Source organism: Tachypleus tridentatus, chromosome 10 (assembly GCF_004210375.1).
Source record: "Tachypleus tridentatus isolate NWPU-2018 chromosome 10, ASM421037v1, whole genome shotgun sequence".
Classification (NCBI taxonomy): domain Eukaryota; kingdom Metazoa; phylum Arthropoda; class Merostomata; order Xiphosura; family Limulidae; genus Tachypleus; species Tachypleus tridentatus.
The window spans coordinates 65,364,146-65,436,234 of record NC_134834.1 but is presented as its reverse complement, the minus strand read 5'-3'; the positions used below and the strand labels follow the sequence as shown (position 1 = coordinate 65,436,234).

General features: G+C 33.3%; 1 protein-coding gene across 2 annotated transcripts; it reads left to right on the top strand.

Moving 5' to 3' along the window:
• Window positions 1–12,099: 12,099 nt before the first annotated feature.
• LOC143229462 (soluble guanylate cyclase 89Db-like) lies at window positions 12,100–58,476 on the top strand. 2 transcript variants are annotated; one of them, XM_076461807.1, is made up of 9 exons: window positions 12,100–13,344; window positions 23,968–24,137; window positions 30,373–30,502; window positions 37,608–37,754; window positions 42,743–42,889; window positions 45,417–45,573; window positions 46,832–46,941; window positions 55,675–55,764; window positions 58,120–58,476. In XM_076461807.1, the coding sequence occupies exons 1-9, from the start codon at window positions 12,553–12,555 to the stop codon at window positions 58,177–58,179; spliced, it is 1,803 nt and encodes a 600-aa protein (XP_076317922.1). In that variant the 5' UTR covers window positions 12,100–12,552; the 3' UTR covers window positions 58,180–58,476. The 2 variants fall into 2 exon arrangements, with proteins under 2 accessions (XP_076317922.1, XP_076317923.1); XM_076461808.1 differs by lacking the exon at window positions 42,743–42,889.
• Window positions 58,477–72,089: the final 13,613 nt, after the last annotated feature.

The window sequence follows — 72,089 nt, the reverse complement described above, 5'->3', positions numbered from 1 at the left end:
TTTAATCAATACTTTTTAATAGCAGCGAACAACTTTCATTATCCGTTTTTTGATTTAGCGTTAATTTGTTCTCGTTTTCATAGGTATGATCTGAAAATCACATGGCTTGTCAGTACTTTTCTCATCTTTATTTTTAATCAATTACTTAATTTGATGAAATTGTTTAAAGTACTTCAATTACAGTTACTTTTACTAAAACAACTAAAACAAATGGTAATTTATCATTGCATGTTATAAAGTTTTTGTATGTTATTATTATTATACTTGTTTGTGATACATAATAAGCACGTTTCTGCGAACATCTGCCTTCTTTTTGAGGCTTCTAAGCAGTTTATTTGTACTTTAGTGCCTGCAGAACATTCATAAACTTGAAATCGGTTTACATATACAGGGTGTCCCAAAAACATGTATGCACACTTTGAATGATTATAACTCACTCAAACTTTCTTTTTCACAGGTGCAACTGATGTGAAGTAATGACAGAAGCAAGACTAAGCTTTGAGAAAAGGAATTTTATTTTAAGGTGTTACTGGAAGTGTGAGAACGTAGCTGAAGTGTAAAGACGGTTTAGAAGGGAGTTTCAAACAGATCCACAAACGCGGTTCACCATTACTCGCATCAGAAATAAGTTTGAAACAAATGAAACTGTTCAAGACGTCCATAAAGGGCGTTCTGGAAGACCGAGGTCGTTTACCAGTCCCACACGAGAAGCAGAGCTGTTGGAAAGTCTCCACCGATCTCCAAGGAAATCTGTTCGGTAAACAGCCCGTGAGACATGAATCCCAAAATCAAGTGTCCATTGCATATTGAAGATCGTTCATTGGAAAAGTTTTATTCCGGGTTTAGTCCATGCCCTCAATGAAGATGATTCTGACCGGAGAGTTGAATTTTGTGAGTGGTACTTAACAAAATCTGCAGAGGATGCACAGTTTCCAAACAAGATTGTCTGGAGCGATGAGGCCACATTTAAGTTAAATGACTCAGTTAATTGCTACAATTGCACCTACTGGGCACCTCAGAACCCACATGTTACGGTCGAACAACACATACACTTCCCAGGGGTTACAGTATGGTGTGGATTATCATCGTTAGGCGTAATTGGATCATTCTTTTTCGAAAACACAGTCACTGGTCTCGTTTGTCTAAACTTGCTGTAAAAATCTGTCATGCCACGCATTCGAGAGCAATATGGAGATGAGGAGTTTTATTTCCAGCAAGATGGAGCACCTACCCACTACCATCGTAATGTGAGGACCTATCTTGACGAAAATTTGCCGAACAGATGGATTTGGCGAAGAGGTAGCGCTGAATTTCCCCTACGTTTACCAGACCTCACGCCTCTGACCTTTTTTTTATGGGGATATGTTAAAGATAAAGTTCGTAGTATAAAGCCTGCAACAGGTAATGAGCTGAGAGCATCAATTGAAAGAGAATGCACCTAAATACCAAATGAAATGATTCGTGAAGTTTGCAATTCCATCTGTCCGCGTTATCAGCAGTGTCTGGATCAGAACAGTCGTCAGTTCGAACACCTACGATAACTCAAAAGATTCTACATTTGTCTTCTTAAACTTGGATTACAAAACCTAGATATATCTTAATAAACATTGTATTCATAATCATTCAAAGTGTGTATACATTTTTTGGGACACCCTGTATATGTATATGCGATATTTCTTTTGATACTTTTAACGTTACAATGTTATATCATTTTATTTCATATGGTTAAAAAATATTATAGCTCTCCATACTAAGTGGGGAAATAAAACCCTTCTAAGAACCGTATATATCAACCGGGTTATTTTTATTTGCTTTTAATCGCAGCATAAGCTGCATTACTTACTGATACTTTTCATGATCTGTGCTCTAGTCAAGGATTAACATCCAAATGAAAGACAAAGCTTTTGATAGTTATAAATCTCCTTCCGAAGAGAATGGATACAGGGCTGGAAATCATGGAGATGGATGGTACGGCAGTAAAGTTTACAGACTATACAGCATACACGAAATATATGATGGTAGTTCCGACTGGGACGACAACGGAGTGCATGACAGAATTTATAGGTAGGGTGGTGGAGGCTGTGGTGTAGTTATGGAGAACATAAAAATGGTTTTGTGGTGATAGATTTATACTTACCTTTAATGACTGCAGTTTTCATAAACCGGTTTCAACAGACCGATAAGTGTATTTCTAAGAACTCCTAACTGGAAGTAAAGCAGAATATTTCATTATTTGTCAACCATACTACGTTTCACACATCCAATGCCGACAAGGCCTTTCGTGAAATATTAAGCCTCGTCAGGTCAGAATTTTACGGTACAGATTAACAACATAACATTATTATTATTATTTTAAAAATGAAAACATTGCTCAAATATTATGCCATTAAAAGTGTTGCCTAATATAATTTATCTCGGGCGAGTCTCTGATTTATTATATATTACGATTTCAAATAGCCGGAAATTTTAATTTTAATTTAAAAGTTAATTTTAAATCGATATGAATCAAATTTATATTTGTCAACAAGATTGATACACACAGTTTTCTTTCTTAACACAAATATATTTTAACATACAAACGACAATACAATTTATAAAAACAATTATTATAAACAGTTATTACAAATACTAATTTATATACAAAAGTTTTACAAACCTAAAAACAATACTAAATCTCCTATTTGGTCTGTAATTGAATATTTTATTGACGGTTCACGAGGAATGAATCAATTCTATGTTGATTTACAGGTACAATTCACTTGCCAGGGAAACTAGTTAGTCCCTTAATAGAACACACTTAAGTTTTACACAGAGAAAACATATCTAATGTCCTCAAAGAAATTCTAACGTTAAAAGTTAATTTTCTGAAGGTAAATAGCTTGTAATATTCGAAAGATATAAACTTTTCTTGTCAAATATTTGTAGCTTTCCGATTAATAAGCGTTTATTATTGTTATAGCTTCCGAGGTTTATAGTATACTGACTGTAGCAGACCAACAATAATATAACTGTCTCTCCGTGTGTTGCGACTTTAAGTCGATGTTCTGGCAATAATACTGTTGATACGTTAGTGCTTTCGTAAAACATTATATTTTTGATTCTTACTCTCGAGAATCTTCTACAAACTTAGAGAACAGGAGTGACTTTAGCAATACATATTTAGCATTATAAGTTACACACATTTCTACGCACATATTTCATTAAAACAGGTATCAGTATTAAGATATATATATAACACTAAATCCGTTGCAGAAGTAACATATCTAATGGTTGCTGAAGTAATGGAGTATTATTTGTTTATTTGTACTGTTAATTTAATTCACAAAAGCAAAAACGGAAACAATTATGATCGTTTTTCTCTCAAGCACAGGATGTTTGAAAATTCTGGAACGATAGGTGATTTGGAGGTTTTCTTAATTTCAGATAAGTGACTGATTATGATGCAGATAAAACATGTTTCGAATTAAAAGAACAGCATGTGGAACACATTCTGTTCAAATGATTGAAGTACCTGTGGTTTCAGACTTTCTGGCACCCTTTAGAAGCACTGCCAAATCACGGTTTGTGTATAACTAAAATGCTGACGAGAGCTACCAGTTTCAATAAAACGTAAAGATATTTAAGATTTTTCACTTCACATATTAAATTACATTGTATTTAATATTGAACTCATTTTTAGTTGTAAGGGTTCAACTGTTATGTATTTCTTTGTATACCTAGATATCATAAGTATGTTATTACTTGTAGTAGAAATGGGCCATATGTGCAATGCAAACTAAAATGTCCAACACTGCAAACAGCAAACAAATCTTTATCAGCACTGTTAAGGTGTAAACAAACCAGCTGCAGAGTCACATTTGCTTGTTTGTTTATATGAAATTAAACACAAAGATACATAATAAGCTATCTGTACTCTGCCCACCACGAGTATCGAAACCCGGTTTATAGAGATTTGCAAGTACATCCCGTCGTTTCACTGAGGATCGCTGAGTAGCAACGTACCAAAACATTTGAGAAAGTCGGTAGGTACAAAACCACGAATTCTATGACAATCTGACTGAGTGACTAACGTTGTTATAATGACATAGCACTCTCCTGCCTTCACTTTATGGAAATCTAAATGCACATAATTGAATTATGTTACCTTGGCTTGTTTTCTTTTAAGTTTTACTTATAAACTTGGAAACAAAAAAGTGATAACAATAACCATTTTGCAACACTACTAACGAGCTAACAATAAACTAGTAGTCATATTTTTTGAATACGTGCACGCTCAGTGAGTTGCCCCTAAAAAGTACCTCAAATCACGTGATTGCTTTTGCGCAAACGCTACTAATCAGTCTGCAGCTGTATCAGCAAGATAAAAAATGGACTACATAGGGTGTTTATATCTATGTTCTAATTATAATCTAACCTTTGAAAGCGAAGTTATCAGTTCTATAGATCTGACTCAAGAGTTTTGTGTTGTACATAGCAATTCCATCATAGTAGCCGATGCATAAGACATGAATCTTTTATGTGAAAACGAATTCCACTGCTGCCAAAGTCTGGCACAGTTTTGCTCAAGCGCTCTGCCCTGAAAACAAGAATAACAGGTTGTATAATTTACTTTTGCATAGTATCAAATTAAATGTGACATATTGATATCTAAGGTTGTATGCGAAACAGTGCGATTTTTTACGAAACAAAACGAAAGAAAAGAACAAAATCTTACATTTATAACCTTGAAAATTCTTTGTTCCAGAGAAGAGAGCATTTCTGCAAGAATGGAGATAGGATTAGAAACATTAATGTTGAACATGCGAAACAAGCCTTAGGAATTACTCCAGCTGTCACCCTGGCAGAAAAAAATATGGCAAAGATGTCAGCAAAAGCCAATAAATGTTGAGAGATAGCTAAAAAAAAAAAGCAACAAAGAAGATAGACCTGAAGCCAGGCCACTCTTGAGAGTTAATGCCAAAAACTATGAGACAAGTGAAAAATTGTGAGATAAAAATTACGAAGCAGAAATAGCAGAAAGACAAAGTAAGGAAACAAGGTAGGAATGAACGGTTAACATTACGACACTTGGTGGTTTTGACAAAATACAACATCAAAGTGAGTGTGGTCATTGTTCCACCCATTCCTACTTCGTGTTTTACTTTGAACTTTGCTGTAATTATAGATTTGAATTAAGTTTTACCAGTAGATAACCTTTTGTAAATACTCAACAAATTTAAACGTTTCAAAGGTTTTGATACTATTAATTTGGCTCAGTCCTTATCATTGTTGGAAATTTCTGTTTCACTTCCGACATCAAACATTTCCCTTATGATCTAAAGCACTTTGTTAAGACCACGTAATTTGAGTACATACACGTATCTGTACTTCGTTGCTGAAACAAAACTTACAACAGAGAAACTTAGATAAATACATTTTTCATTTAGTTTGAAAAATTATCACATTACAAAAACACACGATGTAGGAAAGGGTGGGACGATGGCCACCCACTTTGAGATTGCGCCTTATCAAAAACTGTTGTAATATTATTCCACCCATTTCTACCTTGGTTGCTTACTTTGTAGTGCTCCCATCCTATTTTCTATTTTTTTATTTAAAAATTGTTTACACTTGTACAAATAATAATGAAACGATATCAGAGTACTTTTAAAACTTGTTATTATAATTAATTAAAAACTAATAAATATAAATACGTATACATTAAAGCATAAATACCGGTTTCATATGTTTAAGGACACACTTCAGTTTCTATATATCTCTCGGATAAGGCATACTTATGAAAAACTTTTCGCGTTTTTGTACTTTTAAGTTTTAACCTCTCTTATTGTGTAACATTTAAATATAAGTTTTCTGTTTCTACAAAATATATTTGCAAACATGAATATAACTGCCCATCACCTATTTGCAAACACATTAACAAGTGTAGTATGAAAAAATACCTCACTTTAGAAAAACGTTATTTTTTTCAAATACTCCCATTCTGAGGGGAAAAAAATGATATTATTTTTATGGTGTGTGTATGTGTGTGTTTTCTTATAGCAAAGTCACATCGGGCTATCTGCTGAGTTATTTTCATGAACATTTTTTATCAATAAATTTAAAATCATATTAAGTGTTACATAGCTTAACATACACATGGAGTTTAAAGCCTCTATAAAGTTTTAAGACCAAAAAATGAGAAAACATTTTTATTATTCACGAGGTCTCATCAGAGAGTTTTTGTTTTAGAAACTAAAGAGTATCCTTGAAGATATAAAACCAATATTTATGCTTTTATGTGTGTGTCTTTTTATTTATTTGTTTTAAATTAACAAAATAAAGAGTCGTAAAAATATTTATGTATTGTTTCATTTTTATCAATCATTTACCTGAGAAATATATATTTGTATAAGCAGAAATGCAAAAATAAATTCTCGGATATAAAATTATTTATTTTACACTGACTTACTAAAAGTAATATTATAGTTTGAAAAATAATTATCTATCTATATACGTTAAATTAAGAATTTCAAACTAGATATACTATTAATCTAAGTAAAAGTCTATTCATTTTAAAACTAATTTTCATGGTAAACAGAATAAAGATTTGAAGGTAAGAAAGTCTTGTTTGGATTGCCTTTAAAGACATATGCAAATAGCAATATATTATATAATTTTTGTTGGTAAAAATCATTAAATTTAACCTTTCAATAATAAAAACCTTTTCAAATGTCTTAATATTTAATTTTTTATTTAGCAAAATTTAATTCGTTTCACGATTCATCGATACAATCTACTGTTATTAATGCAATTAAAATAAGAGAAAACAAAATATCTGAATGATTTAAATATAAAATCGTTACTGATCATTATTAATATTAATCAAAAATAAAGACATCTCCTTTAAAATCTTTGTTTTTAATTGTTAATTTCAAATACACCTCTTGGCTGATTACTCTACAATAATAATATAGCATTTACTGCTTATTTAAGCACTAACGACATTCATTACTTATTTTGTCTCTGGGCCAGCCATATTTTTTTTAATTCTTGTTGGAAACACATAATCACAGGTCATGTGAAGGTGAGTGTCTTATTAAAATATTACAAGCAAACATTATAAATATAATCTTTATAATAAAAATAATTACAAAACAAAAAAAATTGGATATAATGTTAAGAAAATTCAATTTTTTAAACTGCAGAATAAACATTAAATCTCTGATTTAAGAAAAAACTATTTGCTATTCTACTTTGGCTTGCAAACATGTGATGCCAATTTACTAATGAAGAAAGTTCAAACTAAATCTACACTCATTGAGGAGAGAACATGATGAGCTTGTAAATAATTTAACTGGGAATTGATAATGTTTTCCTCCTTTTACCTCTGTTTTATAATATTTCTAAAACACATAAAACAATTCTATAATTTTTAGATTCAGTGCCAAAACTTCTAAAATTATTATAAAAATCATTTGATATTCTATTACAAAATTTTGGATCTTTAGTTGAAAGTAATAAAAAATATTGAAAAATTAGAAGAAAAAAGATTCTGAATTATTCGTAACAAAATACGTCACTTTTAATTTTGAATGAATTAGATGCTGGTATTTCGTCTCAATTGAGTTTTATTTTACCATTTTAATCAATCATATTAGTCTGTAACATACTATGTGGTCAAACTGTAAAAGACACTAATTTCTACGAGCCCAGCATGGCCAGAAGGTTAGGTGCGTTTGGCTCGTAATCTGAGAGCGGCGTTTTCGAATTACAGTTATAACAAACACGCTCGTCCTTTCAGTCCTGAGGGCGTTATAATGTTATAACCCACCGCCAACTCTTGGGCTACTCTTTTACCAACGAATAATGGGATTGACCGTCACATTATAAGGTCCCCACGGCTGAGAGGGCGAGCATGTTTGGTGCGGTCGGGATTCGAATCCGCGACCCTCAGGTTCCGTCACACTAGAGGTACTAGTTAATCAGTCTTAAAAAGACATTAGTAAAAGGTAGGATGTAATGAAAAAACTGTTTGCTCTAGCGATTACATTCGATATCAAAATGTTGCGTTTATTACGTATAGCAGAAGTAAAAACAAGCAATTTCTGTTAATATGAAAAATATTAAAATTTTGTCTCAAAATATGTCAAACAACTCCTTAAATAATTTTAAATTTAAAGCTTAATGTCTGCTTTAAAATGAATTGCTAACTCAGTTTATTAAAGCAGAAAACAAATGATTTACTACCACAGAATTTCAGTCATCAGAATGGCTTTTGCTTGTTGGTGCTACTATGCATTTCAGAAAGCACGCATCTCTGAGAAACAGTGGTAAGTTCACAAACTTAAACGTTAAAATTCGACTACCAACAATGGACACAGCAGATAGCTCAACGTGGTTTTGCTTAAAGTAAATAATGTAAACGTAAAACATCTTTCATTTTTTCTTGCTGCTACTGTGTACGTCCAATACAGAAGTTTTTTAATGATGATGTAAAATTGACTTCACGAAACACAATATTTTTTCCTTTGTTGCTTCTAAAGCTCATCTTACTAAAATCAGAAAAAACGAAATTCTTTCTGTGTTCATGCTACAACTTAGTTTAAACATCAAAATATTTTGTTCTATGTTTCTGTTGTAGTTACAACAAGAATTTGCTGTTAAATGCATATTAAATCTGATGACGTGTATCAATTTAAGTACTAAATGATAAGAGTAATAACATCCACGAGAATTTTTTCTAGAAAGAATTGCACAATTATACGATCGTGACTGTTGGCAATATTTTATGACTTTAATCTAGAACCAAACAGTGAATTAGCTGTAATTTAGAGGACTTATAATGCTAGAATTTGGTTTCAATAACTGCTGTGGGCAGATCAAAGGTATCCTAATTTATAGCTCTGTGCTTCACAAATGGAAAGCTGCTATCAAAATAAATTACATAGAACAGTATCTATTAAAGCTTTAATATTTTCAGATACTGAGTTTTACTTCAAATCTCTACAAGATATGCACTAACAAAATTAATTTATTGAACGGCAATGACAGTGTGACCTCTGTGTCATAAAATTAGAATATTTGTATAAAAAATGTATCTTTTATATTTCAGTTTTATCACCTGATATCACTACATTTACATAAATCATAGACTAGTTATTTCATCTTAGAATAGTTTAGTATTTTAACACGCACTCAGTATGGCTTGATAATGTATTTTAAGAGCATAGAAACGCTAAGAGTAGTATTAATTAAATGTGCCACTTCACTTCCTTGTTTGTTTTTTAATTTCGAGCAAAGCTACACGAGGGCTATCTGCGCTAGCCGTCCCTAATTTTGCAGTGAAGGCAACTAGTCATGACCACCAACTGCCAACTCTTGGGCTACTCTTTTACCAACGAATAGTGGGATTGAGCATACATAATAGCAACCTCACGGCTGAAAGAGTGAGCATGATTGGTGTGACTGGTCAATGGTTATAAATTAGAAATGACTATGTTGTAACCTAATTTGGATATCCGACCTGGCCGTTTAGTCTACGTGTCGCTTAGTGTGGAGTCAAAATGCTAAATATTATAGGCTAATGTTTCTCAAACTATTCTCATGTACAATACCTCTTAAATAAATGCGGTTTCTTGGGAGCTCCTCACTTTTTCAGTGAGTAAAATAGTGAATTGAGTGGGTGGGAAGATATACACGGATACATATTAAAATACTTTATATATGTGTTGTAGTAATTACTTATTATCTTCATTACTAGTTGTTTATTTGTTTGATATTAAGCACAAAGCTACATAATGGACTATCTGTGCTCTACCCACCACTGGTATCGAAACCCGGTTTCTAGCGTGAAGAGTACACTGACATACCACTGTTTCACTAGGCGTCTTCATTAATAAAAAATGTATCAAAACGCTTAATTTTCTAGTATTTCACCATTAAATCCTATTTTCTTGCTTCTCCACCCTCGGGTGACTCACAGATAGCCTGAGGTTGCTTTGTTAAACGAAAACACTCACAAACACCCACACACGCTTCTCCACCCTCTGGGAAACGTTAATTTAACGAATACGTTTTATTGAACGCTTATTCTTGAAATTATAAAATGCAGCTCACATTATCTTCAAAAAGTTTTATACCGACTAATGTGACATAAAACACTTAGAAGCTAAGATTAAAGTTAAGAGCCTTTTATAAGCTCGTCTTTGTTGGTCGATTTTGGCTTCAGTATACCTGAAGGTCCTGTTTCTTTGTAAATCAAACTGCAGTGGAGAATTAAGTAATCATTCTATTAATCCAGAGAACCCTAATGACGTTTTCTGGTAATGATAAGGATCACGCAAGATTCTTTACGACAGTTTCTTAACTATCGTCTAAAAATATTATGTAAAAGTGGATATTTAACATCCTGCAGTCTTTTCTAATGTACAGAAAAAGCTTGGGATTACAAAATATTTAGGTTGCATCTGTGACTACAATAGTTAACATAAGAAATGCCATTTTTTGTGCTTTCTTTTGACGAAATATATTATGTATCCATTAAGGTCATGGTCGTAAACACAATGCTAAATCATTTCAATATCCTAAATATATAACGAGCTAAGAAACTGGTTAGTGTATAATAATATATTCAGCTATACCCTGATATTTCAAGTAGCAAAGTTTGAATAAGGCATGTCACTTTAACTTTGAACTTACAACGCCTTTTCCACGAATTTTAGTCTTAACATTCTTCAAAGTGCTGTAGAAATTCTCTTATCTTGATAGTAGACTGATTTACTACATACAATGCTTACATCAAGTTGTGCAGTCTTTGTCCGGTCTATATTTACTGTAACTAAAGTACTTGGATCAAGCTTAACATTTATTTCGTTGTGATCGACAAACGGCGTGTGTGTACGTTGTTAACGTACTTTGAGGCAGCAGCAACAGGTAAAATTGAAATGGCTACCCAACTCGATTGGAAATGAGAAAATAAATAAGGCCGTGTAGAATACATGCCACAGAAGAAGTTTCATGGTTATCAGATGCTAGGAAATTGGTAAAATTTCCTTAATGACCATCAGATGGAAATATTGATATAAACCGTTTTATAGTATAGAATATGAAAAAACCACAAGGAATCATCCATTTGACGCAAAGCAGACTTATTATTTCCATTATCTTGTAAACTAAAACTAATACCTTTATTAAGGGAAATTGGTATGAAAAAGCGTGTGTTTTGTTCTCTCGTAATTCGATTTAGAGCTTTAAAATGAGTTCATCTGTCATATGTTTCTGTAGTAATTTATGAACTTTCTTTCCATTTATAAGGACTTTTACTTTCACCACTTAATTATTTTCAAGCCACATATATCGCCTTTCTTATTGGAGAGCAAATACGACCACAATATATGAAAAATTAGGAAATAGAAATAAGACTTAAGTTTCATGCGTTTGAAGGGTCCGAAAATAAACAAGAGCTTTCTGAGACAGGTTTAGACAGATAGAAACAAGAAGACGTTGGTTCTCTAAGAAAGTCATTGATTTTAGAATAAAAAAAAAGAAAATTCATGGCCCCGCATAGCCAGGTGGGTTAAGGCGTTCGACTCGTAATCTGAGGGTCACGGGTTCGAATCCACGTCGCAGCAAACATGGTCGTTCTTTCAGCCGTGGGGGCGTTATAATGTTAGGTCAATCCCATTATTCGTTAGTAAAAGAGTAGCCCAAGAGTTGGCGGTGGGTGGTGATGACTAGCTGCCTTCCCTTTAGTCTTACACTGCAAAATTGGGGACGGCTAGCACAGATAGTCCTTGAGTAGCTTTGCGCAAAATTCAAAACAAAGAAAAAATTCTACTTCGTTCCAAAGAGATGTATTGGACGAGATACTGTTTCGTAGCCTAGAACACAGCTAAGATAAAATAAAATTGTAAGAGTTGAGCTTCACTGAAGTGACAGTTGCGAAGAATAAATATCAGTGTTTAAACACCGTGTGTCTGCTTGATACACAAGCTTGCGCATTATTCTTCCACATGAGAAAGAAACATGCGCACTTGGCTTTTCGTGGTTGTGTAAAACCTCTCGCGCTCACGATCTGAGTGTACGTTCTTATGTCGATCAGTAGTAAAGCAATTGATAACTTGCTGGTATTTCTTTCATCAGATCGCTGTGATAAAATATTTGCTTACATTAACTTGCTGAGAATCTGATGATTTTATTATATAGAACTGGCAACAAAGAATTTTGAGAACTTCGAAAATAACAATTACTGAGAAACTTTACAGGCAACTGTATGAAGCAATTAGATCTGTTTTTAAAGCAGCACAGCTTTGTAATTCCTGCAAGCCTAACTGAAACAGGAACGATTCATTCATGACCAGTTGCACATCTTGAAGTTTATCTTGTAGTTAATTCCGCACCAAATGAAGAACAAAACATGCTACATCTGAAAAATGGCTTTAAACAAATTCTGTACAGGTGTTTTAGAAAAACTCTGAAAACTTCTCAAAGATATCTGTGGACAAAAAGATTAGTGTAAGGTATTTCCTGATTATTATTTGATAACGTATTGAAGGATATTTTAATTTGTTTAATATGTATGGAATGTTGTTGGAAAGTGTCCAACATTTTGTTCGGAAGGAATATGGAGATCAGATGTGGTTTCTAGGTCTGGAGGGCTCTGCCTTTAAAAACTGTGTCTTCAGCACACACCAGGTGTATCCAGATCACATCATGGTAGACTTGGCTGCAGCATTTGCCAAGCGCACGGGTGAAGATGTAGACGATTTTATGCGTTTTTTCGGACGGTGTTTCGTCCGGTTTTTTAGCCACTATGGTTATGATAAACTTATTCGAGCTTCTGGGCGATTTTTTCGTGACTTTATCCACGGCATTGATAACCTACATCACCAGATGAGGTTTAGTTATCCGCGGATGCAAAGCCCATCCTTCTATGTAGAATCTGAGGACGTTTGTGGAGCTGTGCTACATTATAGGTCTAAACGTCAAGGTTTTACTTATTACGTTATTGGTCAGTTAGTAGAAATTGCCAAGGTTGTTTATGGATTAGAATTGGAGATCTCTATCGTTAAGGATATTCCAGATGAGAAAGGGACAGGATGTCATATTATTTATCGTCTTGACTTTGATAACGAACCCTATAAGAAGGTCCAACTGTTTCGCCAAGAAGCAAAAGATCTATGCCCAGTTTCTTGGAGCTATCTCTTTCGACTGTTTCCCTTTGGTGTAGCTTTTGATAAGAATATGATTATTATGGAAATTGGCAGAAAACTTAAAGAGATATTCCAACTTTCTGACTTGGTTGGAAAACCTATGGAACTGTTTTTCCTGTTACATCGTCCTCGAGTTTCGTTTAACTGGGAAAATGTAAGTCTACTTATATTACTCAAATACAAAGTTTACATAAATTTGGGTGCTAAGAGGTAAGCATATATTTACAATTTCCGGTAATTACATGATATGTTTATTAAAATCTTTATAGAATAGGTTATTTCACAATAGATTAACACTTTCGTTACTGTATATCTTGTGTTATTTTATTCTGCAGGGTTGCAACAAATAAAGAAAATATATGTTATTTCCTCTATTTAACTTAATAATATGCAGTTCATCCTTTAAAACTAGGCAGTGTAGCATTAACGTGACGCAAAATTGATTAATCAGACTTTGCTAATTAAACAACGCTATTTCTAGCCATTTGTCTATCACAGCTTCTTCAAACTGTTAAAGTGATGTTCGTGATGGAGACCTGCTTCTTAGACCGGTTTCTTTAACTGACCGTAGAAACCAGGTAATATTTAAATCATGTAACTGTGGTGGCCAACCTGAGTGTCTGACCTCTTTTATATATCCTCTGAATCAATCTTTAAAAATTATATCAGTACGAATTGGTTCATTGTCTTCTTAAAACTTATCATCCTCCACTTGGGAATAAAATATTCACTGCAGAACGAACATGGTTTGCAATAAACGTAAGAAATAATTTACTATCATAATTCATTTCAAAGAAACCATAAACCCTAAAATGTAACCTATTTCGTTATATAATCTCTTCGATGTTTAACGTATTACAAAAAACATTCAGGGTTTTAAGTTTTTTTTTAGTTTTCGACACACATAAACAAGCCAACCTGATGTACGAAAAGTGTATAATACCATTTATCTAACAAAAACATTGATTTTTGGTGCATTTTTGTTATCTTCTTGGCATTACTCTTTGAGTTAATAGAGACTTCCAAATGGCAACCCTACCATGGTAATTCGTTTTGCACACTTCTCTTCTTGTTGATTTGACAAGATTGGTAATTGTAGGCTAGCATTATTGTGTTTTCGTCCCTCAACTTGTTGGTTAATGCTCGTCTGTCACGACCTGTCACTTTAGCTTTTCGACAACTATTATGTTTATCTGATGTTACTTTGGCTTTTCGACAACTATTATGTTTATCTGATGTCAATTTTTACATTTCTCCCCAAGAAAACTTTATTTTTTTAGGTGTTTGTTCAAATAGATGTTCAATTTACAATCATGCCTCTTTCGAAAGACAGCAGAATCTCTCTCTTACGGAAATAACTTAATGCGTACATTAACCTACAATTCCTTCTCTTAGAGGCATAAACTTGATGTTTAAAGAGTGAGTTTTCTCTGTAATTTTCATAATTGTGCAGTTAAATGTTTTGTAAAAAGTGACATCAAATTATATCTTATCTGTCTTTATTTACACGTTTTTCTGTTCGTCCGTCTGTAAGGTTTGTAAACGAAAAGATATGCGTTAAGAGTAAAATATTTTAAGAAAACTCATTAAACATTTCAAATAAATACATATAAAACTTATTAAATGACTAATGACATGATACGTCTTGAACTAAGCCTCTTGACATATTACACATAAAGTATTCACCGAATAATACGTAATAGATGCTAGTTGCATTTGTAACTCAAATCCTTAAGTCAATTAAGTTCCACATAGCAACAGATAAATTATTATAATCACACACAAAGATTATGCTGTTCTTTATAAGAAGAAATGGTCACTGTCAAACAGTAAGGTAAACATACACAAATCGTCTTATAAAAAGAGAAAAGAATACATGTTGAAATAAATTGTTTGTTTTTGAATTTCGCACAAAGCTACTCGAGGGCTATCTGTGCTAGCCGTCCCTAATTTAGCAGTGTAAGACTAGAGAGAAGGCAGCTAGTCATCACCACCCACCGCCAACTCTTGGGCTACTCTTTTACCAACGAATTGTGGGATTTACCGTCACATTATAACGCCCCCACGGCTGAAAGGGCGAGCATGTTTGGCGCGACGGGGATGCGAACCCGCGACCTTCAGATTACGAGTCGCACGCCTTAACGCGCTTGGCCATGCTAGGCCCACTTGAAATAAATAACATGTTAATTGTTTTTATTTCGTGACGATCATTTACAACAGTTAGGACGAAAAAGAATTAATTAGAGGCGGTAATGTGCGCTTGGTGTTTCCCTTTTCTTATTCTTTTATATAGAATACGTTTTAATTTGAAAAAAAAGAAATAATTGTATAAAACCACACAAGCAAAAACACCATCAATTAACATTAAAAGGAACGATCTACTTAGTGATACCATTATATCTTGAATGAACAAATGATATACAAATAGGAACTGAAGAGAAAATCATTTTTATGCTCTCAAAATAATATAAACATAAGCCGGGCGTGGCCTAGTACCCAGCATATTTAAAACGTGAATCCGGGGTTTTGTGGTTAAGAGACCATTACCACAAAACGCTTTGTGCTATAAAAACGAGAATAAAATTCTTCTTTTCGGTCAGACAAGAATAGTTCAAGAGGCTGGTGCTGTTCACTAATTGCTTTTTCTCAAGATAATTATTTTTCTTTGTGTAATTTTTTACGAAAAATGGGTAATGGGGAAATCTTGTAACCCAATCATTATGCACTGACGTAATTCACATGTGTTATGTATTAGGTTTACAACTTTTTGTAATACTTTCCAAGAGTACCTACAGTGCATCAATCAAAGCTCACTTTCTTCATTTATATTCACATAGGTTAGTGTTTAATAAATGACACCAAATGTTTCGTCTTAACAGGAACAACGCGCAATAAACTTTTCGTTGCATCTTAAGCAAGATTATATAGTGATCTTATGACGTGTAAAGTAGTTGTAAATGGAATATAAGATGTTTGTTTGTTCGTTCGTTTTTTGAATTTCGCGCAAAGCTACTCGAAGGCTATCTGCGCTAGCCGTCCCTAATATAGTAGTGTAAGACAAGAGGAAAGGCAGCTAGTCATCACCTCCCACTGCCAACTCTTGGGCTACTCTTTTACCAACGAATAGTGAGATTGACTGTCACATTATAACGCCCCCACGGCTGAAAGGGCGAGCGCGTTTGGTGAGACGGGGATTCGAACCCGTGACAGTCAGATTACGAGTCGAACGCCTTAACCCATCTTGCTATACTGAGCCTTGGAATATAAGAATAATTGTCCGAGTGTTTTAATAATTAATAATGGATGTTAACATTATGTTAACAACTTAAGCAAACTTGAATAGAATGCCAGTATAGGATAAATATAATCATAGAATACAGCCTCATTGTCCAACGTCTAAAGAACACGTTGGCCACTTTTGGGCTTTTCGCAACTTATCAAAAGTTTTATCTCTTCAGATACATATAAATAATCAACTTATTCAATCTCAGTTATAAACAGATCTGTATTTTTAAACAGTATTACCCACACAAATAAAGTTTTTTTGCCAAATAAAGGTGTAATAACCTTGAAATTTCACACTGTTAATTTCTGTTGTTGTCAATTTTAAGGAAAATATTGTTAAAAATAACATGAAAAATGTAAACGGCACATCAAAACCTATCAGATTTAGGTTTAAAAATTAAGTTAATGCTACTTAGCTGCCTTAGCTTCTAATGTAAGCTATCAGCACAATAAATACAGTGCCACGTGTTCAACCCAAATAATGAAGGGGAAAAACAAATTTCCAATGTAATTTCAGAAAACGCACAGAGGTCTTAAGTTTCAAAACTGGTGTCAGGTTTAGAGTCTAGAGGTTTATGCGAATCATACTTTGTCCTTATCTTTATTGTAAATTACGTTCAATTGTTACAATGTTATTGGGGTGTTGGGTACAGCCACGCCTTCTCTTATGAAATAGGAACTGGCAAACTTATTAACGTATGTTAGAAATGAGTTATCTTTCATTTCACAGAACAATTTTCGAAGTTATCATGAAACGCACTTCCGTTACGTATATATGAGGGAACTCTTAATGTACTCCCACGAGACATCAGTTATATAAATCCTTCCACTGATCCTATTGAAAAAGTTAGAAACATCAATGAATGGTGAATTTTTCACTTTTACGAAAATAACATAAAACTTTTTATTACAATCACCTGGATGTTTCAGTGGAGTAACGCACCTCACGTTTCCACTTCTACTAACTACTGAAAGGAAAGTTTGAAAGACATAATCTAAGGTTTACCAAGGTACAAGAGTCAGTCGCACGAAGCAACGTATTAATTTTTATATTTCTTGTCTTAAGTTTAATTTCATTAATAATACTGATCTAATCCTTAATATATACAAACTTTTATATTCTAAGTTAAGAAAAATGTGTTTTTGTCAGATATAACAAAGTTCAAACCTACAGTATCAGAGTAAATAATCATTCGTCAATATTTCTATGCACATATGGTGGTACTTTAGGTTAATTTGTTATGTTTACGAAACAATACTGAGAAATAAATACATTACACTGGTTTCTACAGACACCATATTTTGTTTCTGCGTTATTAACTATCCTTAAATTAGCAGTTCTTGTGTGTATTATATAATTGAAAAATTGTGTTTTTTGCATTCTTAACTGATGTAATCGTACTGGTCTGTACATTTTACATGCGTTGATTAGTGTACGTGCTGATTGTTTGTTTTTGTATTTCACGCAAAGCTACACAAGGGCTATCTGCCCTAGCCGTCCATAATTTAACAGTGACTAGAGGAAAGGTAGCTAGTCATCACCACACACAGCCAACTCTTGGGCTACTCTTTTACCAACGAATAGTGAGATTGACTGTCACATTATAACGCTCCACGTCTGAAAGGGCGAGCATGTTTGGTGTGATGGGGATTCGAACTCGAGACCCTCGGATTACGAGTCGAGTGCCGTAATCACGTGGCCATGCCGGGCCGTACGTGCTAATGGTGGAATAATATCGTTTTGAAACAGCATCATCTTAAATCTATATATTTTTTTGTGAATACGTAATGACTGCTCTAAAAAAGACCTTGGAAATGTTCTTAATGTTAAGATTTATTTTATAAAGGTGGACTCACTTCAAGAGAATCATTACACTCAAGAAAATTGCAAAATTATCATCTACATAACTGAGCTAAGAACTTCTACATTAATTAATCACATATAACTACCAAGATTTATCACGTTTCAGATCCTTTAGCAGTAAAGCCTCAATCTTCATAAGCTTAGCCCTGCTGTATTGGAAGTTAAGCCTAATTTAACTAATTTGAATCACATTATCCAGTGTTTTTCAGTTGATTATTAAGAAACTATAATTAAAATTTACATTAAAAAATTCAAGAATATTGATGCTTATCCCACATATTCTGAGATAATAGGGTTTAATTATCAATAGATACTTACATTAATTACAATCATATTGGAGCAGTGTTTTACTTCAGTGGCGCAACGCCAGATAATTTCAACATAGTTGTAAAATATATATGATATACTTTTAGTCATTACACAGAATAGGACTCGAACCATGAACCATCCAAGTCTGAACATGCTTAGATATCGGGTCACAATCAACTTATACGAGGTCTGTTCAAAAAATACGCGGACTGTTTGAATTGTGCGGCTCCATTTGGTTCCAGGGGAATCTGCTTGGTGTCGCTAGGTTTGCACAGATCAGCTGATTACGATGCCATTTCCCGATTGCAGATATCTTCATTTGTGTATTAGCTACGCGGTTTAAGTGAAGTGCGATTTTTTCGTTTGGCGGATTTCAGAATGAATGACCTGAAGGAGCAACGACTTGCTGTGATATTTTGTGTTAAACTTTGAAAATCTGCGACTGATACTTTTGCTATGCTTAACACGGCTTACGGTGATGTTGCTATGAAGCGTACGGCATGTTTCAAGTGGCATGAACGTTTCAAGGATGGTCGACAGTCCATTGAAGATGATGAGCGTCCTGGACGTCCTTCCACGTCAACTGACGAGCCACACGTCGACAAAATCAACACCCTGGTGCCGGCAAATCGACGTCTGACTGTCAGGGAGCTTGCTGAAGACTGTGAGATATCAGTTGGATCTTGTTACGAGATTTTGACCGAAAAATTGAAGAAGCACCGACATTTGTGCCTCAGAACTCGTGAGTTTTTGGCCAAACACTCGATCACTTTTCTTCTCCACCCTCCCTACTCACCTGACCTTGCTCCTTGCGATTTTTTCTTGTTCCCCAAACTCAAAAGATCCTTGAAAGGAAGAAGATTTGAGACGATTCCCGAGATTAAGGCAAATGCGACGAAGGAGCTGGAGAACATTACAAAAGAAGCGTACCAGGACTGTTTCAACAAGTGGAAACACCGTTGGAATAAGTGTGTGCGTTGGGGAGGAGAGTACTTTGAAGGGGTCCCAGACCTGTAACTTCTAAATAAAGTACATTTTGTTTTATGACGTCAGTCCGCGTATTTTGTGAACAGCCCTCGTACAGAGTCAACAGACTTAACACAATGGATTACTTGACACGTTGTAAACAACAAAAAATAACTTCCACAAACTTCTCATTAAAATTATTTATTAATTTTTTTAAATACACATTATAAATTTTCGTATTTAACTTAAGAGCTAAAGAAATAAACCTTTTTGTTTGATTAAATTCCTTGGACTCAGCAGATAGCTCGATGAGGTTTTGCTATAAGAAAACACACTTGATTAAACTCAAAACTATTTCAGTGACAATTTTAAACGTCGCCAATTAATGACTACAGATTAATTCTCAGTGTATCAATTTATTCGCGTCTTTAACACATTTCATAAAGAAAATTAAAATATATACTTTAGTAGTAGACACTAACATTTTTCTAGAGGAGCTTTAAGATGTTTTTGTGTTTACTCAAGTGTTTTACAGTTTTGTCTTTCATCAACCAGACTTTTTAGAGATTGTTAATAAGTTATATTTCACAGTTATATTCAACAGTCAATCACGATCGCTGCTAGAACACTAAACTAATATTTATATTCGATAAAAAAATTATTTGAAACATATCCCAGGAACACCACAGACTATTTACACAATTACATCAGCAGATTCACTAATGAAAAAAGAGATATTTTTATTTTGTAGTTAAATTTAATGTTAAACCTTTAACAACAGGTTCAGGACGCTATAAAATTGGATAAACTTCACTTCCTTTTTTTTCTGAATGCATAAAAAAAGATTAGGATAACTTTATGAAATTGTACAAAGTGCCTTGAACAGTTTTTTGTACCTATTAAATTATTTATCGTAATTGCATTATTTACCTATTCATCGTTCTTTCGTAAGCTAGGGGTCGATAAGTGTCTTTTGAAGAAAACATAAATGAAAAACTATTTCGAGCCAAACATCAAAATTTTCAACAAAAATTATTTTTTAAAAAAGCGTGAAAAAATGATAAGATATTTAAAATATTTCTTTTTCTTAAAATAACGAATGTTTTTTGGTAGTGAATGCTTGTATATAATTCATACAGATAATAGAAAAAAATAGTAAGCAAATGTTAATAATTCTTGATGACGAGAAACCCACTTGAAATAAAAATATATCTCAGAACGGCTGGTATGGGTAATAACACTTTTACTGATAAGGATACCGTATGCATACCGTATGTTCCCGATATCAGCAAAAAATAACCAACATTTGAAAAAAACTTAACAAAACACAACATTCCAGTAAACACCAAATTTATTCAAAAACCAAGTACAAAACTAAAGTCCATATTATGTAAAAATTACACTGACAAACACAACACCAACATAATATATAAAATACAACGCAACAACTGCCACGACTTCTATATTGGAAAAACAAGCTGAAAAATTGAAATTAGATTCAAAGAACACAAAAAACACCTTCACATATTTTTGAACACTGCAAATCAAATAAACACAACATAACCATAAGTAGGGAGACAAATATAAACAAACACAAAATCAAAGAAGCCCTACCTATACAGCAGCTAAAATCCAAATTGAACCAATATAAAGGAACATCTTTATACCTGTACTAATTGGTAACCTAACGTTCACCTACAAAATTCCCTACAATCCGGTACCCGTTTATACTCTCGTCCCTAAGACATGTATCCGTCAACGGTCACATTTAAACACTCACTCTTTCTTAACCTGAAAATGACCTAGGTAGGTCGAAACGCTGTTCTCTCCTTATCAGTAAAAGTGTTAATACCTATACCAGCCGTTCTGAGATTTAAATTTTAATAATATATTCACATTTCTTTGCTTATTACACTGTCAGTACCTAACACATTAGGTACATGTACTATTAATACAAAACAATCTCATATGTATAAATGAAAATGGCGATTTTAAACACGTTGAAAGAAGATGGCGATGAAAGTCCACTTGAATTTTTAGAGATTAGCAACTATCAGCTCAATTCAGAATATAACTTCAGCTAAATGTCACGAATTGAAATTAACATCTATCAGCTCAATTCAAAATATAACTGCAGCTAAATGCCACGAATTGAGATTAACATCTATCAGCTCAATTCAGAATATAACTGCAGCTAAATGCCACGAATTGAGATTAACATCTATCAGCTCAATTCAGAATATAACTGCAGCTAAATGCCATGAATTGAGATTAACATCTATCAGCTCAATTCAGAATATAACTTCAGCTAAATGCCACGAATTGAAATTAACATCTATCAGCTCAATTCAAAATATAACTGCAGCTAAATGCCACGAATTGAGATTAACATCTATCAGCTCAATTCAGAATATAACTGCAGCTAAATGCCACGAATTGAGATTAACATCTATCAGCTTAATTCAGAATATAATTGCAACTAAATACCACGAATTGAGATTAACATCTGTCGACTGAATTCAGAATATAAATGCAGCTAAAACCATACACGTTCCATATATGCCTTCAAAACATCAATTTTATTTTTTAAACGTTAATTAAATTGTACGATCTCGAAATAATTTTAATATAAAATATAAAACAAAAAATCAATCGATCAAAGATTGCTAAAATTATACCATATGTGATTCATCGTGGTATAAAAATTATCGTACGTTACTTTGTTGTTATTTTATATTCTCTGACTAAAGACGTTGTTTTAAACAAATTTAGATAAAAGTTGCAAAAGTGGAGCAGTTTAAAAACTTACAAAATATTCCAATGAAATTGAAATGTATAAATGTTTAACTAATATATAAAAGTATATAAAGATGGTAATTCAAAGAGGCCAAACAATAAAAGTACAAAGTGCATTTAAACAACAGGATGAAGCAAGTATTATTTTAATTTTAGAGAAAATCATTGATGAGGGCCATAAAACACTTGAGTCGAGTTTACGGGTGATTAAAAGAAACGTAATGAACGAAAAGTGCAGTATCTGATGGTCGTTCCATTTATTATCTCTTTTAATAGGATGAGGCTAGATTGAGACGAGTAACCTAGGGATTGGCGAAATCATTTGTTGATTCAAGCTCAGTGGAATATATATTTCACATAAGACGTATCTTATACGTAAGGGTGTTTGAAGTAGCTCGTGTACCTAATTAAAAGGATAGGATTTGATCTTCATTCGGAAACCATAGGAGCCAAAACATCTTACGCATTAACCTAGTTACGTCACGCCACTTAAACTGACTGTATTTTTTTCCAATGATTTAACTGCACTATTCTTGAGTAGAACTCTGCGTGATTCAATAGCAAATTGCCTCTGTGCATGTTAGCAGGCCTTGAGAAACACGACATCACAGAACAACACATTGCATGAACATATATCTTTTATTGGCTTCTCTGCAAACTTTTGACCAGTAAAATGATGATAACTCAAGTTAACGTGTTTACGAAAGCTATTGTACAGTTGTGGTTTTTCCTTTTCGATTAACGAATAAAATTTTATTATTTGTAACTTTAAGTTTGTAACTGTTGTTCCTCGAAAGTGTACGTTAAAATAATTTAGTTTATTAAACTATAATTTGCGTTCTTCCAGGGTATATAGGATGGTTTTTTCCTAGATTGTGATGTGCGATAATAATTTGAAAAAAAAAGTGAGAAAAAGAAAAAATGGCAAAAATTATGGCGTATGGTCAGAGTTGTATATTATCAGAATTTCTTCAAATCTGAAAAGAGATACTTGAGTGGGAAATATATGGGAACCGTTAATCAAAGATATTTAATAGTATATTCGTATAGGTACCTAAAGTAAGTTAAACATTATATGGTAATTTATTATATTCACTCGTAACATAGTGCCTTCTAGTCAAACGACATCAAGTAATTTGCTACATAAAATGACAATGAAACTTGATGTCAAAAGTACTCATAAATGTCAAATGCTTTCACAAGCATTACTTAAACTTATTTTTCTAAGTTAATAACATCGATATATTATTGTCAGCTATATTACAGCTTGAGAGAAACTTTATTTTTGCCCTTGTATCATAATGTATTTTCTAGGTGTTTCTAAGGATAGATTTCTTTTTTTTCTCAGCTTATAAATTTACATTGTAAAAACGTAAAGAACTCGGAGTGAGGAATGTCTTTATAATATGGAGTTACTGACTCTTACAGCAATAGTTGGAACTGAAACAGTAATATATATGTGCTTTTTTATTATAACTTTACGAATTATATCGTCACGAAAAAGGCGTTTCCATATGGAACTCTTTACCATTTCTTTTGTTGTTGTTACTGTTGCAGGTTGTCACTCTCCAAGAAGTGGTTGTAGAACTAGAATGTTTGGCCACAGACACCAGTGTTACAAAACTCACTGACCGACGATACAGCATTTCAACTCGAAATCTATTTTTGAAGGGTCAGATGAGATATATAGAAGATTGGAAGGGAATGCTCTACCTGTGTGTGCCATTGTAAGTACGAATAACTCTACTGCGTAATTAGTCTAATTTGAACTAAAATAGCTCTTTATAATTAGTTTCAGCGCATCGTACTAATGATTCAAGTATGCAATAGGCAAAAACAATAGTTTAGGGTAATGAGTCAGGTTATATTTCCCCTCTCTGAAGCCATAAGCGCTAGAAACCAGGTTTCGATACTTGTAGTTGGCAGAGCACAGATAGTCCACTGGGCAGCTTTGTGCTCAACTTCAAACAAACTGGTTATATTGAACTATTTTGTTCTTTTTATATCACACATTATTCGTTACTTTATCTAACGTTATTGATGTATTATTTTTTAGTATTATAAAATTTTTGTATTAAGATTTCGGTTTAATTCTTGCCGTAGAAACACTATAGACTATTTATGTTTGATGCTTTTATCTATTTTATTCCAACAGAGTTTCAATGCCTTGCTCAAAGAATTAAAATAAACAACAACTTCCCAAACCTAAATAAATTATTTTGTCACAGGTTGCTTTGTATTCTGTTTTTGTATAACAGAAAGCAAATTTGAAATTAGTTAACTTAATATCCGAAACATAACAGAATGTAGAATATGGAGGTCATCTTATAAATGCAGTATGATTATGAGTCTCTCACTTCTTGAAAGTACAAGTTATGGTTTGAAACTTGTACTTAACGTTTACACTGTGACGTAATATCACACTTTTTACTTATTAACTCTTATGATGTTACTGTAAAAAAAATTGAAAATTTATTTCTGATGACACAGAAATTGAATCGATGGTTACGGATATTTCACTTGCTCTGACAATAGAAAATGAAACAAACATTTTAATGACTTTACAACATTGTGAAAAGTAGTAGATCATATTTAGAAAAAAAATAGTCTTAAAGAGCGAAAAACAGAAGTATTTTTATCAGAGAAGTAATTGTTTTTTCACTTTCAATTTATACACAACTTGTCCAAAAATGATCTACGTTAGCTTTACTCACCTCTGTCTGTTGTTCATGCAAACTGATTGTTTTAAAGGAACTCAAATTTCATGTTACTAGATTTGTTAAACTTTATTAGTAAATGATAGAGAAAACACATTTATTTATTCATTAAGAAGGAGGCTAGAATTCTGCACTTAAATTTTTATAAGAGTTGTTCGGTTTTTGAATTTTGCGCAAAGTTACACGAGGGCTATTTGCACCAGCCGTCCCTAATTTAGCAGTGTAAGAGTAGAAGGAAGGCAGTTAGTCATCACCACCCACCGCCAACTTTTGGGGGACTCTTTTACCAAAGAATAGTGAATTGACCGTGATATTATAACACCCCCACGAATGAAAGAGTGAGCATCGTTGGTACGAGAGGGATTCAAACCTGCGACCCTCATATTACAAGTCGAGCGCCTTAACCACCTGACCATGCTGGGCTTTATTATATGATATCAATTTTGTTCAATAGATTTAGAGCTGGAATTTCTAGTGACTTGTTTCATCTTTGGTTCTTGGGACGGATAACGTTTTGGACTTTATGTTGAGGCCGACGACAGGGCTAAAACATTCTATGAGAAAATTATAGGTCCAAAGTGTACGTATTGCTTGAAATTCCAATAATATATTACATTTATATCATGGTCGTATGCATTCAAAAATATTCTTAGTTTGCAGAAGTATTGTTACGAATGTAACTACTTGATTCGTGGCTTTCATTCCTAACGCAAAGTTTAAAAAAATTCCGCTTCCTTTTAGAGCCACTAAACATTCCATTATTCATATTCGAAGTTAGTTGATTTTTTCTTTTCAAGTAGAATACAAAAATATAAGTTTCTTGACTCAAAGAAAAACTGGTTCTCAGAGAAGCATCGCTGATAATGTTACTTCAGAGTATCTTGTTCAATATTACATGCTGAAAGATATGTAGCCGATACAATACATTTCGCATTGAAGACAGCATAAACGTGTATATAAAACCAGTTAAAGTTTAGAAACTGGTGGATGTAGATTAAATAGAGTACTTGTATTTTTTGTTGTTAAGCGCAAAATTGCGTAACTTGCTATCTTTGTTGTGCCCACTACATCGAACGAATCCCGAATTTTTACATGATACACTCTCAAGCTTGTCGCTAATGTAAAGGGGCGAAGAGAATTTCAAAGCATACCAAATAGTTGTATAGATAACGTTCTTGCAGACAAATAAAGAGAACATTGAAGAGATGCAGAATTATTTCAAAAGACGTCCAACACGTAGCGTTAATTAGGATTGCTTCACATCTTGATGATAAAGGTTGGCGTTCTTTCTCTTTTAAAAGCTTGGTTTGTTTTGTTTTGAATTTCGCGCAAAGCTACACAAGGGCTATTTACGCTAGCCGTTCCTAATTTTGCAGTGTAAGTCTAGAGGGAAGGCAGCTAGTTATCACCACCCACCACCAACTCTTGGACTACTCTTTTACCAACAAATAGTGGGATTCATCGTCACATTGTAACTCCCCCATGGCTGAAAGGGTGAGCATGTTTGGTGTGAAGAATATTCAAACATTCGACCCTCGGATTACGAGTCGAATGCCTTAACCATCTGGCCGTGCCGGATCGTTTAAAAGCTTACTACATAGATCAAAACTTGACACAATATATTCATAATAAGAAGTTTTAATGTGGTTCGTTCCATAAGTATCATCAAAATATATTTCATAACAAAGAGATTAATTACGGAAACAAGATTGGATAACAATAAATATATCTTTCATTAAAATTTATGTTTCTAAAAGTGTTTACCCCATTTTCGGCGTTTAATCCCTGCGTTGAGCACAGCGTAATTAACCCATTATTTAATTTTACTATTAAAACAAATTTGTTTAAAAGTGAAAGAAGAAAGCGTTTTAAATTATCAAATTAACAAAACTCATCTCTCTAAAAGTGAACAAAAATACATCGAATATTACGTTTCTAGCTTTTTTCTCAGTACAAGGAAAAGTCATTTTATATTTGTTGATCAATAAAATTGTATAGTGTAGGCCCCAAGAAAACTTAGTCTCTTAAACGACTGTTTAAGAGGTTACATGGGAAGGCTTTCTCAATTATGTTTCATGGCGACCATGACTGGATACTTAGCGACAAATTTTCTGATCGTGAAGAGACGATTACCATTAAGTTTATTGTTGGACTGCCGAAAAAAACCAAACGATATTACACGAATCATAGGTAAATTTCTTCTCTAACAGAGTCTGTTTTTGTGGAGACTGGTTTCTAATGATCACTCAGAACCATGCACTGGAAGAGAGGAAGAACCAGTAGCGATTATAACTTACATCAGCTCCACTACAGTAGATGTAGCAATACGTTATAGTGTAACCAATATGATTGTATATAATACAACAAACAGGTTTTTTTTTTATGGTCAATTGCCATAGCTGTACCTGTTAATAATGCAAAAGAAATTGGACTGTCGAACACGCGAAGAAAGTAAATGAAAAAGCACCTGCTTCAACCGTGGCTAATCAGGTTACTGGTTGCAAGAATATTTGTATCCTGTTGTTAAACAGCTATCAGACCAGAGTAGCATTCAGATTATTATCACCCCGGATGCAGGAAGTGCGATATGGCTAACTAACATAACCTAACTACACCAACGAAAATCACATTTCATCTTCTATTGCTGCGGCAGTTTATACTTTAATCTAGCAGAGCTCAAGTTGAATCTAGGTTTCAATTCGAGTGGCTGCTAAAGTCAACCAATGCCTTTTATGTATATTCTCAGTTTCACGCTGTAAGAATCAATAGTCTTTCAATATGCTGTATTCCATCATTCTTGAAATCACTGCTCAATGGCAAAACCTAAATTATTTGGAAAGAAGTCTGAGCAGGAGTTTAAGAAATGCATCTTTATTGAAATCCTTATTTTCTCGTAGTTTTTGAACATATCATCAATCACCACAGTCAGTTTCATCTCTGTGATTTCCCAAGAAACTTTTTAGAACCAGTTTGAATGATTTCCAGGCAGCAAGATTTTTCTGAACGAGTTTTGGTAAGCACCAATTTATTCAAAAACCAGGTACAAAACTGAAGTCCATACTATGTAAAAATTACTCTGAAAAACACAATAGTAACATAATTTATAAAATATAATGCAACAACTGCCACATCTTGTATATTAGAGAAACAAGCAGAAAAATTGAAACTAGATTTAAAGAATACAAAAAACACCTTCACACGTTTATGAACATTGCAAATGAAATAAACCCAGCATAATCATAGAAAACACCCAGATATTAAGTTGGGAAATAAATATAAACAAACGCAAAATCAAAGAAGTCCTACTTATACAGCAACTAAAACCAAAATTAAACCAATATGAAGGAACACCTTTATACCTATACTAATTAATAACATAACATCCACCTACAACGCTCCCTACAATCCGGTACCCGTTCATACTCTCGTCCCTAAGACATATGTCCGTCAACGGTCACATTCAAACACTCTCTCTTTCTTAACCTGAAGATAACTTAGGAAGGTCGAAACGTTATTCTCTCCTTATCAGTAAAAGTGTTAATATCCATATCAGCCATTATGAGATACATTCTCTTTTTCTGGTATGCAAATCTCTCTCCCTGGTCATTCCTTCTTTTTTGAAATGATTTTTATAATTTCGGCTGTCCCAGAAACACAAAAAGAACAATGTCTGGTATACCCACTCTGCAGGCGTAGCAGAAGTGCAATGTCTTTTAGATCACTACATATTTTCTACTTATGATGATCGTATTTGATGACCTCAAGTGTAGTTTTCATGCTTTGATAAGTTTCTTTCACATTCACAGCATGTGCGACAAGAATTGATGGCTTAATACTCACATTGTACAAAAGTACAATTTTCAGACTAACTTTAGATGAGTGGATAAAAAGTCTCTATTCTTGAGGAAGACGTTTAATACTTAATTCTTGGAATACTTCATCAACATTTATACAGAATCACAAAGTATCTGAAATAAGAAGCAAGACTTTGACAGCGACTTCATTAAATTGGAACATTTGTTCCAGAACTAATAAATTCCATTGATGTAAACAGTTCTCCCCATGCTGCCATGACAGAGACAAGTCATGAAAGAGATCATTTAGCTCTTCTTGTGTGATCAGTTGAAACACTTTATGTTGTGGTGCAACAGAAATAGAATTACTAGATGAAGAGGATTTGTTGCTTTCTTCGTAGGATAGCTCTTCTATTTCTAATTCGCTAGTGGATGTGACATCCCTATGAGATAATGGTTTCTTTTCAGATACAATATCTTGATATTTAATGTTTAGTTTCTATAAATATCCAGAAACATTAGCAAATAAAATATAACATGTCAGTTAGATAATTTTCGGGTTCACGCTTTGTCATGAGAACTGTAAATGGCTTATTTGTTCTCTTTTTTTTTCATTCACTATGTGAAGCTAGATGTGCAAACTGTACGACAGACTGTGGAAGCCAAGGTTTTCTTATTCATCAATTGTACATCAATAATAGAGGTAATAAGCTATCTTTACCTTGTGTGTTATGTTTTTCATTCGTGAAACTGTTATGTATTTTCCATACCTGTGCATTAATGTATCAGAAACTGTTTGGGTGATTTTTATACTCCCAGACTTTACTTGTACTAGAAATAACCAACATATCACATGATTTTGCAAAATTTATAAAATAATTTATATTTTTAGAACTAGATTTTAAAAACAAAACTTTGCAGAATTTGATTATATCGTGGGTACGATGCGAAAAAGAAAATCAAACTTTATTTTGACTGTGCCTGGGGCAAGGCAAAGTTAAAACTGAGTGAGTAAGAGGCAACTGAAAGAGAAGTGTATGACTCCATTCCTTTTGTGTTCAGTCAAGAGACTTCTTAAATATTCTAGCAAAGTGAGCACTTGGGAGTTTTGTGATTCTTAGCGGAGCAGTTGAGAGTGGCAATGAAGAAAAAAGTGATGCAATTATCTACAATTTTATTGAGAACAAATAGCAACAACAAGTGTGTGAAAAAATCTAGGTTTTGTACGTTTTATTTATGCTCGTGCAAAATAAGGAAACAGTTGAAACTTAGCCATTTTAAGAGTTTTTTTCTACCTATTTAGATCACTTGTATCGGTGGTCAATTCAAAGAAAACCTTCCAAGGAACTTATAAGATCATTCAAACTTTGTTCACTCTCACAAGTTAGAGGATTTGACGAACCGCAGATCTTCTCTTGGACGTAATGTTTTGTTCTTATTCCATTTTATAGATTAAGTAACATCCAAGAGATGAAGGAGGTTGGACTTTACCTGACGGATCTATGTATTCATGATCGCAGCAGAGAAGTAGTGTTAGCTGGATGGCAGCACTGTGCTCGACTTGAGAATTCCTATGAAAAAGTAAGTCACTATAGTTTAATGTGTAAGTAGCGATTGTTGAAGTATACAATTAATAGGACTCATTATTGTCAGCATCACCAGACGCACGCAGCATTGCATCGCTTGATTAGAAAGCAATAATCAAAATAGAGTGCATGCCTTAACTTAAGTCAAGAAAATACTGTAAAGTGTTTTTAATATTTCATTCAAATTTAAGTAAATAAACAAATATTACATCAATATTTGTAGAATCTCAATTTTCTTTTTATTAGCATTAGCATGTTGTTTCACAATAAAAATTAAGAGAACATAACCTATAAAGATTAAAAAAATATATATTTTCATATCGTACGGTGAAAACATATTCTACATATTGTAAATTACACTGAGTTGAGCCGTTCTCATAAAAATACATTATATCAACTTAGTTATATAACGTATCCGATCATGAATAGTAAATTTCTGAGAACAAGTTTGTTTGTTTTTGAATTTCGCGCAAAGCTACACGAGGGCTATCTGTATTAGCTGTCTTTAATTTAGCAGTGTAAGACTAGAGGGAAGGCAACTAGTAATCATCATTCATCGCCAACTCTTGGGCTACTCTTTTTACCAGCAAGTAGTGGGATTGACCGTTACATTATAACGGCCCCATGGCTGAAAGCGCGACCCTGTTTGGTGTGACGGGGATTCGAACCCGCGACACTCTGATTAACAGTCGAGTGCCTTAACCACCTGGCCATGCCGGGTCTTCGGAAAAGAAGGCGAGGCCTAGCTGGAAGCTCTGTTTCAGTGTTTCAGTGTTAATAGGCCAGGCATGGCTAGGCGATTAGAGTGCTCGACTCGTAATCCGAGGGTCGCGGGTTCGAATCCCCGTCACACTAAATATGCTCGCCCTTTCAGCTGTGAGGGCGTTATACAGTGACGGTAAATCTTACTATTCATTGGTAAAAGAGTAACCCAAGAGTTGGCGGCGGGTGGTGTTGACTAGCCGCCTTCCCTCTAATCTTACACTGCTAAATTAAGGACGGCTAGTGTAGATAGCCCTCGTGTAGCTTTGCGCGAAATTAAAAACAACAAAACAACCAATCAGTATTAATATTAAAACTAGAATTGAAATGTATGATATTTTAAAAAAGTGTTTCAAGCACTGTAACAAAAACTGAGTATACGTTGTAGAGACATTAACCACACTGTGAAAATGAAACTGTTAATATTTTATTTTATCAAAAATAACAAGAAACAAAGGATTTGTCACATTGAAAAGCTTAACGAAATACGCCAACCAGTCGAGCTTGTGTTATTGCTAATCTACTCCATTAACGTGTGTTTATTTCAATACATTGTACTGCACGTGGAAAACAAGATGAGCAATACGGAGGTACTGTACATAAATTTGTGTTTTAATATTAATTATTTTTGTTTCGTAAAAGAAGATACAACTTACTATTATTATGGTGGCTCAGTGTTTTATATTCCCACTGTAGTCTTAAAGCATCCAAATACAGAGAAAACACGTGAAAACAACGTTAACTAAATGTAGTTTTCATGTATAGATCAGTGCCTATTCATCTTATATCTAATTCTGTAAACCCATATACCTCTATATTTTGTATTACAGTGAATAAGTATTCTGTTGCCCTAAGTAAGTTTTAATGGACGAAAGTATTTGGATTTTATTCACTGAATAACAAAGAGTTCATACATTTGTAAAAGCGTTTTGGAATTGAAAGCGGGAACTATTTCTAGTATTGAGAACTGATCTCCGGGAATGTACTCAATCATACTTTCTCTTCGACACTTGCATTATAATACTAAGAGCATAGTATATGCAAGTTAGAGGTAATGATTGTTTCTGTATAAAGAAAATGTATCCATAGATTAAAATAAAAAAAACAAAAACGTTTCAATTATAACTAATTTAGCATTAGCCAAAACGCTGTGATAATAATAAGATTTGCTTATGGTGAAACGTTATACTGTCCTCTTTCGTAATAGAAAACCTGTAGGCGTTTAAGTTGTGAGCTATACTGATGAACGGTGAAGAACGTTTCTTCTACTGTACTTGATTGCAGTACACTTTAGTGTCAGTAATTCCTAGACAATCTAACGTCTTAATATCACCATACCTGGAGCTCTCACTTGCAGTCACCACCACGTGTTTAGTTCTTTCACGGATGCTTTAGTGTAATAATTTGTCCTTCGTGTTAACAAGATCGGATCCCTTCTGACAAATGACACATTTACTTCAGTCAATCTAAACGTTCCTTTCATTCCGTTCAGCTTGTACTATTAATACGAGCTCTATTGTTCATATAGATCTAACGAGTATCACCAGCATGAAAAATAGAGAGAATATACTGAACTAACAAAGTAAGTGTTTCACAAACATCGTACATTCACTGATTGTCATAACTTACAATACGTGTAATTTCATACTATGTTGCAATAACAATACAATGACCGAATTTAAACTAGTTTCTTTCTATTTTACTGATAGATGAGGAATAAATTATCACTGTCATGTCTTGGATTCAGTAAAATGTAGTATTTGCCGAGTTCATTAACATTCTGTTATTAGAAATCAGTGAAAACATAAATAGCTCTAACATAATTTCTGTTTGAATTATGGTCATTTCTTTCTACAATATTCCTATTATATGTGCAATCGTAAGCCAACAAAGATATATTTCAGCTTTCCAATAAGTATAACCTAATATTAGATCTGCTATACGGCTGCGTTATGGCATGTTTTATTACACGATTATTATACATGGTATAATAGCTGTAAATCGTTTTGACATCGTGTTATAGTTGCATTTCTCTTTTCAGTCTATTTTATAGCCACTGTACTAATTTCTATCAGGAAATAACTCATATACATAACAAATTGACGTTTATTACTTCAATCAACAACACATACATTTAGAGATAAATTTTTACTTTTTACTGGCTGTATAATACTTCTTCCTTCATATCTTTCTCTTTTTATTCATTTTCTCTTACATCTACCGATCTTTTCTTTTTTTGGTTGAACTCCTGTCTTTTATATATCTTGTTCAAAGCCAATACGAACACACCCATTTCCTTTATAATGGGTTACAATGTCTCATAATTATCTGAGGTCCTATAATCTCCACAGCAGTGATCAATCAACAAAGACGGCCAGTCTCTCTAATAATTTCCTAACGACTTAAGTATTGACCCAAAGCTGATTGCTTTCTCACATTTCTTGATCATATCCAATGTTTCTTACCCCCAACTTCTTAAAACATCTTCCTCTTTTCTGAATACAATAAACAATGTTGATTGTATCCAGTGTTGATGGTGTTTCTGTTTAATTTAGGTGTTATCCCAGGCTCCAAAATTCCAGCGTATCATGCTCTTACTGTTCAACCATTCATAGTTTTTTTTTTGAAACACTGTCAATTTCATTGTCTTTACATATATTACACTATGGTTCACAATATTTGTCTATACACACACATATACATCATTGTAATTATTCAAGGCTCTAACACTAAATTCCCATATTCGTACTTTTCCATTCGTTTTCGTAACCAGACATCCACACACAGGATCAATTTTAATCATACCTGGATGGACTGCAACTCCAGTATCTACATAGAATATATATTAATTTTAATCCAGTGGGACAAAGGAAAGTTGATGGACTTAGCACACTAAGTTCGATTCCCCGTGGTGGGCACAGCAGAAAGTCCAATGTGACTTTGCTTTATATCAAGCAAACATAATTTAAACAGAACCAAGTCACAGACTAATCTTAGTAGTTTGAAATACGAGAGCACATTTGCATTAAGTACTCGTTGATTTATAATGTACTTTAAAATTAAACTCATGTAACAGTTTTCTGTTTTCATTCTTAACTTTGCATTAAGAGTAAATGATTATTGTTCGTTTAAACAAAAAAAAATTTTTTTTTCACGAGTGCTAACTTTATTAACAGAATTACCCTGGCTACCAGTTATTATCAGTTCGAATTATCTCTCCTCGTCTTTTAACTTTAGCTCTAATCGTTTGTTCTTAACTTAGCTTTTTGATTTTTAATAGTATCTTAGAAAGTTTTAAATCATTCCCATGACAACTCCTATTAACACCACTCGTATTTTCATTAAGTTCAAATCTAGCAAAACAGCTATTGTGATTTGCACGTCAGTTAAAAATTAACTTTTTTTTTTACCATTTGCTGTTGCATGTTATACCCAGTTCTCTGCATTTATTTACCAACCAGCTTTTTCAGTTATTCTCAACTATCATGCATGCTAACTTAAATCTTTGTTCTTAAGCAATGAATCATACAATTTAAAACCAGTAAGAAGTAACTGAACCCTTATAAAAACAAAACAGGCAAGATAAGAACAAAAATGAAATTTATACTCTTTTCGCTCCCAAGTGCCATAGCAGTATAGCTGTGGATTCACAAGTTCCGATGCACATTGTATAGCTTTGTGCTTAGTTCCAAACAATCAATCAATACTCTCTTTTACGATTTCAATGCTTCATACATTTAACCTCATTCCTGATCTTTGTTGATGTAATTCCAAATTCAAACTTTTATTGAGTTTTGATTTCTAATGAATTGGTGAATCCTACTTCTGACACCACATTATTGTAAATCGCTTTGACATCACTTCGTTACCATTGTGTTATATTTGTACACTTTTCTGACCCATCTACTTTATTGTGGTGGTATTTATTCCTATCAGGAACTGGCCCATAGTAATATACATAAGAAATTGCTGTTTGTTATTTAATTCACAACACAAAAACTTAGAAATAAGTTTTGTTTCATTCTAGTAGTATATTATTTCTTTTTCACCCCTCTCTCTCGTGGTTTATACATTTTCTTGTTACGCCTTCTGGTCTTCTTTATTTGGTGAACTCCTGTTTTTTATTGATATTGCTTAAATACACTCTGTTCCGATCCAACTCGTGGTAATTGTTAGGTTAAAAATCTTTCAGACCACACTCTGAATACATCTGTTTCCTTTATAATGGACTACAACGCCTCATAGTCATATGTGGTCCCTAAACCTTTACCGTGGTTGAACAAGAAAACAGTCCCTTCCTTCTAATAATTTCGTAATGATTATAATCGCTTAATCCTTGAGATTCTGACCAAAGGCCATATGCTTTCCCACGTCTTTCAATCCAAATCGATGTTTCTTACGTCTAATTTCATAACAAAAGGTCGAAATAGGTTTATAGAAACCCCATGGGACAACCACGTGGAGCAAAAATCCATGCTCATTCTACTGAATTTATTTTTATGAAAGTGACTACAATTTTCGTCACCAGTCCAAAGACCTTGCTGATACTAGTGGTAATAGTTAAGATGTCTTAAGACATTTTGAATACAAACTATTATACAAATACTGAAAAACAAAGATGATAAAAATAAGAAACAACTATTTTCAAATTTTGTCGTTTTGTAATTTGCCTTAGGAAAATAAACTGACGAAAGATCGCTGTTTAAAGTGAGCTGAAAATGACCCAAAATCAATTTCTAAATTTAAAAAATACTGCAACATTAAATTATTTACTTGTTTACTTTGTTTTCGGTAAAACTACAAAGGTTATTTGCCAACTTCACTAATTTTGAGTTGTAGAACCCGCCGCTAACTCTTGGCCTATATTTTATTAATGTCACAATATTACTTTCGTGGAATAAAAAGGCAAGTATGTTTTACGACAGGTTCGCAACATCAAGAAAAGCTTATAAATGCTCTCTAAAGTTAATATCTTCTGAAAAAGTGCCTGAACATATTACGTATATTAGAAAGAAGTGTGGTATTTCTAATATAAATACCAAGTCTCGCACACAATCAAATTATTCTTTAAAGTATGATTTATACAAAAATACAATAAACTTACTTAGAGACTCCGGGACCAAAACTTACGTCATGGAGCACTTTTTAACAATACAAATAGTTTGAACAATGAGCTGACCGGTGTGTAAGCACTTCTAAAGCCATACAATATTCCCAATTTATGTATATATATATATATATATATGTATGTGTGTGTGTTGTATAGTTACATGGTTATATTTTCATGTAGATTAATGACAATATGTGTGTATTATATATTTTGTTCTCTTTAAAGAAAATAAAAACGACTCTTTATCTGTGTGCAGAAACACAAATTTTATAAAGCGAGTTCAGAAAGAAAAGGGATTTTTCTTCCTGTAAGACATCCATATTGGAGAATAATTAACAAACGTACACTGATAGTTTTTAGGATTTGTAACAGTTAAATATCACTTCTTGATACAGTCACAAAGACTGTTAACAGGGTGTTATGTTACACCCCTATATATAATGGAGAAGAGTTGTCAGTTTTGAACCTTATCTCCGCTAGTGCAACGGTAAGTCTACGGATTTGCAACGCTAAAATCAGGCGTTCGATTCCCCTCGATGGTCTCAGCAGATAGCTCGATGTGGCTTTGCTATAAGAAAACATAGACACAAACACATATTTTAAACCTTATAATTGCAATAGTTTTGTTTGTCACGCCACTAGCACTTTGGTTTGCATCCTGAAATTTTCAAGTGGACGGACATTGACCAATTGGCATCGCTGTTCTTTGGTCGAATTTAACACATACCTAACGTATGAGAAAGAAACATATATATATTTATAAACTGCTTGGCCTTTAGCAAGAAAAAACAAAACATAAATATATTTGATTCATCACCTAAATATGATGATAACAATTTAACTTAAATTTGTTTTATACATGAGATTCATTTTATTGGTAATTTTATAACTGCTATTCCAGTCACAACGTGTTGTGCTATTTTTACGGTATAATATTTCATTTCTTTGTTCAAAGTTAACAATTCGTAAATATATGTTTAAGGCAAAACAATTGTAAATTGGGTTTTGGTATATTACAGAAAAAAAAAAGAAGGAAAAAAGGCATTCAGCTTCTACGTGTTTGTTTTGCATATTATAAGGTGCAATTTCGTTTGTTTTTACCTAATTTCTTAGACTATATATTTAGATTACAAAAAAATACGTGCAAATATATGTTTTTATTGTTTTCTATTTCTCACTTGACCATTGGCCAGTACATGAAAATGAAGTTTAATTTTTACTAATTCAGCAAGAAGAACGCAGTAAGAGACTTGAAATGAACCTAAAGATGTGGGACGAGTGGAAGAAGAAAGGAGACGAAATGTTGTATTCTATGATCCCTAAGCCCGTGGCAGAACGACTTGCAAATGGAGAGGATCCAATTAACACTTGTGAAGTAAAGGCTGTTCTCATTGTTTTATTTTACTGATAGTTTAAAGACATGAACGTCTAAATAATAGGTAAATTTAAATGTTAAACCAATCCAGCGCCTAAAACACAAATGGCTATAATGGAAGTCTGTATGTCTTCTTTTGCTAGTTTTTAATAATAATAAAGGCCCGAGTGTGACCTATTGGTTGGCGTGTCCAACTTTTTAATCCGAGGTTTCTTGGTTTCGGAACTTTTGTTGTAAAAAATACTCGGCACTTTGGAACCATGTTTGCGCTATAAGAGAGTACGTTAAATCCTACTAGTCGATGAGGCAAGAGAAACCCAACAGTTGGCGATGTGTGCTTTTGACCAGCTGTTTCAGCTTTCTGGTGTAACTGTTCAAAAAGTAGGGGTGAATATGGGCAGGTTACCCTTACATAGTTTCGCGCAAACATCTGAAACAAATAAATAATAATAAAATATACAAATACAAGGTATCCACGTTTTTATTACTCCTACCTTATTAACGGAAGTTAATATTAAATACTTCAGGTATCTACATCTTCAGCTGACAAACAACAAGTATTATAATGCTATTTTTATGTCCTACGTTTTTGCAAAAGTACTTGAAAGCCATACTTTTTCGTTTTAATTTAACATTTTTAAACAACAGCGACCTCTGAACTAAGTTTAAAACACACAATTAAGAAAATATTAAACCTGCTTACTTACATTTATGCCTTTCAAGTTCAAAATTATTCAAGTACTTCTACTTTCTCATGCACTTTATAACTATAATTTTAGAGCCAGGTAAATGTTAGTTTTAGAGAAAAATAAACAAAAATTAAGAACAATATTCTTTAAGGTAAAAAGATTTTTTTTTCTTTTTTATAGAACAAATGCATTAAACGTGCATCTATGTCAAAGAGTAATTCGTTTCCCAAACAGTAATTATAAAAGCTATTGGAGCAGTTATTAAAATAAAGATTATAGTAGCTTATAAGAATTTGAGGGAATCTCGAACCCAGGGCCAGTATTATTTATATTAAGTAACATCTAACAGAACATTTGTGCATAATTTCCCATATTTAATCCGTATGACACTGTACACTGACAACAAAAACATGAAAAATGACTGATATCAATAGAAAATTTCCTCTGTGTAACTAATATATCCATTCGATACAAAAACATAAAAGAATATTTCCTACCAAAAAGACAGACACTGTCTATTATCTTTCACGTCCACATTTTTGGCACGTAGATATTCAAGTAACGCTGAAACCGAAGAGAGGCACATGTAGGGTGGTAAGTCCCCCCTTCCCACTGGCAGTTTTGCCCAATAAAGTTTTGAAATCTCTACTTAAAATGGCTTATTCTGATGCTATTTTTGCGTACGTAATCTATAAAAATATATAACCATCTAAGCAACATAAAGTGTTGTAAAAAATTACATTTTTGGTTACTGGCCTTTTTTTTCTTCTTCTTCTTCTCAAGTTTTAGTAGAAAGAAACATAGTAAAATCTTACATTAAATAAAAATCGTATCTTGAATTTCTTCGTTACCCACATTGTTTACTGAATTAGAAAACGTGAAAGATGACTAATATTACCCGAATATTTCCTGTGGATGATAGACAGTGTGATTTCAGTATGAAACATTGCTTACCTAGAAAAGGAACGATCAATCTTAACGGGAATTTATCAACAGTGTTTTTTTTATGGGGATGAAATATATGAGAAAGGAATTTTGTTAAATATTATGTATGGTTGTGATTTCTGTATGAAGAGGGAGGTAACTAAAACAGATGTTATATGCTGAAATAAGAAATATAAGAGTAAGATTGCGTTGGAATTCAGGATAAAAATGTCGAATCGAGTATATATGCCCATATATATTTTATGATAAACGGATGTTGTGAAGTGGTTGTCTGATAGCTAAGCTAGATAAAATTAACACTCAGCAGAGTTGAATATAGAAATTCTTGTAAAGACGTTTTTCACATTTACGCGAAACATACTGAGAGATATACCGGTGTAGTAGCTATCCAATACCAAGGAAAATATTTTTTCTGTCTGTAGACGTAGCTTCTAAACGATCTGATAGATTCTGACCAATTTCTTGTGTATTGAAAAATAAAAATATTTTATAGAATAACTCGTGTGTTGATACTGTAGTAGCTATTATAAATAGTTGATTGTAAATAAAACTCACATCACATTAAAATTCTACAAGTCAAAGATTGTTACTAACATTATCTGCATTTTGGCTTGCTTCCCATAATATTCAAAATACACAGTAATAGAATATCCAGTTATAATACGGAGAATAAAGATATTGCTACTGTCAAACTTTCCTGTGCTCTTCTGATTCATACAGTTTAACTTTTAGTTTTATACTATGGTTTAAGCCTGAATTAGAGAAATATTTCTTGATTAAAATATATTTTTAGGATATTTCTTATTTTTGGTGTGGGATATAGTTTTCCGTAGAAACAGAATTGAAAATCATTATTAAATTTCTTGTATTAAACGAATGAAATTCAGAAAGTACAAATCTTGACCACATCTCTACTGTAAAATGAGCTGCTTTGAACAAGATGTAACACAACTACTTTGCTATTTACTCCAATTTTCTCAATTTCTACACTTTCTTACTTCCTACTAAACGCTAGTAAAACTTCTTGTAGAGATTTAACTTAATTTTTAACCAACTTACGAGTGTTTTTTGATTTTTCAAAAGAAGAAAAAATAACTTGCAAAACGTTTAAGATAAGACACTTGAAATTTATGAAAATAGTTTAAAAAAGAAATCTCATTATGGACAGAGAGTTCACCTTTACTTGTAGACTTTCATCACATCTGTCGGGAATTCATCAAGGGGTAAAAATTAGTCAAATCATCCCTCTACTTAATTGATCAATATTAATTTCTGATCAGAGCAAGCTACCAGCTCAGAACAAAACTTAAATCTAATCTAGTGTTGGTAATGGCTATAGCTAATTAAACATACTTTTCGATAATTCTTGTTTGTCAATATTAAAAGACAATGTATCATCATTTGGGTATCTCACTGTTTATGATACCTTTTACTGTAATGGATTATGCTTTAATTGTTTTAATGCAATAGTAGTTTTTGTAGTTTACGCATGATTACTAGTGTTATGTGTTGTTGACGGAAGCCAACGTTTTTAATGGTGTTTGAATTATTATTTTTTACGATAAATATGTAATGTTTTTAATTGTATTTGAAATAAATCAATAATATTTGCGAATGTTACTATTTTAAAGAAGGCGCTTATATAGCTTTAATAATTCAGCTTTAAGTCTTAAGCCTGAAAATGCTAAAAATTTGATTTCAATACTCGCGGTGGACAAAGCGCAGATAACTAATTGTGTAGCTTTGTGATTAAGTATTATTAAAAGTGAGATAATAAAAAGCTATGTTATAGTAATATAAATAAGTTGCATTAAACATTAAACAAATGTGCTCGTTTTTATTAATTTACCCAAATAATGTAAATGACCAGATTTTAAAGACGTATACATATGTTGGTTTCATTGGTTAGTCTTTTGTGAATGAGATCCTACGTATGCAACTACATGTTTAGTATGAAAATTATGAGAAAGAAAGCGGGACCCTTAGATCCAGAGATAGCTTAGTGATTAGCTTGTAGAAACTGTGAATCCAAGGATTCGTGGCTTGCAGCCCATTACATCAGAAACTCGATTCCTTGGAGAGCTAAAAAGCGACAAGCAAATTGAACCAATCGATAAGAACAAGAGTAATCAGGGGGTGCTGTTGATCAGCTGTCTTACTTCTTAGTTTATCAGTTCAGGAGTAGGGATAGCTATGAACAAATGTGAAGTTTTATTGATCCACACGCTATCCATTCAGGAAATATAAAAAAGCCATGTACATCCATTTATCTCTCTTTCTTATTTCTACTGTGTACTTGTACATTAGCAATAAAAGCATCACTACACGTAATCACACAAACCGATTGGCTTTTCTGTAAATGTTTCATATATGTTTTTAGTTATGATGAAATGCTCACTTTACAACCACTGCCTTAAATAGCATTCTATTTTGTTATCATTAAGGGTAATTTCAAACCCAATTCTTCTATCCAGTGGAGGTAATAGAAGCGCTCACTTCCTATAAATGTACAGCTTGGCATGGTCAGTGATTAGAGCCCTCAGCTCACAATTTGGGGGCACGGGTTCGAATCGATGTACCACCAAACATGTTCGCCCTTTAAGCCTTGGATGATTTACAATGTAACGGTCGTTCGTCTATTCGTTGGTAAAATGGCAGCCCTACAGTTAATAGTGGGTGTTGATGACTACCTTTCTTATCTTGTACTACTAAATTAGGGACGGTTGGATTTGCTTTATGTGAGATTCATAACAGAGAAGCAATAAGTGTACATGGCTTCTAAGTGTGTTTTCTCTAAGCTGTCAATAAGAAACACGGGTCTCAACGTTTTGGTGCAAGTCACTTTTAGTTTCGCTATTATATTAGAACTACACGCTTTATTTAAACAATATCTGAAATTCATTAGGTCCAACTATACATTTTCATATTTTAATCTGTAAGTTAAAAGTAGTATTTCAAATTAGAGTTTTATTTTATCGTTGTCGATTTTTTCACATTACATACTGTAAATAAAGACTAGTAACAGATAAAGATAATATATTGCTATTGTTTCGTTTAGCATTTCCTGTTTATATTTCCTGTTTCAAACTTGTATTTTTATGAAACGTCACTTACAAAATTTTAAATTTGTCCTGTTGATTACAATTAATTTAAATCATAAATAGCGCGAGGAAAGCCCCGCACTATACATACAAACGACTTAAATTTAAAAAAAAATCTTTAAACTTATTTTTAATTATTTCTTTCCTCTTGATGTATCAACCTTGTATAAGGTGTACATGATGTGATTAAACTGAACACATCTTGTCGGTCGCTTTCTGTCGCTCTATATGCAGTTCTGTTTCATATTTTCAGACTTTTGAAGAGGTATCAGTATTATTCAGCGAGGTTGTGGATTTCTCAGTCCTTTGTTCACGCATTACTGCACGTGAAGTTGTTTCCTACGTGAATGACGTGTACATCTTGTTTGATAGAATTATCGATCAATACCGAGTCTTTAAGGTATGACTGATACTCCTCGTCAGTTTACACTCTCTTCTCACATATGCTACTATTAATTCAAAATTAAAATTCTTTTTATCAGAAAAATTCATTCTGAGATAATCGAGTAAATATAAAGTCAAATAATATTGCCATTTAATTTCCTGGAAATCACAGAATAATTTAATGGATGTGTTCACTGTTTCTAGTTATTCGAACGTATATGAAAATAATAATTAAATCTATTTGAAAGGCTATTTCGAATAAAATCAGATAAATATACATATAAATGTATTTATATACGTTTAATATAGCACAAGAGCCTCGATTATCCGAACCTTTTTGTAAAGTACACTATCTTTATTCAGGGGATAAATCTACTGAAACAAAGAGGGTGACATATCTTCCCAAATAGCCCCACTTATCAAATAATTTATATTTCAATATACTGAGTTATTTTTCTTTTCTTTTTTCCCAAGTTCTTTCTATTATATTTATGGCAATCCTATTATTATTTTAAATAAATAATATAAACTGTATGCAAATAAGTATCAGGGAATAGTAAACAAAAAAGAGTAAAAATAGAATGTTTTACAATAGCATGCAAATAAAGAAGTGTAGTGTGTGTGCGATGAATATAAACGACATTAATGCTGTCTTTTCTTAACTTTTTTAACAAAACGTTGTGTCGTAATAGGACTGGTACTTACGATAAAAAACAAGGAATATAAATAGAGGTGTGTGAATTAGCATTTTACTTGGATTATCAGAAATATATAATTGCAATATTAGTGGAATTTAAAAAATCTCCAGTTTAACGTTATTTTTATCACAGGTACTAGTCTATTGCTTTTCAATGCTTTGAAGCCTTCTGGCGTTTAAATATGTAACTATAAATGTTGAATAACTTCCAATTTTTTCTTTGGCAAATATCACAGTACACACAATACGTAACAGAACTGTGTGTACTGTTTCCTTCTTTTATTTTCTTTTTTTTTTGTAGTGTATTATTCCACAGATCTTCAGAGAACAGAAAATATAACTTTGAAACTTGTTCACTGAAGCCTACCGATGAACAATATATTCTCTGAAAATGGGTTTACAAACATAATTTAAAGAAGCTAAGCCTACTGGTTGAGATAAGATTGGATAATTATTTTCTTCTTGCTTGGACTCTTGTACGTGGCCTAGTGAAAATGGCTTGTTTCATACCAGAAGTTGAAGAAAAAGATATTTAGTAGAATACACGGTTATATGGAAGTATATAATTATTTAATTAAATTACTTATTGAAAGTAGTGATGAAAATAAGTATGGATTATTGAATACAGGATGCATAAAAAGAAAATTAAAAAATAAACTTTGAGTTTTATCGTTTTCATACAGTTTCTTGTGTATTCGTCTGCATGCACTCACGAACATCAACAGCCGTATGAACTAAAATATACTTTGTTTTTCTATTAAAACTAACTGAATAGTTTGTTTTTTTGGTAAACCTTATGTAGGCACTAATAAAACACACTTTTATAGTTAGTTTTGTGTTATTTCTTTTTTTTCTCACTTTGAATGTCATTATTTATTTTTAGACAAATCATCAGATTTACATTTTATGATGCTTGTTTTATTATTATTAAGGTCTCCCCGCTGGCACAGCAGTAGGTTTATGGCTTTACATCGCTAAAATCACGTGTTTGATTCCCCTCGGTGGTCTTAGCAGATAGTCCGATGTAGTTCTGCTATAACAAAACACACACACGTTATTATTAAGATAATACGCAATACTGAGTTTAACTGTTGCTAATTTTTCGACTTGAGAAATTCACAAATAAAAGCTATTTAAAGAGTTTAGACTTGGCCCGGAATGGACAGATGGTTAAGGAGCTCGACTCGTAATCTGAGGGTCGCAGATTTGAATCCCCTTCACACGAAAACATGCTCACTCTTTGAGTCGTGGAGGTGTCATAATATGATGGTCAGTCTCACTATTTGTCAGTAAAAGAGTAGTCCATGAGTGGACAACGGGTGGTGATGGCTAGTTGCCTTCCCTCTAATCTTACACTGCTAAATTAGGGACAGATAGCGCAGATAGTCCTAGTGTATCTTTGCGCGAAATTAAAACAACAACAACAATACTTCAGACTTTATAATATCTTACTTTTTTACTATTCTAAGAAGGTAATAAGCTAATTTAATTCTTTTCTTTGTAGATGTTTTGTAATCCACTAAAACTTAAAATTGAAACATTTAATCAGAAAACTGAATAATCACGAGTGTATTATACTGTACTGAATGAAAGAAAGGAAATTGAAAATATTTTAATAATTTTATTTTTAAACTAAAATATTATAGTACACACACTACCTATCTCTCTGTATCAGTCTTCTCTCGTTCTCTCTCGAATATTGCTTATGTGGTAACCTAACGACTTGTTTGTGTACTGTTATAACAATAATATTATCCTTTTCTTATGCCTGAGAAATAATCGTTGTTGACATGATACTGACTACATAAAATAGGCCTTTTCAATCCCAAGTTTTGCTTCCTTACAGGTAGAGACAGTAGGTCAGGTTTATTTGCTAGTAAGTGGAGCACCAGAAAAACACCGACACCACGCTTCCCACGTGGCTGAGGCCGCTCTTGAAATGATGTCACACATCTTTCTACTGGACAAGCTTTACTTCGGGAAGAAGGTTATGATACGTATAGGTAAGCTCAATTGAATTGACTGAATAATTTAAAAACACATTTGATGATCTGCTGTCTCACTGGTTTGTGTCTTGAAAGGCAACACAGTACTAAAGTAAAATATTGTAAGAACTTATCAAACAGTTCAGTTATAACCAGATAAACTATTTGAAAAATTAAGTCTCAGTAAAATATAATTCTGGATACCATGATCGATCCACTCTCTTCAATCATCTACATTAGTTCAAATGTTGTTGTTTCAAAGTGTTATATCAATATTTACGTTTATTTGTTTGAAGTTAAGCACAAAGCAATACGATGGGCTATTCGTGCTCTGACAACCACGTGCATCGAAACCCGGATTCTAAATAGTTATAAATCCGCAGATATATCGCTGTGACAATGGGTAGCATTTGTTTTAAAAATGAGTTTTAAGCGTTATGTTCAATACATTATATCAATTCTATCTCTTCGTTTAAGTTATTAAAGTTTTAATTGGTGTTAAGATAATGTAACATTATTATTATTTTAAGGTAATATTACAAATTCACAATAGAACATAACTAATTGTGTAGCTTTGTGCTAAAACAGCTTCTAATACTTTTAATAATTTTATCGATAATATAAAACTTAATAAACATTTAATTTTCTAGGCAGTTAAGTGTACACTAACACAAGCTTTAAAGAAACTAACCTTTAAATTTCGTGTTTCTAAAATATGCGAAATATATACAAAATTGCTAATAAAATTAAAACAAGCAACCACAAATAGTTATTGCAATGTTAGCAAACATATCCCAGCCATATTAAGATAACATAAAGAGGATATTTTTTTTAAGTTTGTATAAAAAATATAAAGAAATGTTGAAAGTAATATCCTTTTTTTTCAGCAACAAAAAGACAATTTTAATTTTCAAACTTACCTAAAATCTGCGCGCCACCTATTTTCATACTTGAGAACTAATAATGTAGAGATATAAAACAATCAAACTAGCTATATATAAATAAAGCCTGATTCTCTTATGAACTATAAGTTTCAGTAAATATGTTTTAAATATAATAAAATTATTGAGAATAGAGCATTTCAAGAAACGCAGTCTTTTATGCAGTTAATTAGTTTATTTGGTATTGTGCTTGAAATTATGTTTTTTGACAAGTTTCTCTTTAGTGAATTTAGGAAGTTTATATGTAAAGTATGGCATAGTAATTATTATAATTACATAGGTTTCTAAGGAAAATTTTAGTACAGACTCTTTCCACATTCTTCAATTCATCATAGGTATTCATACGGGACCAGTAGCAGCTGGGATTGTTGGAAAAAAGATGTTAAGGTATTGTTTATTTGGTGACACTGTTAACACAGCAGCTCGGATGCAGACTCACGGTGAGGTAAGTAAGAGTCTTGAAATGTCATCTGTTTATCTATCTACCTATTTAACAAGACACAATGTACGTACTCGCTTTGAGCAATGAACTGGCGTTTGCTCTATATCAAAACTATTATCTTTAATTCATCAGATCTAAACCATCTATCAAACTATTTAAGTTCAATGTTATTTATTTGATAGATAACTTTATATTTAACAAGAGTGACTTCAACTCCAGGAAAGTCTTCGTGGCTTTAGGATGTAGTGATTCTGTTGAAAGTGAGAATACATCTGGTACTTTCACCGAGTGATATTCAAATACTATTAGATGTCATAGCTCAGCAGAGGTTCTTTATATTTAGGCTTCTGCTAGCATTCATTTTTAACAGGTTGTGCTGTATTTGTCTGTTGAGGCTGAGCTTCATTTAAGTTGAGTTTGAGGAATTAGAGGTAGTAACTTACAGTAGATTTTCTGGTGGTGATTTTGTCAGGTGAGAGCATGGGCTCTAGGGGTGAAGTTTTGGCTGAATGTTTCTTCCAGTCTTGAGAGTATTCTGCACCATCCCAATAACTATATATGTTTATGCATCAGCTAACAATCAACCTTCATTCCCGATCTGTATTGGGTCAAAAGTCATTATGGTTCCAGGTCTCTTTGGGTTGATGAAGAAGTGCAGCTTCGTGCCAAATATGAATTCTTGATTACACCTACGGCCCTTGTAATTATTCTCCATAGCAGCTTAAATAGAACTAAAGGAGGCTGTGGCGCAAAAGAAATTAAAATTTTGGCCAGTGGAAAAGCAAGGTAGACAAAATGGTAAAAAGATACGATCTGATATAGTAAAAATCTGAATGGAAGATATAATATAACATACTTTTAATTGGTTGGAAGGTTAGACAGGTGTGGAGATTCAGAGAATGTCATAACTGTTCTATTACAACCATAATATTTTCTCTAAATAATTTATTTTAGAGATAATTGTAACAAGTGACGTATCTACCGGTTTCATATTTACCCGTGTCCCATTTGTTTGTAGAAAACGTATCTCTTCTTGTTCCCCAGGCTTTATTTGGTCTCTGTTTAACTGATACCTCTGAATTACCTTCTGTTGCCGTTGCAGTGACAATGACTAACACATTTCCTCCTTCAACCCACAACCATTTCCATCTTTACTGCCTGATTGTTATGTAAACAGAACCTGGTTTCAGTAGGAATGGAATGGGGTCAAGAGTACAAAACTGGTTTCTACAATCATATAAGCTGACTCAGATTAGCAGATGATGACTTACAATTTTGACCATTAGAAGACAACAGTGATTCTGTTATGTCTCTCTTACTACTTTGTTTCACATACAGGTTTAATACAAACTAGATGCAGTTCTCAATGCTTCAGAATGCAGATGCTATTTCCACTCTCTCTTGTACATTTACAGCCTGCATCTTTTACTGGATATTGGACTGAAATAACTGTAAACAAATACTTAAAAACTTGTTCCTGTAGATTATGTCTACCTGCTTGGTTAAAAATATTCCAAGTTGGTCGAACAGAAATATTTTATTCTACTCTTACAGAAAAACAAGAGGTAAAACAGTTTTATCTCAGATGTAGCGTGAGATTCTTTTTTACTGTTATTTTTTATGAAAATTTACTACCTACTTTATATATCAGTGTCAAAATTGAAGAATTCTGTCAAAAGCATTAATGAAAACAAATAACATTATTTTAAAATTATATCCCACAAATCACTATTAATAATTAACCTCATATCCCAAAGTTTAAATATACAAATCAAAATTATTTCTTTCATTTACATGTTCCCCAATATATATTTTTTATGTAATTTACTCAGCTGTGTTATACAATACTCACGAATTACTTTCTCTAATGTTTGTACATGCATGTAAGACCAAAAATATATATGGTCATTTATATACATGTATTCATGCATACATGTGTCTTTATAAAAATTTGTTACATGAGCTGATAGCTTAAGCAGATTCCTGGAATTCCTCCAAATCATATTACTTGGACAACATTCTCAGGTTACACAATACAGACTGTTATCAACAGCTGCAATATAATAATATACTGCCACCTATAAGCTTTCAAGCTCAACTTATCCTTTGTATAAAGCATTCCAAAATAAACAATGACTGACAGAATTTATTTACCTTACGAATTTTCAGTTAAATTTCTCACACGTCAGGGTGAATATACATACTGCAAATATTCTGTATATATCACGATATATTTAAATGAAACACAACTACTTCAGTACACAGGAAGAATGAAATACTCTTCAGAGCTAATGGGAAATATGTGGTGAAGATAGGATCATGCGATATACCCTGAAGATATTTTACTCTCAGCTAAATAAGGTAAGTGATTCTATATTACACTTTATATGACAAGTTACCGAAGAAATTCACGTCACGACATTTCAATTCTCACACTTAGATCCAATATTTTTTTTTATCTAACTCATCTCATTTCGAACGGCCTCAGTTTATTCTTCATAATATTCTGGATCAGAGTACGATAAAACAGAGTTCTTGTCCTTGGTCTCTTCCTTTAATTCCTGGTCAAGTCAGCTTTATTGAGATCCATTGGTAGCATAAAGGTACAGCAGATCAATGTAAATCATATGGTCTACCTCTTGACTGCTAAATCTTATACATTAATAGATCAATTCGTCAGAGTATAAGATGGAGTTCTGTTCACTCAGAACAAAGTGGCTTCTGTGATGCTGGCATATATCAAAAACATATCTAGTGTGCACTTTAGTAGCTTCACACGTTCACTGTCTTGTCTTGACACCTATTTTGTCATGTGGTAGCCTTTCTTAGCTGTTGATATGCAAAGTAATTTTTATCAACTTAAATAGCCCAATCTTAATCACTACGCATATTTTTGTGGACATTGTAGGACATATAATATAGGGAAAAACCAAAAATCATGTTTACAAGGAGCATGACTTCCTACCAAAGCATTAAAATTTTCAGTAAATAACCTGACGAGCTCCATCTACTCAGTTGCATAATATGCCATAATTGTGTATAGTAACTGCTCTTTCCAGTTCAGTTGGGATTGACAAACGTAGCAAGCATAAGGTTGACAGTCCGTATTGCCCACTCTTCTGTATTAACAGACAGCATTATAATGTGAGGAATGTGTTTTTATCACATATAACACTTTACAGAACTCAGAGAAGAGTTGAGTGTCAAGTTGTTCACTAATCTACGTGTATCTCTTCAGCTTTTCCAAACCAGGGCATTTAGTACTCTGATAATGCATCAACCATGATAAATAAATCAATAACTAATTCTCAGCTTACTTTGTAAAGTAGTTGATTACCACGAGTATATATAGATGTCCTTGTTCCACTTATAGGGTTATATGATCAACATGAAGAGCTATTGTCGATAAGAAAGAACAAATAATTCTCTGACAAAAGTTTCCTTTTCGGGCCAGCTTTTTCTTTGTATTGCACATACCATGCAGAGCTGACATCACTGTTGATCATCTCCTCTAGAATGTAGTCACAAGAACTATCATTAAATGTTAATACAAGCCAGTAAATATCTTGGTGTCCTCTACTTCTTGCGTTATGCAAAGCCTAGAAAATCTCATGTGTCAAACCAATGGGGACTACTAGTTGTAATACAGACTGAGAACCATTGCTTGGAGGTTGATAGTAATGCTCCTATAGATGCTATATATTATGTGTATCTATGCTATGTTCCTCAAATGAAGCTCATCATACTTTATCTTGTCACATGGCAGAGTGCCCATACTATATTTGAGTTGTGTGTGTGTTTTTCTTATAGCAAGGCCACATCGGGCTATCTGCTGTGTCCACCGAGGGGAATTGAACCGCTAATTTTAGTGTTGTAAATCCGAATATTTACCGCTGTTGTAGCGGGGGATATTTCAATTGTCTTGAAGCATTAATAATGGCATCTAGCCACTAGTGAAGCTTCTATTTTACAATTTGTGGTCATTACTGCAGAAATGTTTTCAATTCCCACTCAATTTCAGATTTAGGTCATTCTACTAACAGACAAAGTTTCTTCATGTGGTGTGTCAAATCACCAATATTTTCACGTTGTAAGCTCAGATGGTACTGTATGAGTTATTTATACTCTTATATTGCTGTTATTCAATGTATTAGCATCTCTTCCAGATATTTAAATATCATCCATTATCCACTAAAACGGGAAACTTTCTAGTGTAAAAGTACTGTCAATAGTACTTACATTCCTCGGTCCATCATAAATGTGTCTCCAGTTTAATGAGTTAATAATTGTATGGTAATTTTAAAGAAGCTGACAACAAACTGTCGGAACTATGACGCAAAACCTAGGAGCTGTAAACTTTTCACTTACACACATTGAAGCAAAAAAAAAAAAAAAGCTCAAATGCGATTTTTGCAAGATCCATTTAGGTTCCATCTTTACCAACACTACAATAAAGAATTTCCATTTTCATGTACATGAAATGTACATCTTAATGGTTACAGTTTTAAACCTGTAGTTTTATCTTCTGGACTGTTATAGTCATGTCCTCAACTTCACATAATAAGTGTAAACAAACACCGAAACATTGTTGACATAGAACAAACTCTTCTCCCATTAAAGCTCTTTATGCCCACTAACCTTTCAAAAGTGGCGGACACATAACACAGACCAAATGGAATGTAACAAAACATCACACAAACCATCTTTCGCGCTGATATAAATCTTAAGTTAACGCTCTTCATCCATCTTGCATACCAGTATCTAGATGCCAGGCTTAATATATTAGACAATTCCACCTCTTTCAGAAAACATGCTGTAGTGTAAAAATGTCATTATGAATTATCAAATTCATTCATGGAAAATCAGTACAAAACCTGGGTGTATTTTCCTCTTTCTGAACACTGGTGAATTCTTAGAGCTTCAAGGAAAGCCTACATCGTTTTTATTTAATTGGACAGTCATTACTACTATCTCTATAAGTTTTTCACCCAAATGGTCATCCATTCCCACAAATGCATTGATATGTTCAGCTACCAAATCACTGAATTATTGGAACTAAGTTCAATCTAGATTATCAGCAATATTGGCAAATAGTAATCTGTGATGTGTTAGTAACTGTGTGTTTGTTTTTAGATTTAGAGAGAAAGATAGTAATCTGTGATGTGTTAGTAACTGTGTGTTTGTTTTTAGATTTAGAGAGAAAGATGGTAATCTGTGATGTGTTAGTAACTGTATGTTTGTTTTCAGTTTTAGAGAGAAAGATGGTAATCTGTGATATGTTATTAACTGTGTGTTTGTTTTCAGATTTAGAGAGAAAGATGATAATCTGTGATGTGTTAGTAACTGTGTGTTTGTTTTTAGATTTAGAGAGAAAGATAGTAATCTGTGATATGTTATTAACTGTGTGTTTGTTTTTAGTTTTAGAGAGAAAGATGGTAATCTGTGATGTATTAGTAACTGTGTGATTATTTTTAGTTTTAGAGAGAAAGATATAACTCTAGTATTACCACTATCTTCAGTTACTTTTACTTTCTTACTATATCAATGACCCTTCCACAAAATACCGGGTAACCAATATCGCTCTGCAATTATGAACAATTGGTTACCCAGTATTCCTTCTTGTATATATAACTTCCTAAGCTAATGCTACTTGCTTACTGGACAGAAAACATGCAGTCCAGTGTTCCTGGATCTGGTCTGGCTGACATCTAATTAACTCTCCAATTTAATATCTGACTGATAAGGTCCATAGTACATTCATCTCAATAGTGTTGTTGTCAAAACTAACATTATCAAGGACCACCTTCATTCTTTAAATGATACCTACTATACACAGTCAGAGAGTTATTTCTTAATCCATGTTTAGTTTATTTTTGAGAACAAAGTTATGTTTACTAGACAAACTGGTGGTTTCACTTGGAGTACCTGAAATACTGTGAGTCTGCCAGTGTTCTGGATACTCTTGTATCAGTCAGGAGCTTTATATCTTGCCCTTGTACTCTGACAGGCATATACCAGAACCCATCTAACGCAGCTTAAACTTTTAATATGAGCTGTTCGCTTTACTCTCCATGTTGGTGACCATTGGGCTTCATTACTTTACTGGAGCTGTAGCAGCAATGTACACTGCCTATTGTTAGCTTCTTACACCTACTGAATCATCAGATAAAACCAGTAGTTATGACTGAGTTACTGCTTGGTAAATTATGAGTAATCAATACCCTTGAAAATTATTCAGTGCTCCACAGACAAAGCGAACACTTTGTTTTTCTTTTCCTGGATAACATCTGAGTAAAGGCGCCATTAACACAAACTACTACTGAATGCCGGTGTAATTGCATTGCAGTTCGTGGATTGTGGGTGTTTGGTTAATCATCACATGAGCTCATGTTTGATGCGATGAAAGTGTGGATAGGATGGTTTAATTGAGATACAGGTACTGCAGGTTTCATTTTCCTTTGTGGTTGGTTCAGAGGTATCACCACAGAATATGCATCAGTAACTGTAAGATCTCTAGCACACAGGTGGTGTCTCATCAATTCATCGAGTAATTCTTCCATAAATCTTGTAAACCAACAAGGTCATTGAAGAGTAAGCCTTACAAATGAACTTGGCTCACGAATTGCTTAATTTTCCATCAAGTCAAACATTTGAAACAACTCATCAACAACTGTCTTTCAGTCGTAAAGTTGTACCTTGGTCAAGTGCTTGGTGAAGTCTGGTCAGAACATTTAAACTCAAGATTAGAAGTTGCACAGTATTTTCTAATGACCAATGGTTCGAAGCAGCTATCTGCTTCAAATGCTTTTGGAAATGGTCTAAATATGCCCTTTTTTTCATGTGCGTTTGAATTTGGAGCAGGCCTTCTGTTTTATTTTTTTCATTTAGGTCTGTGTTCAAGGCCAAAACCTCTTCTTCATGACACTTAAGCTACCATCTGATCGAAACATTTGAAAAGCTGTGAGCACAACATGATAGTTAATTTTTAGGTACTTCCACTCCGATATGAGTAATTGATCTCTGCTCCAGTGAGGCAGACCAATAAGTTGCCACCATCAACTCATCCATTGCCTTTCTGCAATCCCTGTCTCCTCTGTAGTCAATGGCTCTATTTTCAGTATACCTCCCTGTCCAGAGAGGTAAATCACTGTCCCACTAATCACATACTTCACACTTGTTTCACACTTGCCATGTCTTCTACTAGTGTGATAACTTCTTTTGATAGATGTTATAAAATGTGGATAAAAATAAAACATGCTATATGACGCACATACAAAAACTACTAGGCCTTTATTCAACAGTATATTTATTATATATTTTTCAAATTAAAGAATTAAAACATATGTAACATTATGACTTGAATTACAAACTACACTGTGATGCTTATTTTATTAACATATAACGATAATTAATTTGTTTAATTAAATTTTAAAAATAACTAAAACGTCGTGACCTTTGACCTGTCTGTAGCAGAAGGATTAAGCCGCTCGGGTCGAGATAATTTACTAGATGCTTAAATGCAGTGCTTTTTACTTTATATGAACTGTCGGATTTACTCATAGCGACTAGATACTTTAAGATATCATCTAATATATCATTAAAAGACACCGGTAGAAAGTGTATTATCACAGCCATACCATGGCGGAACAGGTGCAACTTCATTAGCATGACATAGGAACAAAGACAAATAAAGATAATTACGTCACGAATTTTTGAAACATGCTACGTAAAATGTACGTAATTAGAAATAACTTATAATTATAAAATAAAACTATATTAATACAAGAGACAGAAAACGCATGACATGTCTGTGTATCACAAAAATACAAAATGTGTTGATAACGAAAACTAAACATTTATTATTAAATGAAAGAGAGAAAAATATTCACTTCCTCATCAGTCTAAAACTAAAACTTGATTTTCTAGAAAGTTTCTTTGTTTATTGTTTCTTTTTAAGCAAAATTTTGTACAAGAGGCTGTGTTCATGGCAGAGATAGAGCCCTGATTTTTAGAAAAATAATATCTCAATCTTATCATAGAATCAGTTGGAATCGTTTCTGCAAAGAGGTAAAATAACATTTAACTCAGTTACTACATAAAAGGTATCTAAGGACATCAACAACATCTGGGAACTAAACTTGAAAGAAATACTTTTTCAGTAAAATTTTGGATATTTTGTTTAACTTAGACTTTAAATGACTTTGAAATATTTTCTGAATTTTACTTGTTTTTTAAGGCCCATTAACTTTAAGATATTGTTGTATTAACTATTTAGTGTATAACTATGAGGATCCGGCATGGCCAGCTGGTTAAGGCACTTGATCGTAATCTGAGGATCACGGGTTCGAATTCCTGTCACACCAAACATGCTCGCTCTTTCAGCCGTAGGGACGTCATAATGTGACGGTCTATCCCACTATTCGTTAGCAAAAGAGTAGCCCAAGAGTTGGCGGTAGGTGGTGATGACTAGCTACCTTCCCTCTAGTCTTACACTGATAAATTAAGGACGGCTAGCGCAGATAACCTTCGTGTACCTTTGCCCGAAATTCAAAACCAATTTTTTTTCATAACTGTGAGACTGACAGATTACATGAATTTTCCCTTGTTTTAATACGTGTGAGATCAATGTATTTTATTAATGCTTAAGATACCTTTAGGTCATTTTGAGAATTGGATCAGTTATAAAATTTATATCGTTACTTAAAATTGATAATTATAATGTTATTATCCTTACAGACAGGCAGGATTCATATAAGTGAAAGTACCAACTGCAAACTTGTACAGTGTGGTTTTATAACTGAACTACGTGGAACTATTGATGTGAAGGTAAGTCTACTAAAATATGGATCTTAGATCAGTACTAAATGCGTGTATCATGGAGTAAACATGATACCAAATTTTACTACTATCATTTTCTGAGAACATTTATAAGACATTTTTAATTGACAAAAACCTATAAGACATTTTTAATTGACAAAGAAAAAAAGCGAAATTACGGATTTCTATAGCTAAAAATAGAAATAACCAGGATATATACGACTGGTCTAGTTTTGTAGTGAAAGGCAACAAAATTATCTTTGTTGTCGCACTAAAAACATTTAAAAGGTTATATATTAACATAAAAAACGTAATAAAATGTTATGATTTTATTAATGTTAATAACTAATAATAAACTCCAGTTTATATTAAGAAAATTGCGAATAAAAGCATTTAAAAGGATAATCATTGCATACAATCAAGCAGACAGGGTTAGTATTACCTCAAAAAGAAAGTAACAAATTTTCATGGTTATTTGTCGGAGCGCTTAAGAGATCATCATAACTGACTTTAGAAATAGGTATATAAGACTAATGTTACAATAAAAAAGTAACAAAATTGTTTTTAGTCTTGTCCATAAATGCTTGAAATATTGCCTGACAAAGCAAACAAAACAAGAACACAATTGTAATGAGAAGTAATATTATTATTACTGTTGTTCCAAAGTCGACACTTAAGAACTTTGTAATTCGTTTACGTATTAGAACTTAACAGCTAATGAAAAACTCATTTCATTTTATTCGTGAACTTTGTCCCACACACTCATTTTGTTAGTTGTCTGTTTCATTTTAATCCCCGTCGCACCAAACATGCTTTCCCTTTCAGCCGTGGGGGCGTTATAATGTGACGTTCAATCCTACTACTCTTTGGTAGAAGAGTAGCCCAAGAGATGGTGGTGGATGTGATGACTAAATGTCTTCCCTTTAATCTTACACTGCTAAATTAGGGACGGCTAGCGCAAATAGCCCTCGAGAAGCTTTGCGCGAAATTCAAAACAAACAAATATGTTTCATTTTACTTCTGCCGCTCCCGCTAGTACAGGTCATAGGTTCGATTCCCCTCGGTGGACTCACCAGATAGCCGGATGTGGCCTTGTTAAAAGAAAGCACACTCTATTCTTACTTTTTTGGCTAACAAATGACAGTTTTAGATGAAACATATATTACTTATTAGCATACAGAAGACCTATTTAATTTTATGATGTATTATGGCTTTTTTAAATGAAGTTTACGTTTGGAAAGGAAGCCATTCATATTATCTTCGTGTGTTTATAAGTTCTTTTACTTAAAATTGCCTCTATTTTTCCATACCCATTAACTGGAAATAAAATTTTATTTTTCATTCAGTTTGAACTTATCTTCTATCTATTAATAATGGTTTGCAGTCTTTGATTTTTAAAATGCAATGAATATCCAATACTTTCAGTAATACCTATTCAAATGTTTTGACACTAAATAATCTGGGTATTAACTACCCAACAGAATAAGTATTCACATGTTTCATTTACCAGCAAAGGTTGAAAGGCAGTGGCTGTCTTAGTATTCATTGAAAGAAAACGACTCACTTGTAAGTTACATTAAGTTTGTATAGTTTTCTTTCAGTAAAAAAGTCTATATGTGTTTTCTTGTTACTTGAACTTCCTTCTTCGTATACTTTTACATGTGACAGCCTTTTTACGACTCACTTTTAAAATATTAGCTTTCTCACTATCCACTAAAATATTTATTTTTATTACTTAGAACACCTAAATATCCTACTTATATATATATATATGTTTGTGTATTTAATATTAATCATAGACATTTACAAGTCTGTATTACTGTAAGAGTTGATCGCTTATTCACACAAAAGCAGTTTTCTTCTTCAGTGAAACTTTTCTCCGCCCCCCAAGAAGTCACTGTTAGGGTATTTTAAACACCTAAACATCTCATATATTGATAAAGTAAAAGATCGTTTTGAAGCACGAACTCATGAGCACGTGTAAGTGACATGTAGAAACTTGGCAAAATTATACGCTGCCACTGATCCTGCCAACAGAGTTAAACCATACGACACTGTTCTTTGTGCTGACGACGAAACTCTAGTCATTAAAGCGCTTCTGAGAGAAACGACGTAAAAATAGTTTTCTTTCAGTAAAAAAGACTATTTATATTTTCTTGTTACTTGATCTTCCTTCTTGTATTCTTTTACACGTATGAAACTCGTTTTTCCAAATGTTGTTTACACGAACCCTTGTTTTTTGATATTTACATGATATAATTAATTGTTTAAATCGATTGCCTTCTCATTTATCACACAAGGATATTGTAAAAAAAAAATTACGTTCTAAAATAAATAATGCATTTTTTTTAAATATTGCAACAGGGAAAAGGACCGATGAAAACATACTGGCTGCTGAAACGAGACGAAACTCGTTGGAGATGATAACGTAACTAAACTGTTTTTCTTGAAGCGACAGAGAAACATAAACTTATTGTTTATTTTGATATAATTTAGAGTTGGTGTTTGTTTTCTAAATGCTGATAAGGAAACTTTGGGTCCAGCTATCTACACAAGCAATGCGTTAAAAAACACTTCATAAAATATTCGTTAAATAATATAGATATTTTGAAAAGTCGATAATTAATTTATCATTTAATATTTCATAAGCAGGTAATATTTAGTTCTGAGCATAAATTTATTGTTTGAAACTATGATGGAAACTGTAAAAAAATCATAAAAGCAAGCTTTTAAAACAAGTGAAAATAAAAAACTAAACCTAGAACATTTAGTTACTGCTTTTCCACTTATATTTCATTTTTTGTTTGAAGATCTTATAAATCAATGAATTAGTGATTAGTCTATGTGATTGATAATTTTGAGGGTCTCTGTTTCGAGAGTTGTTACCATCAAATACGCTTCGCACTTTCAACCGAAGGTGCGTTATAAGAGTGACAGTCAACACTGTTATTCTTTTCAACTGTCACTCTAGGTGCTGACTGATTATTTTCTCTCTCATACACAGTTCGAAAATTAATATCGGCTACTTCTAATTCAACAAGATTTTCAACTGGTTATTTAGTCTATCATGTAACATTAGAGTTCAAGTGAACAACAAACTTTTAAATCCATTTTTCTTTCTTTTTTTTTGTTGGTATTTAAAATCAACCAAATTATTGTAACGATCCATATATAACAAAAGAAGAGGAACATGTTACTTAAGATTAAATAACAGTAAATGATCTCAAAAGATACATTATTCGTTTTATCGTTCCCACTAAAGGGAGAGAGCCCCGAACTTTAGCGTTAGAACCCACTGAGACGCTGGCGACAAAGTTGCAAAAGAACCAGTGGACCGAAGGATTTTTTCATCTCACTTATTTTGTAGCATGGGAAATAATCAAAGAACGAGTTTATTCATGCATAAATTAACGAAATTAAAACTTACATTAAATGAGAAGCTACAAATGTTTATGCTCCATTGGATAAGAAAAAATTGTCGCTTTGTCAATCAATATTATCACTTTTGAATAAATGAGAAAAGTAAATGGATTGAATAAAACTTTAAGAAATGAAACAGCCTTGTAAAATAACTTAAACTAGTTCATCTACTTTTGTATGGTAGTAGTGACACATAGTATTTTATACTGCACACCTGATTCAATAAACTGTTGGTTTATTAATTTGGTAAACTTACCTATGGTTCATCATGTACGAAGAAACTTAATGTCATATTAGCTTTCATAAAAATTAGTAAATCGTGTTTGATATTGAAATTTTAAAGGTACTGGTTAAAAAGAAATATGTCTGAAATTTTCAGTTTTCTATATGAATTAAAATTATTATCATTACAACGTCTACGTGAGAGTGAAAAAAATTTTTAAATTACTCATTTATTGAACTATATTTACAACGCTTTTTTGTCTCATACGTTCATAATTATGTCGTTTGGGGTCGACTGATTTTGAAGAAGAAAGAGTGCACCTAAAAACGTCTATGTGATATTCTATTAAAATGATGCTGGACATTATTTTTTGAAATAATCTGTTATTTACAGTTTCATTCATAAATTCTGTTTTACTACCACTAAAAGTCAGCACACAACACTAAATGAATGTTAATTCGTAGCGTTAATTTCAAGCTAAGTCACTCGAAAGACTTAGGTAAAGTTAAGTCTTTCTTAGTACTAAGGCTAAGTCACTCTTAAGAAGCAAAGTTAAGTTACTCGAAGCATGAAAGTCAAGTTTTGTTTGTTGTTTCGTTGTCAATCACAAAGCTACATACGAGGTCCAGTCTCTTAAAAATCCCCAGCCTCTTCCAATAGAGACGAAATTTTCAGGGCCTTGTTATAGGATATGTTCAGATAAAGTTTGTAGGGAAAAAAGCTATAACTCACCTTCTTTATACTGAAATGTATAACGAAGCCATACATGTAAAGAAAGAGAAAGGAAATGTAATATTGAAACGACGTGATCAACTTGTCACTTTCATTCCGACTTTGTGAGCTGCTTCTAAAACTGGATGACAGAAGCTCATTTCATGCATTGAAGTCATTCCTTGTCGTCAGTGACTAGAATGCCCAAAAGCCTCGGTTTTTTCGGACAGTCCCATCGTTTTGTTAGTTTGTTCCAGTGTCCTGAGACAAAAAAAAAAGTCCTGGTTTTATGACAAAGACATTAAACTACAAGTTACATTGAACCACGAATGTAATAAGTCTGGTTGACTTACTTATTGTTATAAAACGTACTCTTTTGCCGCCAAAATCTCTCGGAAGTTTCTTCTGTGCGTGTTATGAAACTCTAGTCGAAGCAGGTCTGATACAGTTAAGACGGTGTTTATCGTGAAAACGTATTTTACAAGGCATTTTACTGAACTACATGGAAAAATATCTTTCACTCTTCATTCATTCTTCACTAAAATATGTCTAAAACATTTCAAGTACTGCTATAATCTAATAGTAGTACGTTTAAAAATACTAGAGATATTTAAATATATCCAGATGTGAAGTAGCCCATTTTGAGATGAATTGGACAAAGTGAATAATCAAATATCTCTTGGTTGTATAATTTGACGATCTTTTTTGTGTTGATTACAAAAACAATTAGTGGACATCAATTCAGAAACAAAGCCAATGTTGATATATTTGAAAATATTGTGGAACTGTTCATTAAATTGAAAGTATATTAAATCAAAGTTTAATTTTTTAAATTTGTCATAATCATTCTGAAATTAGGGACAAGAGATGAAGTGTCCCAGTTTTTCTCATTTTGGAAATTTCTGGTATATTTCGCAGGCAGGTTTGTCATGAAGTAAATAGGTCTGGATCGTACTATGTTTCTCATCTTATTCTATCTCAAGTTGGTCATAATCATGTTAAATTAATACGAAAACCAGCCTCATTTGAGAGTTTATCTTGTTTACTAGTCTCTCAAGTTTCCATGCTTTAAACTTAAGCCTATATATTACATTGTAAATTTTGTTTCATCTCAGAGCTCCTTCTATACCTTCATCATCATTCAGTGTTGTTGTACCAATATTTACTGACATTATATTTGCTACTTCGACATTTGCTACATTCTTAATTAGAATAGTACAAGCATTTCCGACAGTAATATTTATTGGTCCTTCAGACTGATCATCATTTAGCGTTTGCCAATAACAGCATGATAAGCCAATCATCTTCCATAAAGCAAACAGTGTTGTGATAAATGGAAGCCAATGTTCAGTTGTTTTTACTTACAAATACATAAACTTCGTGATACATTTCATTGTACATGGTACATTTTATGTTTCACACAGTTCAGTCTATTTATGACATGTAATTAATCTTTATAGTGCACTTCAAGTTGACGGAATCTAAAAGTATTGGTTATATTAAGCAGATTGATATTGAGAATCAGGGTTTAAGAAAATAATTAACTTTACGGTTTGTGTAATCTGAAAGAATGCGAAATCCTGATTTTTCAGCTCCAGTACACCATGATTATTTTCAGTGACCTATTACCAAAATTTATAAAGTATGGTCTAAGGAAGAAATTAACTATATTCAATACTTTTATCACAATTTTTAGTATTGTTGCACAGGCCCGGCATGGCCAGGTGTGTTAAGACGTGTGACTCGTAATCTGAGGATCGCGAGTTCGCATCACCGTTGCACCACTCATGCTCGCCTTTTTCAGAAGTGGGGGCGTTATAATGTGACGGTCAACCCAATTATTCGTTGGTAAAAGTGTAGCTCAAGAGTTGGTGGTGGGTAGTGATGACTAGCTGCCTTCCCTCTAGTCTTACACTGCTAAATTAGGGACGGCTAGCACAGATAACCCTCGAGTAGCTTTGCGCGACATTAAAAAACAAACAAACAGTATTGTTGTAGTGACACGTTCGTCTAATTTCACTCTGTAACAGATTCACTGTCATACATTTATTTTAATACTTACGTGTATTTCAGTGCGATGCATGTAACGTATATTATTGCATGTGTATTGCGTAAGTCTCACCTCTTCTCTAAATTGGTAGAAGATTCTCGAGAGTAGGAATCATTAATATGTGGTTTACAAAAAATGCTAGCGTATTTTCCGACACTACTTAATGTTCGAGAACCACTCGTGATTGGTATATAGAACCGACGCGCCGAGAGAAAGAATATTTATTCGCCAGCTACAGTCAGTGTACTATAAGCCTTTGAAGCTATAATTGTGATTAACGCTTTTTGATTGGAAACTATATAATCTGACCAGGAAAGTTTAAAGATTTCGAACATTACAAACTAAGAATCAACATTATTTATTTTACGAAAACTCTAGCGCGTTTTAGAACAGTGTTGGAAGTTCGATAAACTCGCGTGATTCATATAAAAGTAGTTAGCGGAGAGACAGAAGAAAAATATTATTGGACAGCTACTGGCAGTGTTCTATGGGCCTCGAAAGCTATAATTTTATTAAAGCCTATTAATCTGAAAACTTCAGAATTTAATAAGGAATGTTTAGAAATTTCGAATATTACAAACTGTTCAACTTTAATGAATTAACGTCGGAGTTTAGTATTTCTAAGAAAACATTAAATATCTTCACTGGTAAAAATTCACCGTGTGAGCGGTGTGAGGATAGCGAAGAAAAGACAACTAGCTAGCTTAAACGAGGTATAACAATATCGACTCAGAATTAATTTGTGCCTCGTTGTAGACCTGGATCATCAATGAAATATTCAGTTATATGTAATATAGAAGACGAAATATTGTTTGTGAGCTTGTAAAAATTTTTGTATTTAAATAATTATCTGTAATAACCGTTATTATAAATTGTATTTTTTTGAATGTTAAAATATATTTGTGTTAAGAAACAAAATTGTGTGTGTATGTCATTCTTGCTGGCAAATATCATAAATTCGATACACATTAACATTTAATTAACTTCTAAATTTAAATTAAAGTTCCGGCTATTTGAAATTGTAATATGTTAACATAGTTAACATAATGAACCTTAGATTTGTCAGAGATCACTTATAATACGTAACATAACAAGTTGGAGGCTCCTGACCGAAATCTGAATTAGAGACAAAATTTGATATAAAATAATATTCAAATCATAATTCGATTCATATTTATCAGTGCAAACACGATTTAATCATGTCTGATTATCAAGGTTTTCTTTAAACACCCTACCTCAAACAACTAAAAAAATAGTGAATTTCTCGAACTTGCCAATATCTTAGAATTAAGTTAAAAAATCAGTGAGAAAAAGCGAATTAAAAACGTATTGTAGAAGTATTAATCGATGATAATTTGTTGTCTGAGGAAGCATTAGGGAAATACTTTAGTGTCTTCATTAGCGAACCACAGTTAAGTGATAAAGAAAATTTAGAAAACCAAACAAATTGAACTTGAGCAAGCCCGTATCAAAGCTGAAAAAGGGAAAGATCTTGCCCGTATCGAAGCCTAAAAAGAAATGAAAAATAGACTCAACTCCGATTGATGAACGCAAAAGTGACAACTTTGAACTCGATCGATATATTAAAGTATTACCATTTAATAAAAATGAAGTATTCCTCACATTTTGAGAAAATTGCCCAATTAAAAAGGGTTATTATTATTACAAAGTGTTTAGACTGGTAAAGTCAAAGAAGCTTACGCTGCTCTCTCTCTGAAGATTACACCAATTATGATAACATTAAGGCAACTATCCTCACAGCATACGAGTAATTACTGGAGACTTATCGCCAAACGTTTCGAGGTTATCGCAAGCAAGCCAGCCAAACTTATACGGAATTCGCTCAAGAAAAAGAGGTTAATTTTGATTTGTGGTGTAATTCATATTGACAAGAGTTTCGACAAACTAATATAATTATATCTAATTGAGAAATTTAAACACTGTACAAGTGACGACTTAAAAACTTACTTAGATAAAAAGAAAGTTGAAACACTACAGGAAACAGCTGCTCTTTTCGATGATTACACTTTAACACATAAAACCACTTTTCGTAAAAGAAAGTCCCACCATTTCGACAAAATTCGGTATCTGTTTACTTCAATAAGGTTAAGAATCTTTTTTAAAATCCAACTTCTCGAGTTCTAAATTATGTTACAGACGGGATCAAACTTTATCAAAGTCATCAAAGCCATTTTTGTAAAAAAACCTGGTTATGGTATGTCTGATTGTTGGAGTTTGAAAAAGAAAAATGGAAAAGAGATATAACAGCCAATGCGTTTGTGTCCACATATAGATGTTGTGTCACCAGATCCCTCGATGCTGTTGAGTTGGTCACTGATAAATAGACTGATGTAGCTAGGGAGGAATTTTGACCTTTTGTGTTTGTTGATTCTGTGTTTTTGACAAATGCCACTGTAAACCTCATTTCAATACGTATTTTAGGTGACAATGAGACAACTCAATCATTGTTGATAGAAGGTATATTGCTTTTAGTTTTGAGTTCTACCAATGGTGAGTCTGTTGTTACTTGGGCCTGGCATGGCCAAGCGCGTAAGGCGTGCGACTCGTAGTCCGAGGGTCGCGGGTTCGCGCCCGCGTCGCGCTAAACATGCTCGCCCTCCCAGCCGTGGGGGTGTATAATGTGACGGTCAATCCCACTATTCGTTGGTAAAAGAGTAGCCCAAGAGTTGGCGGTTGGTGGTGATGACGAGTAGCTTTGTGCGAAATTCCAAAAACAAACAAAACTGTTGTTACTTAGAATATTGATGGCAGCTTGTTAATACTCCTCTTCATAACATTTATTTAACCTCAGTCCTAGTTTTGAGACCAGTTGTGGTTGGAATAAGACATACTCTGCTAATTAAAGGAGTACCGTTATTGCTGGAAAAGGATTTGGCCGGGGGAAAAGTTGTTGCCGAACCCAAAATGGGTAATGGGCCGATCACTCTTTCATCTAAGGATGATAATGTTGTTTAGAAGAATACAGAAGTGTTTTCCTTGTCTTCTGTGACTTGAGCTCAGGTTAAGAAATTAAGCTAAAAAGAAATGATAGACACTTATTGAGAGGATATTATAGATTTGTCTCAGACATTCTTTGGATCTGACAGGGATCTTTTGAATAAGTATTCTACTGACAACTCATTAGTGATTGCCAATGATGAAAGTGAGGAATATGCTTTAACTGGTGAAGTTCCGTTTGATAGAAGCAAATTGATCTACGTGTAAGAAAATAATCCGCAGATCTCATCACTATTTAAATATGCACTCCCAAAGAATGAACTGTACAAAGTTCCATATGGTTACTTCATCAAAAATGGTGTGCTCATGAGAAAAAGGAGACCATCAAATTACCAGCTTTAGAGAACTAGGCTGTAGTTTATGAAATCTTTGTTCAAAAAGCGTATCATTATGAAATATTAAAAGTTTTTGCATGTAGCTATGATATTCCCTCCTTATGGCTGTAAACGTGAGCTAATCTTTTATACAGGTAAAGACTATATACTGCAGTTTTTATTTTTAAGCCTCAAAGACCTTGAAGGCAGCCTATTTAAACAGGAAACACAGAAATCCATACGTTTGGATCAGCCTCAGAATGCGTTTAGAAATCTTGTTGAAATATTTAATGTGAGGACTTGTAGAATTCTTGACTATCTTTTTTTTTTTGTCAAGTAAGTGAAAAAGATATTTCAGTAGTTCTGTCATTTGTCCTTGCCCTCTCTTGGTCATCATAACTTGGTTCGGAACATTCAGTTTCACTCACTGGGCAGGTTATATCACTCATGAGATTTCATGAGATATAACTTTAATGTCTATGTACAAGAATGGTTTCTTTTCACGCACAGTTCTATCAATATGTTCATGTTACAACTTCGGAGGTCAGCAAAACGTGTGACAAAATTATGAGACATTTTCTTTTTGACAAAAATTAGTCAGTATGTTTTCCAGTTTTTGTAAGACTTGTCTTGCCTCTCAATCGGTCGGAAAACCTAACCGGAAGATTCCCGTTGCTCCTTTGAAAGGTATCCCTGCTTTCAAAGAACACCTCGGTCATGTTTATTTTTGTTTTTTTTACTGTGTTTAGGGAGGTGTAACATCTTTGTGTTATACATTTATTTTAATACTTACGTCTGTTTCTGTTTAAGTAAATGATTACCTTCATTATAAAAATTATAATGTGGCAATAGCCACATGAGGCATGAGATCATTGATTCTCGTGAAGCAAGATCTATACCAACATTCTTTAATTATTAAATTTGACTTTCTGACGGCATTTGAAAGTAGCACGTCATTAATCGTTCAATGGTAAAAATAAATCTGTGGTTCGAAATTAAAGCATGAAAAGTTCTTTTGTAGTCAGTTAAAACATTAGTAATGTAAATGCAAACAAATTATTGTTGGTTTTTCATATACAAAATATGATCCTGTAGTACAAATTAACATTAATGAATATAACAGACGACCGGCTCAGAGGCAAGTCTTTATAAACACAATAAAATGATAAAAAACAAAGCGAGCATACACTTTAGTATCTTGCTTTCATTGACTAAACCACGATATAATCTGCTAACTAAATCTTAACTAAATCATTTGTTGTGTTATTCAAACCACCAGTAAAGTCCAGAGCATCAGTGGCGCGCGCAAACGTAGAGGAGTATATTTCCTAGGTATATTTTGTAAGTAAAAAATAAAACATGAATTGATGAAAGAAATGGAGAGATGAAAATGTTACCATTTTGCAGGTATTTTATTTTTAGTTCTCGTATTTATCCTACAGCTACACAAAGGATTGTAGTTAAGGGAGAAAATGCAGTCCTTCTATATTTTATAAAACACTGAGTGTAATTCAATGACATTATGTGTTAACATATGATTGGTAGATGTAAACCTAAAGAAAACCCATTATTTTTTTATTAATAGCCTATGTACTGTTTAGACATAGTTAGAATATTACAAATGGTATTGGGTAATATGTTCATTACCAAACTTTTTAAGGAGCGCAAATCAAGGTTTAAAGATACACTTATATAGGGTCTGGGAAGACTCGCAAGATATCATACGTATAACAAAGAAAATCGATTGAAAATAAATAAGGTTTAAATAAACAGTATTCTGTTTTTATTTTCAGGCACAATATAAATTCTTCAAATCTCGTTTTTTCTTTGCATAATATAAATAGCATAAGAAAGTAAATGAAAATGTTAGTTGAAAAATATTAATCAGAGACTGTTGAAAATGCTGAAACTTTTTAATTTCTTTAAATATTCTGACTCTACAGAATATATTTTCTTATATTGTTGAATTCAATCCCAGCCAGAAATATTTACAGTATACTTTGTAAATACATTCTGGAAAAATACATAAACTATATACATGTAATACTTTTTAAACAGGTTCCTAAAACCTCAGAAAAATCAGAATATAACATACAGTGAATTTTGGTAAATATACGAGTCTATCACCACCAACCATAACCACCGTATCCTCCACCACCATATCCACCACGTCCTCCACCACCGTATCCTCCATAACCACCACCACCGTATCCACCACGTCCTCCACCACCGTATCCTCCATAACCTCCGCCTCCGTATCCACCGTGTCCTCCGCCGCCGTATCCTCCATAACCTCCACCCCCGTATCCACCGCGTCCTCCGCCACCATAACCACCGCCACCGTATCCTCCATAACCTCCACCCCCGTATCCACCGCGTCCTCCGCCACCATAACCTCCGCCACCGTATCCTCCATAACCTCCACCCCCGTATCCACCGTGTCCTCTGCCACCGTATCCTCCATAACCTCCGCCACCATAACCTCCACCACCGTATCCTCCATAGCCTCCACCACCGTATCCACCGTGTCCTCCGCCACCGTATCCACCACCACCGTACCCTCCCTTACCGCCACCGTATCCACCATAACCTCCACCACCGTATCCTCCATAGCCTCCACCACCGTATCCTCCACCACCATATCCTCCGTAGCCTCCACCACCGTAGCCAGTCTCTGCTGTAGCAAGATCTTTCTTATTATCAGAAGCTGCTTCACTTTCATTAGGATCTTTAGCCTTGACTAGAGTACAGACTGCCAAAAGTACTGCCAAGAGCTGCAGCTTACTCTGAAATAAAGACGACAGTATAACTGTTGATGAATGATATTAGCTATTAGTGTATATAAAATAATGTGTATTTAGATTTAGTGATCGTTAATACACTAATTATAATATCATAGCTTAAAGTACGTACCATTCTTTTTCTGCCCAAGTTCATGTTCGTTAGTTTTAAGATAACTTCAAATGAAGAAATAATAGCTCCACAAAAGAAGCTTATTGGACACTGAATTAGTTGTCGAAAATGACAAGGTTTTATAGTTATTTCAGACACAGTCACGTGACATGGTGGCAGGTTTAACACGGCACCGGTGATCTACTTTTGTCCAACTATTATGCGTTATATCAGACACATCCCACCAATAAGATGAGAAGGAACGCCAGTCGTCCTACGAAACTAAAGGTATGTATTTTTTTTAAAAGAAACCTGTTTAATAAAATAAAACCAGCTTAAAGTTCTTCGAAAGTTTGTTGAACTTCACAATAAGAATTCATCTTAAAAACTTCAGTCACCGTAATCTTAACGTTCCACGCAACCACACTTATCTTAACAGACCGTGTATTTTATAATAGGAAGGCCTAGAGGCAGTACAAATAAAAAAAAGACAAAAATAAAGTCTTGATAAAAACCACTCTAATATATGAGTTTTTAACGTCAATAATGTGTTTGTTTCATATTCAGCGCAAAGCTGTTCGAGGACTAACTCCGCTAGATGCCCCTAATTTAAATGATAGCCGAGAGTGAAGGGATCTAATCAACATCAACCACAGCCAAATCTTGGGGGACGTTATAATGTGATGGTAAATCTTACTATTCATTCATGAAAAACTAATCTAAGAGCAAAAACTTGAAAAACACAAAAACTCGTGTGGGGGAGCATCCTCCTGAAGGTAATCTAGAAGTAAGTTAAGATAACCAATCCTGAAGAAGAGCCGAATAAAGAAGACAGAAACGTTTAGTAACAAACTCCTTAGTAACTTCACTATTAATGGACAACACCATCTATCAGGCCATACTTAATGTAATACACAATATTACATTAATTGGGAGTTTCGTAGACATTTGAGGTTCTATATGCCATCCACAGTAAAGCTGTTGATCAATTTAATGCAAATTGTACTCAAGCGTCAAATAAAATTAAAAAAATAATACAGTTTTCTACGCTATAATATTTACTATATCATTGTCAATTGATTAGTAACTTGATATCACAGTTTGATTAGTTTTGAATTTCACGCAAAGCTACACAAGGACCATCTGCGCTAGCTGTCCCTGATTTTGCAGTGTAAGACTAGAAGTAAGGCAGCTGGTTATCACCACCCACCAGCTAACTCTTGGGCTACTCTTTTGCCAACGAACAGTGGGATTGAACGTCACATTATAACGTCTCCACGGCTGAAAGGGCGAGCACGTTTAGTGTGACGGGGATTCGAACCCATGAATTACGAGTCGAGTGCCTTAACCACCTAGCCATGCATACTGGGTCTGTTATCACAGGCATAAAAGTTACATGTAATTTTTCATCGATAAATTTATTTTTCATAGATTTGATCTCCATAGCTCAGCAGATAAGCTCGAAAACTTATACCCTTAGAATTAAAGGTTAGATCCCAGCAATGGTAGCTATTAGCATTTAATAACTTTTTGCTACTTTTAGTAATTTGTTGGAAATAATATTTTAAACTTGAAAAGTGTTATTCTTACACAGATTTGAAACAAAACACCGTTGATAAGTTTTTTGTTTGATTTGGAAGTTGTTTTTTTAGCAAATAATGATTTTCTTCAATTTTTGAAAATTATTAGGTTATCGAAAACGTGAAAGTTTTTTTTTAATTCTTTGAGGAATTTCGATAAAACTGCCCTAAAAGTTAAAAGCTTTGAATTGTAAATTTCTACTTGTTTTATGTGCTGATTGAGTAAGAATGTAAAGAATTTACATATTTTACAAAATAACAGTTCTCTTACTTTACCTCTTTCAACTGCAAATGGCGTGTTTTTACTGCATCCCAGAACGAAGTTTAAAATAAGGTGAATATCCACCTTACTCTTTAACTCATATATTACAGAAAAATGAAAAAAATAACTTTGTTTCCGGTTGTCTTATTACTTACTAATATGAAGTATTACATTTGTTACACCAGCATTAAAACAAAAAGATAAAATTTCTATTTACCGCTAGATGTTTTAGTATGCATAGTATCTAAATTTATACGACTCAACTTTCACGTCTGCCTAGTTAACTAGTCTTACTTCCCAGTTTTTACACCACGAATGCATGATAGAACCACCTGGTAACCGTTGCCAATCGTCTCAACTGGAAAGTGTAAAATTATTTATATTGTTTAACAATGACAGAGATAAAACGCCCGTCCAACGTACGCTTAGTTACTGTGACATTGCAGTGAGGCATAAGTCCAAACATTATTATGAACATTTGTCGAGCTGTATGCTAGAAATGAAACTATTATGGTTGTAGTTATAGTACTACTTTTAGAATGAATGAATTATATTGCTCATTGTAACATATTGCTTGCATGTTATAAACGCCTGAGAATTTTTTTCTCCAAAGATTTATTGCACATTGGCACTGTTTGATATGATTTTTGTAAAAGAAAAAAAAATATATATATTAATTTTATTTCCTGAACAAATAATTCTTCTGAAACTTACTTTAGTATTAAAATACTGGGCTCATAAAGCCATTTGAAATAAAAATTAACCAAGAGAACATTTAATTCGCAAAGATATGCTGGAATCGAAGACTAAGAACTAAAGACTGTAAAGGCATAATGACTTCGAAGGCTATCGATCAGAGCCAGGAAGTCACAAAGCAGGCTGGAATCAAATATTATTGGGTAGAGATTGTTGATAACTAAGCATGTTGAATTAAAACACTATTGAGTAGATTCTGTAGATGAAACGATTTGCTGGATCTAAAGATCAACGAGTAAAGCGACGGTATTGCAGATTGTGCTGTTTGGTTTGATCTTTAAGGCCATTAGGTGGAGCTAGGAGTTGAAACGCAGAATGGAATCAAAGCCAACTTATTGTTTACAAACTGTAGTCCCCAAAGTAAACTGAAGTTAAAGATCACTGATTAGAGCTAGGAACTAACATATCATTCTGGATCAAAGGCTGCTGAGTAGCTTGAGACATAGATCATAAGACATTGTGAATTCACAAACCACTGAGTAGAGTCAAGTAATTATAATGTTAAACACAAACCTACACAATTGCCTATCAGTGCTGTACTTGTCAAGAATATCGAAACCCAGTTTCTTGCGTTACAAGCTGTCAGAATGACTGTTGTGCCATTGAAAGGCTTACGTGCTGTAATTATAACCGAGTATATGGCACGGCGGGTTAGAATAAAAAATCACTGAATATTGTTAGAGCTGTCATGCTAGAAACTAATATCACTGATAAACTTCTGTAACTCAAAGCTTTCTGATAACGAAAATCTCTTAGTTGAGCATCTAGATTTAAATCAAGGATTGCTGAATAGAGCATACAACTCGTAGATAATTCTAATGGAACGTATATCATGAATTTACTAACAATCAGTTCTGTAATCTTGACTGTTTTGATCATGTCTGTCGTATCAGAGCCAAAACAGCTTTCTTTCTGTTCACTATTAGTAGATGTAATTTATTTAAGTTACTTTATTATATACCAATTAAAAAGACGACACCTTCCGAAAAATGTGAAATTTCACTCATGTTGTTATGTTCAATGTTACTACGTTTAAACCCCCAGTCAGTTAGGTTTACAATAACACTCGACCTTGTTTAGGATGTTCGACTCACATTCTGCGGGTGGT

Bases quoted from the DNA above. Each gene is read 5' to 3' on its own strand.
- LOC143229462 (XM_076461807.1), top strand. From the start codon at position 12,553: ATGTATGGAATGTTGTTGGAAAGTGTCCAACATTTTGTTCGGAAGGAA. The intron at 13,345-23,967 runs GTAAGTCTACTT...TTACTGTTGCAG, and splicing joins TTTCGTTTAACTGGGAAAAT to GTTGTCACTCTCCAAGAAGT. The intron at 24,138-30,372 runs GTAAGTACGAAT...TCCATTTTATAG, and splicing joins CTCTACCTGTGTGTGCCATT to ATTAAGTAACATCCAAGAGA.